Here is a 72,089-nt window from a genome sequence, read left to right as displayed (position 1 = left end):
ATAGTCCAGAACCATGCAAAACGAGGTAAGTCAACTGACAAAAGAACAAAAGAATTGATATTAATTTATCGGCAGCAACTGATTCTTCACCCGGCAAAGAATTTTGGAAGGCAGGAAGGCATCTGTTGTTTAGCTTCCTTGTTCGTGGATGCTTCAACCTGCAATACAATACAACAGGAATGGAAGGAGGAAAAGAGACATTAATTACAAAAAAATAATATCAAGAGGTATATTACTAATTTAGACGAAAGTATATTACTAATTTAGACGAAGGCTGAGCACACAATGATGATTATTTGGTGGTCTTTGCAATTAATAGTCAGTTTGTCAAGTACAAACCGAATCCCAATTGTCTCCGGTGATTTGACATTGTGATGATGGTTGTGTGGTTCTAATGCCATAGTAGGTAAAATCGCTGTAATAGTGTGGTAAAATCGCTGTAATAGTGTGGGAGACAAACAAAACACATTTTTCAGTGGCAACATTACAATAGGGAGGTGTTTATTCTGGTTTCAAAATGACAGTATGGATTGACTAATATGCGTGTTAGTAGGACATTTCATACTGTCGATTTTGCAATTAAAGGCTGCCATTGACTAACCTGTGGCGTGTTAGAGATCCGTTTTGAAGCCAGAATAGACATAACCTTACAATAAAGAGGGGCATTATGTTATTCCATATGAACTGATCTCGTGTGGATAACGCTTTAAATGTATTGGAGCATATTCGCGGAGAAAACCTTTCCCGCTAGAGAAAGCTGTATGTGGTTCGATTGAACAATATAAACATGGCATGAAACAATGAAGATTCCCTGGTCATAAGTACATACCCAGAAGCTGCAACAAGTCCTAATAGCATGTGCATGATCGTTCGGGGGAACTTTCAATATATGAGATCATGCTTGCATTCACATTGAAGCCAAAAGACATATATATGCCACACTCCTTAGAACAGCCAAATAATCATAAGAGAAAAATATACTTACCTGCTCTATATGACCCTGGGGAAGTAGAACACCCGGTCTCCAATCCTTTGGCATGGTGACAAGGGGTCAGCACAGGCATGCCAGAGCTCTGCATAGAGTGGATCACTGACATCTGTAATCAAATTAAAAGAAAAAACAACACAAAAAGTATCAGAAGATTAAAAAGATGCATTCTAAAGGTCTGTCTTACAAGAACAAGAACAACAACAGCAACAACAAAGATCTTGTAACACGAACAAAACCTAACATTCTCAATGTAGTCACAACAAAAATCAAGATCCTAACCCACCAAAAAACCACACAATGCACAACACCACTCACCTGTGCAACAGGATGAATGGGATGGAGTCCTAAGACCAGTAGGCATGTGTCTCCAAGAAAGTTCAGATCAATAACTACAGGCTATTACTGCTGATGTTATTAGCCAGAGCAAGCATTTCCTATTAAGAGAAAGAATTAGTAGTTGAACACTTTTTGGTGTTAAATTTCTCGATATTTGTGTATTAAATCGTGTGTAAGAAATATTTTTGGAAGATGAACAAAATAAAACTGAAAGTGCCACGCTGACACCAGCTACTAATGAAAGGCAGCTGACCAACTTATGCACCAATAAATTGGTGTGTTTATGATTAGGAACATTAACTGTTTTTCATAGTTAAATTTAAATTAATTGATGTCTACAACTGACAGCTGGAAGTGGCTATACAGCCACATAAAAAACAATTTATATAAGGAACTTATTACTGCATTAGCTACTTCTCTGACAGCCCCCTCGTTCCAACCCCCATTCCCAAGGAGGCTTCTTCAAACAATAAACAATAAGTCTGACGTATGGAGAAAGCTTTTTTCAAAACTAACAACGTAGGACTTCTACCAATGGCGGAAAACTTTGACCTTTGGAGTCTTAAGAAGTTGAATTTTATTTAACAAAATTTTATTATAATATATGTATAAATAAGAATGCATATACAATTGGTACATGAAATCTCTATAAAGTGGAGATTTTTCAATAATGAGGTCAGCAGATGTGGAAAAATATACATAGTTTACAAATCACACTTTTACTAATTATTCTTATAAATCTAATTTTATTTTTATTTAACTAACTGTGGCACTGTTTTGTCATGCAACACAGTCAATAGTGGATGGGTTTGATATACATGAAGGTGGAGTGAAACCAAGGCAAAAGGCAAAATGGTAATTAGAAATGCTTATAACTTCGTAGTACGTACAATATTTATTTTGCTTTGGTAAAATTGATTTATAAAAGTATTTTCATATAATATTATTTTAAAACTAAATTTTGATTTTTTGAGTCAATAGCTGAAATTAAAAGATATACAAAAAGATATTAACATGCATATATGCATATATATATATATGTGTGTGTGTGTGTGTATAAATGTGTACAAATCCAACTACTTGCAGCAAATCTCGTAAGGGATTACTGCAACTTTGTGACTCTTCTCTACACACACCTACACTCATATATCATATTCCACTGTTTGCACTATATACTGCTCTCTAGTCCATAACTTTGTTACTCACATACTTCATACTCTACTACTTGTAATACAGACACACTCTATTGCTCATCCTATTACTCATCCACACAAACACACACATACTAGTAATCACATAAACCAAATGATATGTCGACCAAGCAAAAATGATTTACACAATAATACATTCCTCGAATCAACCCGTTACAAAAAAATAAGAGTAACCAAGTTGGCCTTCATTGATCTTCTACACAGTTCATTTACACGCTTTATTTATTGAAGCATACACCTTAATTACTGACACAATACAAGGGTCTACTGGACCCATGGATACACATCCATAAGCACAAATTCCAAGCACAATGACTTCCATCCTCATGATACAGATGCCATAGATTTCGGAACATAGAACACAATACAATAGACACAACTGTTACCGAAACTGGTCACAAACCATGATAAACAAAACACAAGATTTTGGAGAAGAGGATCTTCAGGAAATAACTCTAGTGGATCATACATACTTTAGTTGCTCAATGCCATTGCTCTACTTACTGCATACATTATATGTTCATTACCACTGCTCTACTCAATATTCACACAAATCTAACAAATTTAACAAGAAATTTTGACATTACTTAGGATGATATATTTTGGGTAACTATAGGCATGATACTACACCTTGTACCACACTATAGGAATGACTAATGGCTCTTGAGATTGTACAATAAAGGTTCATAGTGAGGCATACCCTATGAGTATAGATCCCATCTTTATATAGAATGCTAGAAAATCTATTTGAGGTTAAAGAAAATGGTAATGAAATCCCAATCAGGCCTCTCTAGTAAAAAATGAAAGAAGAATGTTGATGTTTCTCTTGTGCCCAAATTTACATGAGCACACGAGGAGAGGAGATGTACACACAACACCATTGGAAAAATAGAAAGCGTACAAGAACACAATATACAACAAAAAAGGTTGTTTCCTTTAGAAAATTGTAGTGTTATATAAGATAGAAATTGAAGTAGGTAATCTCAAGATCAAGGTCTCCTCTCAGTGATTACCAAGTAGTTGCATATATTATATTAGTTGGCATATCCACAATAAGATTTGGTAAAAAAGGATAATGTGAAAATCATATAACACATCCTATAAATGGATTTCGTATGATTTTCTCATAGAATTAAACAAAAGTCATTTAAAGATGATTTCATATTAAAAAGCTATGAGAATTTGAAAATTTGAAAAGAAGAGGTGACTTTGAATGAATTTAGCAATTTTTTTTATGAAAGATCTAGAAAAATGAATTAGACCACAACATAAGTCGTCAAACTAGCTTTGCAATATATAACCATGAGAACAAATCATTGTTGCTATAATACAAAATGTTATTTTTTTAATATTTCAACATTGTATTAGTTGATGGAGAGAAGAGGTGTTAATGGGTGTGGAGTTAAGGTTTCTGTGGGATATGCAGATACAGATGAAGATAAAGGTTTTGATGAGGGTTCTAATCCTAGTCGCCCGGTTAGATCTAGCCTATTTTTAGTTTGGGTTTCCGTACTTTGGCTCCCTTGTGTGCGGGAAAAGTGTTTTTTGTCCTCCTGTTTCATTTTTGTGGGTTGTTGTTGGGTCCTTTTGATATCTCGTCTCCCTTTTTTCAGTTGGGGGAGTTCTATCCCAGGGCTGTGATGGATTGGTGCTTGGACATCCCTATTCCTGGGTGTTTCATTTTGGTTCAACAAGTGGTTCTTTTTTCTCTTGGCTAAGGCTTTTCTATGTATTATGGTTGCTACTATGTGGGCCTATACTACACATATTGGACTTTGATCTACTTTGTTTTTTGGGTTCGTTGTTGTTGTGGTTGGTCTTCGATATTCTTTATCTTATTGGGTGTCCCCCATGGCGCTTGGTGCTCTATGCCTCCTGATGGCCCTTCATTGGGGTTTCCTCCAGTTCCTACGAGCTTCTTAGCTCTACGATGGGGCTTTTTCTCTTGTGTGGACTTCTAGGTATCTATGTTTCCTTTGTCATGGCATCCCCTGGATCCATTTTCTTTGTTTGCAGAGTTTGTTCTCCCCCCTCCCCTTTCATTGCTACTGTTGAATGGTAGTTATTGTGCGTTGAGTATCGAGGTCTTCATTTCTATCGTGACATGGATGTGCTCGGTGTTTATGTCAATTTACCACCGCACTCTCTACATGTTGTGGTTGGGTTTGCCTGAATTTTTGGTGGTGTTTGTGTTGGGATACCATAGCTCTGTGGTCGGTTGTGGATATTCTTATTAGCTTCCAGATGTTGCTTCTTTGTATTGAGGATTCCTTTGTTTTGTGGTTCTCGTCCTATGGAGGGGGGCATTTTGCTTTGGATGATGGTTTCTTTCGGTGCCTAGGTCTCCGTGAGAATGAATTCTTATTTTTTCTTTTTTGTGTGTCTTTCTCTTTACTCTCCTCTCCTACTTGATGAGGGGCCAAGAAGTGTTTGTTTCCTTCTCCCTTCTGGTAACCCTCTAGTGGTTGGTCGTGAAGGTGTTGTGTTCTTAAAGATGTATTCTGATGCTATGAGCTAGTGGGGTGTTCTCTTTATTTTTGGTAAAGGAAAAATTTCCTTTTGTAGTGGGTTTCCTTATGTTGTGGTGAATGGACCTAGAATGAATGTTGGTGGCTAGTTACCTTGTGGGTGCCTAACCAAATAAGGTTCTATTTTTTATGCTTCTACTACAATGTTGGATCCTTATTGTTTCTGGAGGTTGTTGTCTTCATGGAGGACATCTACTTTCATTCCGTCCCCTCCCTATCATTTGTGCCTTTTTGGCTTGTCCCATGGATCTTGTGCCTATGGTAGATTTTGTGATCTTTGATTCTCTATTTTTTTTGGTTGGGGGCTCTTCTCAGGTTATCCTTCTTTCTAGGTTTTTCCTCCTAAGACTTTATGTTGTGAGGTGGCTTATTGAGGGGCTTTTGACCATGCTAGGGCTAGTAAATTCAATTTTATATTATGTTTTGATGGAATGGCTAGATGTTCCTTTAATGTTTCGAGGTGCCTTTCAAAACTTGTTATTACTTTTTAGTTTTCTTGATTTTTCTTTGGTGCAAGAATTTTTTCTATGGTTATGGTTCAAGTTGCTTTCTAAAACCCTTATGTTCTAAGAGTGAAGCCTTACTAAGGGCTCGAGACTTTTTTTCTCACTTGTAAGGTGCTTTTGTATTTAGCATTGTTTTTTAAAAAGGGGATTCCTCCTTTTGGTGTCTGGGGGTTTTACTACTTGTGAGCTTCTCCTGGTTATGTAAAGGGTATGGGCCCTCTCCTACTTTTATTAATCAAAACTAGCTTTGCAATGCTTTTGAATTTTGAAAATGAAATATGTTAATACAAAATTTATGGTCAATTTTATAAAACTACATTTTTATCTCATCATATGTGTGACATAATACCAAAGTTGTACTGTTTAAATCCTCAAATACATCATTTTAAGCCACAAATATGTTATTTAAAGCTTCAATTGTGTCACTTTACTAATCATTAGTTTTTTTGCGCATAGGTGTGTTCGTTAAAGTTACAAATGTGATGTGTCAAAATGTATGAGATTAGAAATGAAATATAGTGTGAATATATAGGTAAGCACAAACTATGCAAAACACACTATTGTCTCAATCTCAAAATAATTAGAGTAATATATGTATGCAATGCAAGAAATCAAATAAAAAAAAACAATCATGCCTTTCGAACATGCACCAAAGTTACCTTCATTTCTCTTCTCACTTTTGAGTATGGGAAATATGTTTCTCTCAAATTTGTATTCTACCACTATTTTAGTAGTGTGATCACACAAAATCTCAAAGGCTATGGTTATTTAGGATTTATGAGACAGGCTGTTTTTATAGACTTTTTGATATTGATCAATAGTGATGATTTGATGATCATGGATGAGATTTGACGAGAAAAATCAATTGGCATAATTGATTGCATGATGGAGATAGACAAAATTTATTGATCAGTTGAACTTAATACAAGTGTTATATTTGAGTAATTGAGATGAAGAGTTAATGTTCACAATGGAAGAAAATTAAAATAATTAAACAATAAACATTATCTAATTATGTATGCAAGAAAGAATTGGTTAAGTATTGAAAAACCATTTATTTAATGTTACAAAAAATTGAAAATAATAAATAATTAAAAATTATTTAATTTATGATAAAAGAGGAAAAAATGATTTTTGAAAGTCATTTAAGGGATTGATGTTTTTTATTAAGATAAAATAGGTTTTTAAGGGGCCCCAAAACCCTTACAATCAATGATTTGTCATCAAATAATGGACTAGACTACCTAGAAGTGAACAACAGGTTTTAGAAAGGACCTGAAACCTTCTGCAGTTTTGAGTGTCTAGATCCCAAATTCCAAAGGGTACAAAAAGCATAAATAAAAAATCAGAGCAACTACAACCAACCAAACAACAACCAAATATCAAGTGTAAAACATTACAAACCAAGCTGGCAAAAGAAGAGGGTCTAAGTTAGAAAACAATAGACCTCCAGAAATAGAGAACAAGGGTTTTATCAGGCACGCTTAGCTAACCAAAAATAGAAAATCCTGAACCTAACCAAACAAAATCACTGACCAAACTAGGCCCCTAAAAATTGCTAGCATCTAGCCTTTCCCTGAGAAGAACAAAAAACATAGGGTTTTTCAAGGCTCCCTCAATATTGAGAGTGGGTTTTACAAGGCTCCCACAAAATGTGAGAGTGGGTTTTACAAGGCTCCCACAACATGTGAGAGTGGGTTTTACAAGGCTCCCACAACCAGTCAAGGCCCAGCCAACAATAGCTCATCTTGAAGGCACATTCTAGGACATATGGTTTTGACAAGGCATACGAAACCTTCTACAAATCATTCCATCAGGGTTTTGATAGGCTCTCTCAACCAACAACACAAACAAGTACAATGTAAAAAATCCCTTCCACCATCTCTCCACCTCAATATGAGACAAAGCCACCTCAATAGGACAAGAAAGAGAGAAAACTGACTACCTAGATAGCTCACTCTCAACAAAAACAAAACCCATGCAACCTCTCCACCTCTATAGGAGAGAAAATCTCCTTAATTAGAGATCATTGAGAATGGGCAAGAGGAGTAGAAGAAATCCTCACCAAGTAACAAGCAAGGAGAGAACAAAGAGTCCACACAAAAGAAACAGGCCCCTCATAGGTGAAAACTATCTTCACCTTCAAAGAATCAACCCCCACCTCAATAGGGGAAGAAGAGAAAGGATCCAACTGAAGGAGAAGCCAAATGATATGCAACCCAACTCCAGAGAAGTTGTTGCCCAACAACAAAGCCTCTGAACAAGAGAAACCATCTCTTCCCACAAAGGATATCTCCACCTCAATAGGAGAGTCTCCCAATTTAACAACCACAGAGAACGAGGATGTCACAAAGTCACCCAAACCCTAGAATTTTCCACCACAATCCAATCCACCTCCATAGGAAGGGACACTAGTTCCATAGGAGTAGCAGAGACAAAATCCAAGGGAAAGACAACAAAAGCCCACACAGAAAACATCCTAAGCATAGATCTCAGGACTACCCAAAGACGAACGTGGCAAAATAGTAGATTAAAATCGCACCAGAAACTTCAGATAGAGGAAGGCAATCGAAACACCGCAATAGCCTTTGGACCCATTGTCATTAATCTCGAGCTATCCAACAAGACAAGAAGCCACTCTACACCCTCGTATTGGGAGGTAGCATCTACAAAGGACCCTCCATCCAACAGCACATCAATAGAGCCTTCTTCCCAAACGACCAAGTGAGATGGGTCATCTTCATCTCCTAAATCCTCCCCATCCTCTACAACTTTAAAATCCCTAGTGCCTACACAACACCCACTCCCGCCCTTTCACTCCATTGAAATATTTAGTGGATTGATGTTGGATTAATTAATATTAAAATTATTTAATTAAATTAAAAGAATAATTAGTAAAAATATTGTTTGTAGTTGTAGACAATTTTGAGTGGCTAGAGATCCCCCTATTGATCCCATTGTCGTAAACCCCCCTTGTGTGCATATTTCTATTTATACAAATATTATGATAAAAATTTATTGGTCAAAATTTTATCATTTCTCATTAATGCAATCGGCTCTCACAATTTTTTAACCAACTCTTTTTCATCAAAGGCATCAAATCTTGCACGAATCCAAGAAAATCATTTGCCACCTAGTAATACACTTTTTTTTTCTAATTATTACATACCATTTGCATGCAATTAGCACATACCTTATCCTTGATGTTAAAATAGTGTGACTCAAGTCATGCTTAAACCCCTTACTCCAAAGTACGTAGACATTTACAATAGAGATGTTTGTCACCAGACAATACATGTTGTTAAGCATTGAGTATAAGACCTTCATGAATGCTCAAAATTTGTGTTATACACTACCACCATACCACCTACAATTGTCATTTCTGCACCACAACTTAAATAGTTTCACTTATCTAGATTTTCTTCATCCCTAAATGCTTCCATCATCTTGCACTAATCTTAGAATTTGGGAAAAAATCATAAGATAAACACAAATGTTTATAATTTTTTAATGATCTACTTAAAACTTATAGAATTTAAGAAACAAATTTGACCTTTTTAAATCATCAAACAGCTTAGAAAAAAAATCTCTTGATGAATATAAATGGTGATGAATTAGAAGATTAAATGATTAACTTTAAGAGAGTGAATTCAAGAAGCTTTTGCAATCAACTTGTATGGAGACGCACACATCTTTCACCTAATAATCCCTAATTTGAGATAAAGGTAGGAGAATAAGGCACAAGAAATAATCGACAATATTCTTTTTCTTTATGTTTTGGAAAGAATCAACAACACTTGCCATTATCACAATGTTTTTTGTATTGAGGTTTATCTTTTGTCAGGTTTTCATTATTGCTTAAATCATTGCCTTAGAACCATTTCCACAAAATAGCATGTTCAATTCCATACACTTGCACACAAATTCACTTACACATGTAGTATGTTTTCATTGCCTTTTAAGAGCTTTTCACAAATTAACTCAAGTTTTATTCTTTTTGGAGACATGGCCATATACATCTAATCAATCAACTATGACACATATGTATTTACAAAATTGCAGATTTTTAAAATATCTTATTTTTTTAAAACTTATTTTAGATGGCTAAAGATCATCCTAGATTCAAATTTCAAAGGTAATATATTCATTTCTTTTTTTCTACCTTCTATGATATATCATAAAAAGTCAAAATTTGGGTCTAATAAATTTAAAGTGTTTGAATATTAGACAATGGATAATCAATTGGTTGGATAATTAATTGGTTCTTATTAGAGTTTTCAATCATTAATTTTTATGGGTATGCTCCAGTTGATTACCAACAATATCATGTTATGTTTGCAATATGTGGAGAAGGAGATCAATTTATATATAAATAAGTAGGAAAAGAGAGAGGAGAGAGAACTAGGGAGATATAAAAGAAGCAATTGATAGTGAGAGAGAGAGGGAGGGATACATAGGGATAAAGAGAAGGAGAGATAAGGATATAAAGGAGAGTTAGAGATATAAATGTAAGTTGGAAAATATTGAGGGTGAGAGGGTGTGAGAGGGAGAGTGGGGGAGATGGAGAGAGAGTGAGAGATAGGGGGGAGATGGAGACATAAAAGGAGAAAGATACAGGAAGTGATATAGAGATATGGAGGGTGAAATAGGGAGCATATTGAGATAGATATGGGTAGTGAGACATATTCAGATAGATATGAGTAGGAGTAGCAAGGAGTGTTTGAGTGAGAAAGATGGATAGAAGAATAGGGGATAATTAAATAAAGAGATATAGAAAGAGGAAGTAGCCAACATAGAAAGGGGAAGATTCATATCCTTAAAATAATTTGTGTATTGAATTTTGGAGAAATGGCAGCACTGGATGGCAACAGGATCAGTGCTAGCGAGAAGAGAAGGGTTACTAATGTGTGTTATTCTATCACCCAATCTATGAAGGTTGGATCTTGGAGTGATGAAGCAGACATTGCCTTCCCCATTGAGATAGGTAGACTACATGTTGTCCAGAAACCGACTAAAGTTGGGAAGGCAGATAGGTTCCAGGGCACCAAATACTCCAGTCCACTGTTAAACTATGGAAATCCTTATTCAAGTGGTAACCAGTGCCCTATTGACCCACATAAGTGGAAGGAGAATGGTTTCATTTGGAATAATAAAGCTTGGTTTCACAAGGCTAAGAATCCCACATCCGAGGGCCCCCGAAACTGGTATCCACCGCCTGAACCTAGCACTTTTGATGTGCCACTTGAGAGAGGCAATCCGCACACTGATTCTTTTTTGGTTCCCCCGACTGGTCATGGTAATTTCCAAAAGCGGAATGGGCGCTTCAGGCAAGATATGTCAAGGGTGGACCATGCCAAGTTTTGGAGATCCAAGTTTCATCCTAAAAATTGGAACCCTCGATTGAATCATGAAAGACGCCCTGACTTTGGAAGAGTAGTTTGTCTCACTTAGTGACCCCATTTTCATAAACTGGTAAGAAAAACCTCAAGACCCACTATCTTTTTGGATGAGAATAAAATTAATTCTACTAGGTCAAATTTGCTTGAGTCTTGCCTTTTCCTCAAGTGGGGTGGTGGAAAGCGGGTTAAGGACATCTTTTAAACCTCGTGTAGAGCACAGTGGGTAAAGGATATTAACATTAATCTTCTCCCGAATGATTTCTATTTGATTGAATTTATGAGAAATGAGGAGAAATGGAAAGCTAAAAATAAAGGTCCATATATCTTAGATGGCATTGAGGTTCACATCATTGATTGGCAACCCAATTTCAATCCCTGAACATATGTATTGCCGGAGATCAAGGTATGGATAAGACTATATAATTGTCCCTCAGATTATTGGCATATTGATGTCATTAAAGATATATGTAAAAACCTTGGTACCTTTGTATCGGCAGACGACATCTTGGAGGATAAAATTATGGGGAAGCTTTCTAAGAATTTGTATAAGCATAGACCAAATCAACAAGATCCCCGACGAAGTTAGAATTATCGGGGCAGTGAAGATCTGGATCCAAAAGATTGATAGGGAAGATTAGCTGCATATTCATTCTAAATGCTTCTCCTTGTATCATACCAGTATTAGTTGTGATGTTTCGGCTACGATACAACGAAGTTATTCCTGTATACAATCTCCTATTGAGGAAAAACTACAACTGGAACCTCCCATTGCCTTTGACGTCGGGGAAGCCCTTTGCAATGATACTCTTGATAAGGAGAATGTTACACTCATGGAGGCAACCCCTTTAGTCATAATTCCCCTCTCCTCTGGTCAAAGCGAGAGCCAACAAGATCTTCTCACACTTCTGGAGAAGACCAAATCCCTACAGACAGACACTGAATCCAAGTTAGCGGACTCACTTCCACCCTCCCCTTTTGTGCCTAGCAATCAACTTGAAATTGAAGATGGCAATTTGCACTCTCATGGTATGGAGACTAGCACTATAGGGGAGATGGGAGGGTAGATCTGCTCCTCGATAGGCATTGAACTAGAAGATGGTAAAATTGAAACCTCCTCCTCGGAGGGGGAGGAAGAATTTGAACCTGACTCAAAGTTTATATTGGAGGGTACTTCAAAAGGTTTTGGAAACTTAGATTTGACTATTGACAAACCAAATTTTAAGCCAAAAGGTGTGCGGGGGTGCAAGTCCAAAAAAGTTATGCTAGCAGTAGCCAGTGCTGCTAGTGGTCAAACCAAACTTAATTTAGGGAAGGGAAATACCCTCCCTGAGGAGCTATGAGACTCCTATCTTGGAATGTCAGGGGCCTCAATGCCCCTGACAAATGGCACTTGATTAAGCGCTAGATTGATGACACCAAAGGAGATATTTGGCTACTATACGAAACCAAATGGAGCAAGGCTGAGATTGATGCTAAAATGAGAGTTTAGAAATAGTGGAGTGGGCCTTTTAGGCAATCATATGGAGCCTCTGGTGGCTTGGGTATCATTTGGAATCCCATGATTATTAAGGTCTCACTTGTGGGGGAAGATAAGTATTAGCAACATTGCTTGGTCACTATTCTTGGATAGAATGAGAACTTCAATCTCTTCAATGTGTATGGACCAACTACTGTCGATGATAAACGGGCTCTCTGGGATCTCTTATCCATCAAGCTAAACAGTATTACTGATGGTACTTTTGTGGTAGCTAGGTATTTCAATGCGATCCTTTCTGGCATTGAGAAAAGTGGGGGTATTCATAGGACTGGTACGTCCCAAAAGGACTTCTTGGATATTGTTGAGAAGAATCACCTTTAAGACATTGTTGTAAAACAATGGAATTTCCACATTGATGAACTGGAGAGTGGGTTTTACTAATATTGCTGAACGGCTTGACAGGTTTCTTGTTTATGGTGAGTGGTTAGGACAAAATCTAACCTTATAATCATTGATTCTCTCACTCATCGGATCAGATGATTTCCCAATCTTTCTGGAGGTCACCTTGGCTCAACCAGAGGGAGTTACCCCATTCTGGTCTGAGAAAATGTGACTCAGAGTGCCTAAACTATATGATCTTCTAGCGGCTTGGTGGAATGAACTAGTTTTTGAGAATCATTCGAGACTTCTCATTCTCAATAAGAATCTCAAGTATATTAAGGCCAAGATCAAAGAATGGAATAAGAGCCATTTCAAGAATATTCATATGGAGAAATTAAGAATTAAGGCTGAACTGGCAGACTTAACTAACTCTGTTACATCTTTAGGAATGACGAAGGATCTATTTATCAAAGAAAATACTCTCAAATCTGATCTAAATGAAATCCTTCGATGTGATGAAATCCACTGGCATCAAAATTCAAGGGAGTTATAGTTAAAGAAAGGTGATAAAAATACCAAATTATTCCACTGGTCGGCCTTTGCCAATTGAAATAGAAACAAAATATCAGAGATTATGAGACCAAATGGAGTCACTGTTAGGAATTACAAGGACATTGTGCAGGAATTTGTAAGATTCTTTGACTCTTTGTTGAATGGTGACCATCAAGTCAACCATGAAGCAAGAGCCAGAATTTTGAACTCAATCCCATCTATTATTTCTATTAATCAAAACACAACTCTTTGTACTCCTATTTCAATTGATGAAGTAAGGAATACCACCCTCCAGCTGAAACGGGATAAGACTCCTGGCCTGGATGGCTTCCCTGCTGCTTTCTTCCATCATTTCTAGGATATCATTGCTCACAATTTACATCTTACAGTAGAAGAATCAAGAAAGAAGATGATCATGTTAGGGGCCATCAATCACACCTTTTTTACTTTAATCCCGAAGAAGAAAAAACCACAACAGATGAGTGACTTTAGGCCTATCACTCTATGCAACACTATATATAAGATTTTAATAAAGATCATAGCTAACATATTGAAGCCCCTCCTTAAACATGTCATATCAGATGAATAAATCGGGTTTTCCCCTAGAAGATCCATTGTGGAAGGCATCATCATTGCTCATGAAACACTTCACATAGCTAGGAAGACCAAGGACTCCTGTATGATTTTAAAACTGGACATCCTAAAAGCTTATGACATGGTGAACAAGGATTTCTTATTTGATGTTCTTAATAAATTTGGCTTCTACAAGGAATGGCTCTCTTGGGTCACGAGTTGTCTAACTTCCCCCAAATTCTTTGTTCTGGTTAATGGCTCATCCCATGGTTTCTTCTCTTCGACAAGAGGAATCAGACAAGGTGATCCTTTATCACCTTTTTTGTTTATCATAATGGTTGAAGCTTTAGGTCGATCCATAAGAGCTCTTCAACAAGATGTTCATTGGGTTGGAGTTAACGTGGCAACAGGGGTTGAAAAAATGACTCATCTTCAATTTGTTGATGACACCATTCTGTTTGGTTCACCCTAGAGGAGGGAAGCTAGAACAATCAAAACTTGCCTTAACGATTACTGTATGGCTTCCGGTCAAAAAATCAACTGGCACAAATCTAAAATGTTTTTTGCCAACACTTTGCTTAACTTGCAGGTTGTATTATCAAGGATTCTTAATCTTAGAGTCGCTAATTTCCCAGTGAAGTTTCTTGGAACCCCCCTCTTCATTGGCAGTAACAAAACTCTCTAATGGAAGCATCTCATTAATAAGTGCAAATCCAAGCTTGCAACTTGTAAAGGCAAGTAGTTATCCTCTACTGGGAAGCTCACTATGATAAAGTTGGTCCTTTCAGTGCTACCGGTCTTCTCCATGGCTTCCCTGAGATTACCAGTGGCAATTGAAGATGAATTGATTTCTCTAATGAGAAATTTCCTTTGGAATGGTTCGGATGACAAAGGTAAATTTCCCCTAATAGCTTGGAAAAAGATCTGCCAACAAAAAAAGGTAGGTGGTGCTTGTATTCGCCAAATCTCGATTATGAATTTAGTAATGGGTGCTAAATTGGTTTGGGAAATTTGTTGCGGCGAGAAGCAAAAATGGGAAAGGCTCCTGAAATATAAATATCTAGACTCCCTAGAGCCTAAAACGATTCTGACTATCAACAACCCTCCTAGAGGTTTGGCTATTTGGAATTTTATTATGGATAGCAGGGAAATAATAAGCAATTGGGTTACCGAGGATGTCAAGAATGGCAGGGATGCCTCCTTTTGGTTTGATTCTTGGTTTGGTGAAGCTGCCCTATATCACAACCCCTCTTTGTAGCCTGTTATGGAGGAAACCTGTCACCTCAGGGGGCACAATATCTATGATTATGGTTATCCAATCCTAGAAAATGGTATTGCTAAATGAAAATGGAACTCCTTGGATCAGCTGGACTTGGACCAGCGTCAGAAGGACTTATTTGCTAACATTCTCAACAAAAGGATTATTTTCCCTTCCCCTGATAAGGATATTATTAGGTGGTGCAGCTCCTCCGATGGAAAATACAAGGTATGCTTTGGTTACAAGTTGAAAAAAGTGGCTATAGACAAAAAAGACTGGCCTATTAATCTTATTTGGCATCAACACCTCCTTCCCAAAGTGGGCTCCTTTGCCTGGTCAGCTTGCTAGAGAAAAATCTTAACTCAAGAAAGACTCCATTCAATGGGTATCAATGGACCCAGCAGATGTCCTTTATGTCTAGATCAGGAAGAGACTACAAATCATCTTCTTCTCCACTACAAATTCTCCAGTCACTGTTGGTGGCATCTCATGGGAAAACTGAGAATTTTCGGCCCCTTCCCACCAGGGCTGGGGAAGTGGTTTTTGCAATGGCCTAAACTAGTAGGAAAGGCAATTTTTTTCTGATTTTTTTTTCATCCTCCCTTCACTTCTGATTTGGGAAATTTGGAAAGAAAGGAACCACATAATCTTCCAGGGTAAAGAAATGAGCCTTATGTCTCTTTGTGGGAAAATTGAGAATCACTTGATTGAGCTCCTGAATGTGGTGGCCCAATCCAAAACACTTAAGAAAAATTTATTCATAGACTGGGATTGTAAGATTAAGCTGGCTCTTCCAAACCTACTCATCCCTCTGATTTTCAGACTGGGCACTTTGGTGGATCAGACCAATCCAAGAGTGGGGGTGAATTGGGATGCACCAAAGGTTGGGTGGAGCAAGGTAAAATTTGATGGTGCTTCTGCAGGAAATCTTGGCCAAAGTGGTATTGGTTGCATTCTGAGGGACTCTAATGGTCTCTGTATAAAAGAAATATTTGAAAAGATTGGAGTGGCTACTAATAATGAAGCAGAATTCAGAGCGGGCATTAAGAGGTCTTCATCTAGGGAAGGAACTAGGGTTGTAAAAAATTCATTTGGAGGGAGACTCATTAAATGTCATTAATGTGATCCGCTACAATGGCATCCCTAGTTGGCACCTTAACCTGTGGCTCCAACCGATCCTGACACTCCTAGCTACCTTTGATGAATTTTGGGTTAGCCATATTTACAGAGAAGGTAATGGTGAAGCTAATAGAGTTTCTAAATTGGAAATTATAGTTAGTGACCCCACCTGAATATCCTTTGATGATGATTTTCTTTTGGGCCGATTCACATGCTCTCCTCACCCTCTAGCTAGATCTATTGATAGTTGGAGCACTCTGGTTGGGCCTATTGATAGTTGCACACTCTTTGGTTCTTTGCACAACTTCTGGTTATGGAGCAAACTGGTGCTCTGCTCCCCGGTAGCTGCGGTTCCCCCTCTCCACTTTATGGTCATGGTTTCTGATGGAGAGATCAACCGTCTACCCTGTTAACCTGTCAAGGTCTCTTCTTATCAACGTGATGTGATGCATTGCTGCCACTATTTATTAGTGTCAGTTTTTGGTTCATGGATATTAAATATAAGTGTACTTTAATATCTAGTTACGACTAGATCCTCTCAAGATTCTTTTATGATCACTTGATGCTTAAAGTTGGTCGACACCAAGTTGAGGAGCTTTGGAGCAGATGGTTAGTTGGATACCAACAGTTCATGTGTGTGGTTGTTTAATGGATATGTATTGTTTCCAGAGTTTCATATTCTGTGGTTTGATGCCTTGTTATTTAACAATGGAATACCCTCTCTTCCACCAAAAATTGCTTTCCTTTCTTGGCGACTTGTTATGGAGACCCCAATCCTCCTTGAAGCTACTTGTTGCCAGATGGCTTTCCTGGGCGAAATCAAGGACATACGTCTGCAAGAGGTCCTATTCACTCAACATCCTCTTATTCTCCATAGCCTAAAGAGGATACTAGGAAAGGAATTTCTTATGGCTTACCACAGGTACAGAGCCAATGCTGATATCCCAAACTTTTTTCTTGCAATGATAATCTACATGGGGACTAGTAAGCAAAAAGAAAAACTACTAACTCAAATGATGTTTAAGCACCACCTTTTGGGGGAAATAGATGCTGTATTGGACAATATTGATGCCAATATTAGAATTCCGCATACCCAAAATCACTATATGTCTCTTAGAAATGGAGCAAAGGTGAAGAAGCTTGTGATTGTTAATTCCCTGGATTTCAAGTCCCTCCAAGCAACCTAGCCTGTCATCTCTAGCAATATTGATTTCCTTCTGAAAGTGGCTGGTATACAAAACAGTTTCACATCGGATTGGAGGGCAAAATTCCTCTGTGATGAAGATCTAGCAGGGACTGATGACTTCAGGATATTGGAGAATGGAGATCCAGTGGATGGAAATGACTGGGGTTTTGAGTTGGGCGAAGAATGGTTTCCAAAGGACTACCGACTCCCTAAGGAGAAGGTAGAATCGGTTGGTCATTTGAACTATGGCATTAATTGTCCCATTGTCCTAGATATGGCTAATGCGCTTGTGGATGATACTTCTGAAGACTCTCTTTGCCTCTAGTTGTCACTAGGCCCTCTGGTCTCTCTATTTTTTGAGATTGTTTTCTTTTTGTCTTAAAACCTTTGCTTCTTTAAGAGGTTGGTATATAGTTGTACTCATCCAGCCTTTAGGGCTGGCTTCTCTTGTCTAGGGACTAGAGCTAAGGTAGGGGTTTTAATCCTGATTCTTTCCCCCTACCTCTCTTTTTGAATCAGGCCTTGTGTATTGATGTTGTAGGTAATCCATGAGATCTAGGTGATGTTGGTAAGTTGGCCAAACACATGGGCTCCAAAGAGTATTCTCCCATGCCTTGTTCTTTGATTTTCATTTTCTACTTGAAATCCCTAAATAATGATTTAGACTTTTCTTGTTGAAGATCTGGTGCTGAGGAATTTCGTTTCTCTCTATTATGTGGAACCAAGCTGTCTTGGGCGGCCCCCATAGCATTACAATGCTGGAAAGGATTATGATCAGCTGATATAGAAACCTCCTGCCCATTGTAGGGGAATTTAACACACTGGTGATAAGTGGAGGGTATTGCTTGCATTTCATGTATCCAAGGTCGACCCAATAAGATATTGTATGTGAGGTCTATGTCTAAGACCTAGCACATGGTATCTTTTGTATTGGTCCTACCTGAATTGGCAACACCACTGTTCCTTTAGAGGATCTTTCCTCATCATTGTATGCCTTTATAGTGATCTTTTTGCGTGGATCAATAAACTCCTCAGAGAATCCTAATGCATGGATAAGTTTTAAGGTACAAATATTAAGTCCAACTCCTCCATCTATTAATAATTGTTTAACTCGGTGTTTATAGACCATGACTTCAATATGGAGTGGAGTATTGTGTGGATGGCTCAATGAGATATTATCATTCTCAGAAAAAGTGAGGCTATGAGGCCCTGTCATATGAGTGACCATGGTTTGTAATTTGTCAGCATCCAGACCTTGAGGTACATTTGTTTCTAGTAATGCTTGTTCCAATATGTCTTTGTGTTTTGGTGAAAGTTTCAGCAACTCAAGTATAGATATTTGAGTAGGAGTTTTGTGTAGTTGACTGACTAGATCATATTGAATTTTGGGTATGGTGTTTTTTGTTGACATATGTCCCTTCAAGACATATTTTTGAGCTCTGGTTGTTACGTTGACGAATTCATGTTCATGCCTATCTTTCATTGTGATAACATTAACTTGATTGTCCTTAGCTGATATGTGATTGATGGTGTTATTGTATATGTGATTGATACGAGCTCCACGTGTATCATTTGAGGTTGAAGCTCCATCCTTGTTGTAGTTTGGAAGAGGATTCTTGAAAGCTCTATGGTCACCATTTGTCTTGAGACCATCGACTATTAAATCACCTCTATCAATCATGTCCTGAATAAGGTTTTTCAGCCTGATGCAATCATTTGTTTGATGACCTTTGTTGTGATGAAAATCACAAAAGTGTGAGTCATTCCACCAGGGTGGTTTGATTTGTGGTTCAAAGTTGTTGATTGCGGGTAAAGAGATAATTTTGTTTGTCAGGAGTTCTCTGAATGCTAACTCCAGTGATTGCCCTAGTGGTGTATAAATATGTTTCAGAAAGTTGTTTGTATTATCCCGTGAGTTTGGATTAGGTCCCCTATTGGTGTTATTGTTTTGGGTATTGTTGGTGTTGTTTGCGTTGAGTTGATCTTGATTGGTATTTGGTGCATAAGTGTTAGTGCCTAGGTTAGCACCTTTGGGATTTTTTGTAGCTTGAGGATTACCTGATAATGCGAGCACGGGCTGCTTTGATTTTGGATCATTTGATTCAATTCCTCCTTCATTTCCATTATTTTTGTTTTTGGTCCAAAATTTGGTTTTGTCCAAGTTGTTGTTCGTGTAATTGGATGAACTTTTTCCTTGTTTGAAAAATTTCAATGTTCCTTTCTTGACACATGCTTCTTCTACTTGGATGCCATTCTCAATCAATTTAGCAAAATATGGTATGCATTGGAGTTTGAGTCTATGACTCATCTCACTATTCAAGTTGTCGATGAAAAATTCCATCTTTTCCTTTTTTGGTACATCACGAGGATATCTCGAAACAATATGCCGCCAATGTTTAAGGAAGACCATGAATGTTTCATTGTTTTTCTATTTGGTGTTACAGACATCTAACATGGTGATAGCATGTTGAATGTTATAGGAATATTGAGTTATGAATTTGTTGACTAGTTCATCGAATGATCTGACGGGAGGTGTGATTTTGGATAACCATTCCATTGTTTGCCCTCCCAAGCTTCTTGGGAATAACCTCATCAAACAGGTGTCATCATGAGAAAATTCAAGACTCATTGTACAAAATTCTTGAACATGATCATGGGGATCACTTTTCCCATCATATTTGTCAAATTTGGGAACGTCTAAGTTTGGAGGAAAAGGTACCATGTTCAATCTTCTGTCAAATGGATGACAAATTTTAGTTAATGAATACCGTACTGTTGTCCCTTGTTGCATGTCTTGCATTTGTCTTTGTAACATTTGCATTTGTTGAGTAAGAGCAATCAAAGGTGCATTATTTTGTCGAGGGAATAATTCTTCCCTTGCATTAATTCTAAGCTAAAATGGTGTATGGAACGGTATGTTTTGCTCGGGGATGTTTTGCTCAGGTATATTTTGTTCTGGTAGATTTTGTTCAGGAATATCTTTCTCAGGGTCACGTGCCTCTTCCTCTCATTGTCATTCTTGATATTCATAATTTTGAGATCTTGTTCTAAAAATGTCCCTGTCAAAGTCTTCAAGAAGTTTAACTCCTTTGCTTGTGAGCATGAGTAGGTATTTTTCCTTGTCATTTTCCATGAGTCTTTCCACAAGTGTTTGAAATGAAGTGCTCTCTTGACATTCCTTTAAGAAGTTCTTCAAAAATTTTGGTGTCCTCTAGCTTCAAATGCTCGAAAGGATTTGATAATCTTCAATTCATGTTGGATTCTAGTTGCATTTTTCTTTGCTTTCTTCATTGAGATCGAGTAACAACAAGCATCTAGTAGAATCTTTCTATCACAAAAAGGAACAAACTCTTCTTCAATGTTTTGTTTAGGGGTTGGTGGTTCAAATTGGGGTATGTTGTAAGTGATGCACTCGTCGAGAAAGAATGATGGATTGATCTTTCCTCCATGATTTATTTCTTGGCTGAATGCTGACTTTTGACAAAATACTTGACTCCTCAATAGTTCCTTGTCAAATTCATTTGTTTTGTTTTGAATATATAATCGTATATGACGAAGGAATGTTCGATGAGATTTGAAGAGTTGATGATTGATGTATAAAAATTTATTTCTTTTGGCAAGTTTCAAAGAACTCGGTTGCTGTTTCTTCAACTTTGTGTTATGATAAATATTCTTTCTTCTCAGAATATGAGGATTAGTCATGCACAAGCGATCAATGGTTTCCTTTGATTTGTTTTGGATTCAGTTTAGCTTGTTTTTGAAACTCAAGTTTTACTTTATCAAAGTGAAGGTTTAGATGCCCCCTCATGACAAAGTGCATCAAATGATATGGAATACAAGCTTTCTCGATATGGAAACTCAATTTGACAACTCAAAGTTTTAAACAAGTGTGTTTTGGGATAAAAATTTGTTTGATTTTAAAGGACCTATTTGCCACTTGTGATGATGTTTCCTGATTTTGATAGGATAGATATGTTTATCTCGCGACTAGTTTCTGATTTCAGACAACTTTGCTTGATGGAAATTTACTTTTAGAAATAGATTTTGATACTTTGTTTTTTGGATTTTTGATTGATGAAGTTCAGGCTGATGAAGGGAAGCTTCTAAAATTGTTCTCAAAATTTTCAAAATTGACCTCTGTTTTGCCCCCTGTTTTTGTGGTTTTGACAACACACAGAAATAGAGATGCAATGTGCTATGAAAACTTCTCTATGCGCTAGACAAAAGACTCTACACGCTACGCTGCCCCATGATACACACTAACTAGTTAATTTTGTTTAACTTCATTCAACTTTGGTTTAAAAGGCCATGCGCTAATATGGGCCACCTATGTGCTAACAATTAAACCCTACACGCTAAAGTTTGACTTCCATGCGCTAAGTTGATGCTTCAATGCGCTAAACTGTTTTTAAAATGCACTAACTGTCACTGTTTGTTTTTAGATTCTGGTGAAGCACTACTGTTAAGACTTGACACATAAAAAGAAGGTTTAATGTGCTAAAAGATGGTTCCTACGCACTAAGAAGTTGCTCTCATGTACAAAATTGCCCTGAAATATATTGACTTGGTTGTTTTTAGGAATTTTGAAATTTTGCCTTGAGTTTCTAGTATTGATAGATGATTTTCTGAAGTAACAAATGAAAGCACGGCACCAAAGAGACAACCATTTTTCTTAATCTAAACAATAAGTGTATGTTCTACAAGGATGTGTTCAAATCCTCAATGTTTTAACAAGTTTAGATACAACATGCATTTCAATCAAAATCTTTAATCAAGGGTCATAAGCAATATCATAGCCTGCTAGTCTTGATACTCTGTTAACTCAAATAGTCCTGTCACCCCTTAGGGTGCACCCATTTTTTTTCCTTTTACCAAAAATTAACCCAAAGTGAATTGCTTCACAATTGAGTAGTTATCTTGGGAGATATATGGTGAGCGACCTTGGGGGTGGATTCTTCCCCACCCTTGCACTATGATATTGTAAATGTCTAGTTACCGGCTCAGCTCAAATTTTCTATGCTAAGGTTCATAATCAAGCTCCTTGTTCGGCTGTCAGTAATAAACTCCCTCAGGAGGCTTCCAAACCTTTAGAACAAAGGCTTTACGTATCTCAAGGATACTAGGGGAAGGCTAATCACTGCGCGCAACCATTGAAAGGACTTTTGTCACTTTCCACTTTTGATTATAGTTGGTTGGAACAGTTGGCTTCAAAGTTGTTTCCCACTTAGATTGTTCCCTTCACATCAGCCAAAAATGGCTTTAAGATTTTTTCAACCCCTCGGAAAGGCAGGCCTGCTAAAGGATTTATTGCCTGAATTAAAGAAAGCTTTAAGAGTGGTTTGGCTTTTTGATCACCCAATTAAGGCGAGAGAATATACCTTCCACTTTCGAGACAAAGCACACAAGTTCCTTTTAACCCTTCAAAGCAATGATTTGTTAATCCTATATGGAGATGTTGCTTCACGAAAACATGGTGTTCTTTTTCACTTTTCAAGGCAATGATTTTCTAGTCTAAAAAGAAGAAATTGGTCAACAAAATGAACTTGATGTTTCATCAACAAAATAAATCGACTCGAAAGGGGAAGATATTCCCTTTTTAATTGCAAAAAAAGACTTTTGGGACCTTGTGTAGTTCTTTACTTTGCTAAAACCTAAAATGGATCCTTTTATACACCAAAGGATGGTGAAGTTATTTTTAATCCATTTGTTTGCAAAACTTGAAACAAATTTGACTTGTTCTTTTTAAAAATTTAAAAATATTCTCTCTTAGAAATGTAAGAAAGAAAATTTGTTTTGTGGTTCTTTTTAAAGCCCAAATAAAAGTGAGTTCAGTTTTAAGAAGAATCAAAAGAAGTTTATATCTTAACTAACTTAACTAAGTTAGTAAAAAATTTAAACTATTAATGGTCCTAAAATTGAGCTCCTATCTGCAAGAAATTTGTTAGAACCCTGCAAAATAACAAGTAAAATTGTTAGACAATCTATGGACTTCAACAAGTCTAATTTTTTTTACATTTGGTTGTAGTTTTTGGTTTTGCCTCTGTCTGTGATGCACTACAGAACAAACTATACGTGCTACTGTATAGTCAAAATGCGCTAAGCTATTTTCCAAATGCGCTAAGTTGTTATTCTTCCATGCCAAGACCTACCGGAAAAAAGGTTAACGAGGATGATGTGCTACAATATGAACTTTACACATTGGGAAATGAGTCCCACGCTCCAAATAGTGAGCTAGATGCGCTAAAAGGTCTACCAGATGGGCTAAGGGATGTTCCCTATGCGCTGATTTCTATTTCCCACGTACCTATACAAGTGTTTATTTTTAAAAACTGATTTGATTAATGGGGTAGAGCCCCATAGTGGGCGCCAGAAATGTATGTAGAAAAAGCGGAGCGATGAAACTTAAAATGTGAAAAATGAAGCTCAAAGAGGCTTGTCTAGACACCCACATGACTTCTTGGTGCAAGTTATGGAGTCGTGAAGAATAACTCAAATTCCCAAGAATGGTTCCATGGTTCTCTATCTCACAAGGTCCCTCAAGACAATGCCTTTTCTCTCAGATCACTGAGCAAAGTGGCTTAGGCATGACAAATGCAAGAACAAGGGATGTTTATGATTAATTTAGTTATGAAAATGCATCCTATCTATGCATGATTCTACAAATGTAATAAACTAGATAATAAGATGACAAGTTTAGTAGCAAAACTATCCTAACATGATATACTAGTTTATGAGTTAAGCTAATGATAAAGGAAATAGTCTAAAATGCTTATTAGATTAATTCCTATTACAAAGAGAAGCTAGATGTGTTAATAAAATTGAGCATAAATGAGATACTAAAATCTTGCATGGATCTAAAATGGAGGAATGAGAGCTCTATTTATAGCAAAAATAGGGCAATGGATGGTCAGGATTGAAAGAGTTAATCAAGGGTCAAGTTTAAAAGTTGTCAATCCATGTTTTCAATTTTCACCAATGAAATGGTGATAATTGTCAAAATAAGGCTAGTTGAGAGGAGAGGTAAGAAGCATTAAATGCTTGAGAAGACCTCATGGTTACTCTGGGAGGTAAGGGTTAAGGTTAGGTTAGGGTTATCCATTGGATAAAGCTTTTACCCAAGAGGTAAACTCTTGTTCAAAGGTTAAAGGAATAACCATGGTCAAAGCAATAAATGCTTGATGAGACCCTTGGGTTAGATGGAGGTTAAGTTAGTCAAAAATTCTCTAACCATGCCACTAAGGGTTAGTTAACCATTAATGGTTTGAAGACTTTGGGGATAAATTTGTAAAAGTCCTTCCAAATTTGGGGGTATTCAACAAGTTAGCTTTTTGAATGGATAAAGGCTTTAATGCCTTTTGAAGACTTTACTCCAAATTTGAGAAGTGACCTTCTCAAATTTAGGGAATTTAGGGATAATGGATGGGTTTGGGGCTAGTTGATTAGGATTAGATGGATTCTAGAAGAAATTAGGAATATGGTTTAGGATGCAAGTGGAGGATGTAGGAAAATGCAAGTGGGTGAGGGAAAATAGAATTAATTAAAATAAATTACTTTATTTCAGTTTGGTTGCAATATGGGAAATTGAATAAATTAGATTTATTCAATTTGGTGTAAACTATTAATTAAATGTAAATTTAATTAAAAAGTTAGAAGAAGGGATTTAATTAAATAAAATGATTTATTCAATTAAATGACATAAAGGACTTAAGTGAATTTAACTAAATAAATTGAATAATTTACTTAATTAAATAGGGGAATGTGGGTAATTTAGTTAAATTAGATTTAACTAAAATAGAGGAATGAACATAAAATATTCATTTAGGAATATGGTCATTTTTATATGTCTACATATATAAACATTAAATATCATGCACATGAAACACTAAATATGATGTGGAAAAACCGAGAAGGAAAAAACCATAGAAAATGTTAGTTCTGGATATGAAAACATTTATTAGGGTGACACCAGTTAAGGTGGTTTTTACAAAGATGGATCACTGTCAGAATGCTCACTCTAGGTGGGCTCCCTACCTGACTAAAATCACTAGAAATAGAAAGAAGGGCTCACTACCGAGAAGAAGAATGAATGAATGAAAGAAATAATCCACCACTGAAGCACATAGCTGCTTGTTGGAAGAGACCTTAGGATCACTACAATTGATACCAAACAACATCAATAGACAACCGTAGGGATCATTTGAAACAAAATACAACCTTTCACAAATCAACAAGAGATAGATCTTATTTTCAATCCAAAATATTTTATATCTTTCTATCATATTTCTTATTACAATCATTCTTTATGTATACTAATCTTTAAAATAGAAATTTCAAGTCTTCTAGGAAGATAAAGAAACATAATTCAAAATAGGTCTTCACTGATCCTTCGTAAGGTGGAAAGAAATGAGAAGTGAATCATACTGCAATGCAACAATACGTTATCCAAATGTTGCAATCATCGGAGAAAACGATAGAGCATTCGGGTCAACTAGACATGAAATGATCATATCCAAAACCACAACTCTGAAGTACACCAACACGTGCTAAATTAAAATAACAAAGATAAATATATGAATAACATAAATTTAAAATCTCATCAGCACAAATAGAAATATGGAGGAATGTGGAGTTCTACAACTCCTCAAAGAAAACATCATTAATGTAAATAATTCTAGAGCACAAATTTTTGACCTCCAAAATATGAGAGTAATATCTCAAGACAATATACAACAGTTGGATCAAATTATCATGAACACATTTGCAACATATCAACAACATCGTGCAAAACCAAACACTAAAATACACAATTAGTATGCTAACATCAATGACAACCATATTGACACACCAAACATCTTCACATTTGTAACAATATACCTATTTGTTATTGATGGCAACATTCATCAATGACAAACTCAGACTTCAACTTTCAAATCTCTCCCCCTTAGAAAAATGACTATATTTTTTCCATTAACTCCAAAACTTCTCCAAAATTATCCCCTTTTGACATCAAAGACAAAAGTGAATAGTGATTTAGCTCAGAAATCACATAGCTCACCCTTAGAGGAAGCCTCAAACATTAGCTCAGACTGAAATATACATGAAGTTCCCTAGACCAATGCACTGCAAAATGCACTTAGTTCAAACTAAGAATGGGTATGACCCTCAACATCTATTAGAGATACTCAAAATAATCTTTGCACAAATCCTTAGTAAAGATATTTTCAACTTTCTATTTTGTAGGAACATATTCAAGTTTTAATTCATTGTCCAAAACCTTCTCCTTTAAGAAATGATACTAAATAGAAATATTCTTTTTTATGGAATGCAGTATTGGTTTCTTAGAGATATTGGTTACACTTGTATTATCAAATATGATTGAGATCATTTCATCAAACATCACACCAATATCCCTCAATTTCTTTTTCATCTAAAGTACTTTAGTGCAACATGAAGCAACTACAATATACTTAGATTATGTGGTTGATAAAGATACAAAATCCCACTTCTTATTTAACCATGCAACTGACCAAGAGTCGGGGAAAAATGCTCCACCACTAGTACTCTATTTTTCATAAACACTACCTTCCCAATCTGTATTAGTATAAGCTTTTAGCGTAAAGTTTGATCCTAATTCGAAATATTTTGTTCTTTTCAAATATTTGAATATCCTCTTCACTGCCACAACATGAGATTCTTTCGATTCTTGCTGAAATCTAGATGCATGACAAACAACATACATGATATCTATCTTGGCAGCAATCAAGTTTAACAATCCTCCAATCATAGATCTATACATGCTTTCATCAACTTTAGGAGATTTATCATCATTAATCAACTTGCATTTAATAGTCATAAGAGTACACAGTGGTTTGGAATTCTCCATTCCAAACTTCTTCAATAGTTCTCTAGCATTCTTTGACTAAGAAATGAAAATACCTTTACTGCTTTGATTTACTTGCAATCCAAGAAAGAAATTTAATTCACCAATCATAAACATTTCAAATTACTTTTTCTTTTCACTAGGAAACATTTTGAACATTTCATCATTACCTTCAAAGATAATATCATCTACATACATAAAAATAATTATGATCTTACTTGGTTCAACTTTAAAGTAAATATTGTTGTCAAATGAACGTTTTTTTAAAACTTGATTCAGTAGATACTTGTCTAACCTTCCATACCAAGCTCTAGGTGCTTTCTCCAACCCATATGACACCTTCTTCAATTCGCAAAAAACATCTGGATCATCTAATAACTTGAATCCTTCTGATTGTTCAATGTAAACTTCTTCTTTTAACTCTCCATTTAGAAATATTGACTTCACATCCATTTAATAGACTTTGAAATCCTTAAATTTTGTAAAATCCAAAAATGTCATGATAGCCTCTATTATAGAAAACATGAGCGTATGTCTCTTCAAAATCAATTATTTCAGCTTGTGTGTATCCTTTGCATACTAAATTTGCTTTGTTTCTTACTACATTAACATCTTCATCAAACTTTATCTAGAACACCTATTTTATTCCAATAACATTCTTATTTGATGGTCTAGGGACTAGTTTCCAAGTCTCGTTCTTCTTAGTTTGATCTAGCTCTTCCTTCGTCGCCTTCATCTAGTTCTGATTTTTACAAGCTTCTTCAACTATCTTTGATCCATCTTTAGATAGTAAACATAAAATAACTTGTTCTTCAACAGCTTAACTTCTTGTGATAACTCCTCTATTTTTGTCTCTTATTATTTGATTCTTATAAGAATGAACTTTTTTCACATACCTAGTTTCCAGAGAACCTTGAATTTCTTTATACATGTCTTCATCCCTATTCTTGTCTTCTTTTCTACTTATAGATTCATCAGATTCATAACCTACTTGTATACTAGTTTATTTTGAAACGTTTTCACCAACCTGCACATTTGTACTTTCAACAATTTTATTCAACCTATTTTTATAACATCTATAAGCTTTTCTCTTTGTAGAGTAACCAATAAATATACCTTCATCAGCTCTTCTATCAAACTTTCCAAGATTTCCTTCATCTCTTCTAATATAACATTTACTTCTGAAAAAATTGAAATACCTTATTAAGGGAATCCTTCCAAGCCATAAGTCATATGATTTCTTCCCATACTTCTTCCTGAATAGAAATTTGTTAAGGGTATACATAGTAGTGTGTACAACTTCTCTCCAGTAAACTTTTGATAGGTTTGCTTCTTTGATCATAGTTCTTGTTGCCTCTTGAATAATCTTATTAATTCTTTCCACTACTCCATTTTGATGAGGTGTCTTTAGAGAAGATAAATATCAAGTATCAAATACATAAAAATTAAATTGTCCTCCTCTATTAGATCTTAAACATTTAATCCTTATAACAACTTCATTCTCAACTCTAGCTTTGAATATATTAAACTTTTCAAATGCCTCTGAATTTTCTCTTAGAAATGCAACCCAAGTCATTCTAGAATGATCATCTATTAAGAGCATGAATTACCTCTCACCTTGTAAACTCCTTGTTTTGGTCAAACCACAAAGATTTGTGTGTACCAAATCTGATAATCCAGTAGAATATTGTTCTTTTCCTTTGAATGTTCTTTTTGTCTCCTTTCCCACTTGAAATTCTTCGCAAATATTGTTATCTAGTTTAGTTAGTCTTGGTAAATCTATTACAAATCTTGTCATACTAATATTTATCAAATTATCAAAGTTGATGTGATACATCCACCAGTGTCAAAGCCAACTTTAATTGATCTAATATAATAAGCAATTTCTAGTAGCATCTTCCTATTGATACAAGTTTCCACCTCTCTTTTTCCCCACAATAATACCAGTTCTAGATCTCTTTCGGATCTGACAACCACCATCCTCAAAATAAAGATTGTAACCATTTTCACACATCTATCCAACACTCAAGAGATTATGATGTAATCTTCTTACGTAGTAAATATTATCAATGTTATGCTTTCCATCAAAAGTAATAGAACCAATTCAAACAATCTGGGTAGTTTGATCATCACCAAATCTAATAGAACTACCATCATACTTTTCAAGCTTTACAAATTTACTTATGTCATTGTTCATATAATTTGAACATCCACTATCAATCAACCATTAATTTCTATATCTTCTAACATGCAATGTTGAAGTAACAGTCATAAAATCCTTAGAATTATTACTAGGTTTAGGTCCATTCCTCTCTACCAAGAATAAAAAATCACCATCCTCATAATATGACTCATCATCTGAAATAACAACATCATCTCTAACATAGCAGGCTTTCTTATTGAACTTTCCTTCTTTTTTCTTAAATGATTTTTTGATCCTCTTTCCATACATCTAGATGCATAATGACCAATCTTTCCACACTTAAAAAATTTAAGAGGTAACATACCTTTATACTTGTTGGTTCCTTTCTTCATCTTTCTCACAAAGATTGCTTCTATTTCAACTAGGCTCTCATCATCTGAATCTTCATCTACTATCTTTGATGCTTTGAATATTGTCTCAGTTCTTTTCTTTTTTATAGAACTTCATCAGCTTGATGTTGTTAAGGTGCCATAAATTTGTTCTCTAGTAAATTTTGATAGATCATAAATTTCTTCAATAGCTGAAATCTTATCACTGTAATATTCTGGTAAAGTCCTTATTATCTTCTCTATCACATCCTTATCATACAAGGTAGCAACAAGATATTTCATCTCATTCATGAAACTATCAACCTTCTAAAAATAGCATGTTATATCTTCATCTTCTTCCATTCTCAAATTCTTATATCTTCCTTTAGCATTCTAAATCTTATCTATCTTAACTATATCATTTCCTTCATAGATATTCTTCATTCTTTCCCAAACTTAATAAGCAATATCTAATGCAACAACTTTTGCCAATTCACTTTTAGATACGCACTAAAGATAGAATACCTTTCTCACTCATTCTCTTTAGAGGCTTCAATCTCATCTAGTGTAGTAGGTCCATTTGTTGGCTACACATACTTGGTCTCAACAACTTTCCAAGTCTTTAACTCAGAGAAATTAGGTAACTTTGCATATTCACTCTCTAGAAACTATAGTCAGATCCTTCAAAAGTAGGAATAGTGAATTTATGTGTCATTGGATCTCGTTGAGTGATTAGTATCACTTTCTAGGAATCAAAACTCTAATAATAATTGTTGAATATCTGAACAAACAAGATAGGGGTTAATCAGTTGTTTATTAAAATTTAGTTTTCTTTTCCACAGAAACAAATTTGGTAAAGTAATATCTTATTAATTAACCAAGAGAAGATATAAACATGAAAGATCATACACATGAAACACCAGATATGATGTGGAAAACACAAGAAGGGAAAAACCACAGAGAATGTTAGTTCTTAATATGAAAACACTTGTTAGGGTGACACCGATTAAGGTGATTTTTAAAAAGATGGCTCACTGTCTGGCTCAAATCTCTTGGAAAAGAAAGAAGGGCTCACTACCCAGAAGAAGAAGAAAGAAAGAAATAATCCACAGCTAAAACACACAACTCGCTTGTAGTAAGAAACCTTAGGCTAACTGGCACCAATACCAAACAACATCAAGACACAACCATACTATTCATCTGCAACCAAACATAACCTAGCACAAATTAATAGGAGATGGATCTTCTTTTCAATTCAAACTCTTCTACATCTTTCTATTATATTTCTCATTACAATTATGTTTCATTTATACTGATCTCTAAAATAGAATTTTCAAGTTTGCCAAGGAGATAAAAAAACAAAATTCAAAATAGGTCTTCACTAAGAATTCCCATGATGGAAAGGAATGATAAGTGAACCTTACAATGATGCAACAACACCTTATCCAAATACCACAACCACTGGAGCAAAAGATAGAGCATCTGAGGTCAACCAAACCTAAAATGATCATATCCAAAACCATGCAACTCCAGAGTACACCAACATGTACCAAATTACAATAACAAAGATAAGTTCATGAATAACATAAATTTGAAATCTTATCAACAAAACTGGCAATGGAGAGGAATGTGGATCTTTGCAACTTCTGTCTAAAAACATCATTACTGCAAAGACTTCTGAAGCACAATATCAAGACCTCTAAAATATGAGTGTTATATCTCAAGGAAATATCCAACAATCATATCAACTTATCATGAACACATCTACAACATATAAACAATACGGAGCAAAACCAAACATTGAAACACATAATCAGTACATTGACATCAATGACAAGCATACTGACACACCAAACATATTTGCATTTGCAACATTATCATTTGTCGATATTATTTCATTATTTCATACCAATCCATCTTCAATCACCTCTCTTTATCAGTCTAATTAAGTAATTTTGTTAATTTATCCTCTTGGCATTAGGTCCTTCCTAGGGTCAAATAATTTAATTATTTGAGTCTCTTATACTAACACATCTTCTAAGATAAATAAATAATATTTATTTAATTATCCCTTTATATATCAATTAAATAAATCTATTTTCTTTAATTGCATAATTGATAAATATAAGGAACAAGTATATTAACTATATTTACTAAATTATCATATGTATCTTCTTCTACTTGCTAATTTTAGCTAACAGTAGAGATAATTAATAAATTTTATTTATCAATTTCACCATTTATCCTCTTCTCAAGTGGAGATAATTAATAAATCTTATTTATTGATTTCACCATTTATCCTCTTCTCAAGTGGAGATAATTAATAAATTTAATATATTATTTTAACTATTTAACCTCTTCTCATGTGGAGTAATTAATCAATTTTATGTATTAATTTCACCATTCAACCTCTTCTCATGTGGAATAATTAATGAATTTTATTTATTAGTTCTACCTTTTTCCCTCTTCCTCCAGATAATAATGAATTTTATTATACCTCCATTTATCCTCATCTTCATGATATGCTTGATCTCTCCATCTTTTTCCATTTTAGCTCATCTTATCCCTTTCTTTGAAATAACAACTTTGAGTTGTATTCAATTATGTTTGTTCAACTTCCTAAAAATTAATTAGATCCTAGCCATTAAATAGAATTTAAATTTTTATAAATTAAGGGCTCAGTCTTCATGTGAAACAATCGTGATTTATAGTATTCTCACTATCATTCTGTCTAAATTGTCCTTAGTTTAATTCATATTTGCGCGCTTTACAATTTGAGAGTGATATATCCACATTAGAGAAGAAAGAAGAAACAATGAGGCTTCATCAAAGGAATGTGGAACTTATGGTTTGATTTGTCTTCAATTACACTTTGTTTTGATGGTCTTATTAGTTAGATTAAGTTAATTTTCATGATTTTATGAGCTTTGTGATTCACTTTTGATCATGTTTATCTTTCATCCTAATTTCCTAGTCGATAATACTCTTTTGATTATAAGAATACTTGTTTTTGACTTTAATAACCATTTTGTCCAACATTTTTATAATGTTTGTTTATGGATTTTAGAATACGATTTGGTATGTCTTTATTTTTATTTCTTGTATGTTTATGTATAGGCCTTATTTTAAGTTCTAGGATCTTATGATAATAATGAAAATCTAAGCCAATTGAATCATAGAGTGTCGTAGATGCATCGCATGATGTCTCAAATGCATCATAAAATTCAGCTCAAATGCATCCCATAATAGCTTAGAGGAATCATAAGATGTCTCAAATGTGTGACAAAATGGCTTAAATTTGTCTGTGTTAGATGTATCATAGGATATCTCATTAATAAATTAAATAAGATTTCTTAAATACAATATTCTAACTATTAGTACTTTTTGTCTCTAAGGTAGTTTTTTATTTTGTGTGAATGTTTGATGTTTTAGATATTGCAAGAAGAATCTAAATACAAATAAAAAAACAATGGCTATTTGACTCTTGACTTTAGGGTAGTAAGGCTAACGACCAAAAAGGGTCAATACATTCATTGGTATATAATTTTTTTTAGATAGTTGTGATGAAGGACAACCTAATTATTGAAGTGGGTGTATTTCCATAGTGTACTCCTAAGCAATAAAATACAGTAGGATTGTACATGCATGCTCCATTCTCAAGAGGCCGTGGCTAGGATCCAGAGGTACAAGTTCTCACCATTCCTCTTACCCAATGGTTTGAGAACCTTTTAACTAAGGGATGTTGAATGGTTGAATGAACTGAAATACTTAGAGGGTGGGTGAATTAGTATTCCCAAACTTTTGAAACTTTTATTGTTAAATTAACCTTATTAATCAATCTCATCAACATGAATAAACAAATGCATAATAAGTAAACAACATAACCATAAATTGAACACTTAATTTTTATACGTGGAAAAATCAAATAGGAAAAACCATAGAGAGGGTTAACTCTCAAGATAATATAACTAGTTATATGGTGTTTACAAAAAGGATGGCTCACTATCGAACGGTTCACTGTGAGATTACAAAGTTGCTCATTGCCAAAATGCTCACTACAATAGAACTAAATGAACTAAGGAAAGTTGCATCTCCAAATGCATGAAGTTAGTTCTAAGATAAGCTCAAATATCAACTCATAGAAACTCACAACAAACCTAGTAAAGGGTCTTCCCAAACTATCCATAACTTCTTGCAACAAATTCAGTAAGGGATTATTGCAACACTATGACTACACTTTGCTAATCCAACTGCTTGCAACAAATCTCGTAAGGGATTACTGCAACACTGTGACTACACTATGATAATCCAACTTCTTGCAACAGATCTCGTAAGGGATTACTACAACATTGTGACTCTTCTACACACACCTACACTCATATATCATATTCCACTATTTGCACTATATACTGCTCTCATACTACTACTGCTCTCTAGTCCATAACTTTGTTACTCACATACTTCATACTCTATTATCTATAATAGAGAAACACTTTGTTTCTCATCCTATTACTCATCCACACACAAACAAACACACATACTAGTAATCATATAAAATGAATGATATGTCCACCAAGCACAAATGATTTACACAATAATATATTTCTCGAATCGACACGTCACCAAACAAAAAGGGTAACCAAGTTGGCCTTCATTGATATTCTACACACTTCATTCACACACTTTATTTATTGAATAATATACCTTAATTACCCAAACAATACAAGGGTATACTAGACCCATGCATACACATCCATAAGCATAAATTCCAAGCACAACAAAATTCTAACCTCATGATACAGATGCTATAGATTTCGTAACATAGTACCATAAATCATAATGCAATATAACTATACAAATAACAATACAATAGACACAACTAATACTGAAACTGGTTACAAACCATGATAAGCAAAACGTAAGATTCTGGAGAATTGGATCTTCAGGAAATAACTCTAGTGGATCATACATACTTTAGTTGCTCAATGTCACTGCTCTTCTTACTGCATACATGTTCATTACCACTACTCTGCTCAATATGCTACATCTAGTCAAATTGGATCACCAAGTTTGACATCAATGACAACAACAACAATAGTCACACAAATTAGAAAAGGGATTTCAACATTAATTAGGATGATACATGTTGGGTAACAATAGGCATAATACTATACCTTGTACCACAGTATAGGAATTACTAATGGCTTTTGAGATTCTACAATAAAGGTTCATAGTGAGGCATACCCTATGAACATAGATCCTTCTATAAGCATGATACCTATGTTCAAGTGAATTTATCTTCACTTTGTGTCTAAAATAACTAAAGGCCCCAAGGATGGACAAAACATAATGTGACTAGATTGACATACAAGAAATTTTTTTATCCCATCTTTATATAGCATGCTAGAAAATCTATTTGAGGTTAAAGAAAATGGTAATGAAATCCCAATCAGGCCTCTCTACTAAAAAATGAACAAGAATGTTGATGTTTCTTTTGTGCCCAAATTTGCATGAGCACATGAGGGGAGAGGATGCACACACAACACCATTGGGAAAATAGAAAGCGTACAGGAACACAAGATACAACAAAAAGGGTTCTTTCCCTTAGAAAATTGAAGTGTTATATAAGATAGAAATTTAAGTAACATAATCCTTCGAAAAAAATTGTTAGTAATCTGAAGATCAAGGTCTCCTCTCAATGATTTCCAAGTAGTTGCATATATTATATCATTTGCCAAACACAAAATAAGATTTGATAAAAAAGGATAATGTCAAAATCATATAACACATCCTATAAATGAATTTCATATTATTTTCTCATATACTTAAAAAAAATCCATTTAAAGATGATTTCATAATAAAATGCTATGAGAAATTGAAGATTTGAAAAGAAGAAGTGACTTTGAATGAATTGAATAAATTTTTGATGAAAGATATAGAAAAATGAATTATCTCGCAACATAAGTCATCAAACTACCTTTGCAATATATAACCATGACAACCATCTTCACAATCAAAGAATAAACCCCCACCTCATTAGGGGAAGAAGAGAAAGGATCCATCTGAAGGAGAAGCCAAACCATATGCAGCCCAACTCTAGAGCAACTGCTGCCCAACAACAAAGCCTCGGAACAAGAGCAACCATCTCTTCCCATAAAGGATGTCTCCACCTCAATAGGAGACTCTTCCAATTTGACAACCATAGAGAACATGGATGTCAAAAAGTCATCCAAACCCTAGAATTTTCCACCAAAATCCAATCCACATCTATAGGAAGGGACACCAACTCCATAGGAGTAGAAGAGGGAAAAGCCAAGGCAAAGACAGTAGCAGAGGGAAAAGCCAAGGGAAAGACAACTGAAGCCCACATAGAAAACATGCTAACCATAAATCTCAAGGTTACCAAGAGATAAACATGGCAAAATAGTAGATTAAAATCACACCAAAAATGTGGGATAGAGGAAGGTAATCGAAATGCCACAATACCTTTTGACCCATTGTCATCAATCTCAAGCTATAGAGCTAGAAAACAAGCCACTCCACACCCCCGTATTGGGAGGTAGCATCTATAGAGGACCCTCCATCCACCAACAGATCAATAGAGCCTTCTTCCTAAATGACCAAGCGAGATGGATTGTCTTCATCTCCTTCTGAATCCTCCTCGTCCTTTGCAAATTCAAAAACCCTAGCGCCTACATGACACCCACTACCACCCTTTCACTCCATTGAAATATTTAGAGGATTGATGTTAGGTTATTAATATTAAAATTATTTAATTAAATTAAAATAATAATTAGTAAAAATATTGTTTGTAGTTGTGGACAATTTTGAGTGACTAGAGATCCCCCTATTGACCCCATTATCATAAACCCCCCTTGTATGCATATTTCTATTTATACGAATATTATGATAATATTTTACTGGCCAAAATTTCATAATTTCTGATTAATGCAATCAGCTTTCACATTTTAATTAACCAACTCCTTTTCATTAAAGGCATTCAAATCATCCACCAATCCAAGAAAATCATTTGCCACCTAATAATACACTCTTGTTTTCTAATTACTACATAGCATTTCCATGCAATTATCACATAGCTTATCCTTGATGTTAAAATAGTGCGACTCAAGTCATTCTTCAACCCCTTACTCCAAAGTATATGCACATTTACCATAGAGATTTTGTGTGTCAACAGACAATCCATGTTGTTAAGCATTGAGTATAAGACTTTCATCAATGCTCAAACTTTGTGTTATACACTACCACCATACCACCTACGATTGTCATTTATGCACCACAACTCAAATAGTTTGGTTTCTCTAGATTTTCTTCATCCCTGGATGCTTCCATCATCTTGCACTAATCTTAGAATTTGGGTAAAAGTCAAAAGATAAACACAAATATTTATAATTTTTTAATGATCTACTTAAAGCTTATAGAATTTAAGAAACCAATTTAACCTTTTTAAATTTTCAAACAACTTATAAAAAAAATCTCTTGATGAATTCAAATGGTGAAGAATTAGAAGAATAGACTATTAACATTAAGAGCATGAAGTCAAGAAACTTGTGCAATCAACTGCACACATCTTTCACCTAATAATCCCCAATTTGAGGTAAAGGTAGGAAAAGAAGACACAAGAAATAATCAACATGTATAAAAATTTCATTTCTTTATTTTTTGAAAGAATCAATAACACAAGAGATATAGAAAGAGGAAGTAACAAACATAGAGAGGAAGAGATAAGAGAGAGATAAGGATATAAAGCAGGAGTTATATAGAGATATGCCAAGTTAAATTAAATGTATTACATTAATTAAAAGAAAAGGCAAAATATAATTGTTATACAATAATTTAAAGTTTTTAAGAAGATAAATAATTTTAAATTAAATTATTATAATAAATTTTAATTAGTATTTGTAATATCACAAAAGATAAATAATTAAAAATAAATTTCAAGATTGAATATTAATTAAAAATAAAAATAGAATTGAAATATTAATAAAAAGTGTACAATTACAAACAACATTAACATTAAAATTATTTAAATTAGATCTTATATTTTGTATTATGTTATTAACTTAATGATTATTTTGGCATTCATAATACATACTTATAAAAAAGATAAGTATTGGATTAAGTAGTATTTGATTTAAAATTATTAATCAAATCACAACAATTTTTTTAAAGTTTACAATTAATTTTAAAATTATAATGGATCATAAATTTTAAAATTTATAAAATATTTATTATCTAATATAATTAAATTAAACAAAATTAAATTTTAAAATAAATCAACAATGATTAATTTTAATTTTAGGTTATGATAAAACAAAAATCTAGATTGAAAAGAAAGTTTCTATTCTATTTTATTCATTTTTCCAAGCAAGTCATCAAATATCAAATAGAAATATATTAAATCACTTTTAACAAGTTGAACCCTAACCATAATACTAAAGTAAATTAATTTGATCCAAATTAAATAGTAAGCCAAATTTTACTCAAATTGAACTATTAAATTTATAAAATCCTAACATAACATGAATCCTAATTCTTATTGAACCCTAGCCCAAATTGAACCATAATCCTAACTATAATTCCTATATGTAATCTTATTGAACCCTAACTATAATTCCTTTATGTAATCTTATTGAACCCTATGCCTAAACTAAATTTTATCATAACCTCAAAAATAAAATAAAAATTAAACCAAATGAATTCACAATGTTAAACAACAAAATTGAACAATAAACCAAACCAAGTTAAACCTAACCCTAAGAATAAAGTAAATTAATATATTACCATGAAAAAAATTAAATAGTAAGCCGAATTATACTTAAACCTTAACCTTGACTCTAAACCATATTGATCCCTACACCTAAACCTAAATAAACATTTAACATAAATGAATCCTAACCATAAAGCTAAATTAAATTCAACACTTACCCTAAAGTTAATTGAACATTATAATAAAACTAAACTCCAAGCTTAATTTCATTAGGTTTTTTGAGTTGAATTTAGACATTAATTGAGCTACCCTAAACATAATTGAATATTATAATAAAAACTAACTCCAAGCCTAGTTTCATTAGATTTTTTTAGTTGAATTTAAACATTAATTTACACTTTCGTTCAACTATAATTAGAGATAAAAAAAGGGCAAATTTGATTATGATTACTATTGCATTAACATTAAAATTAGGATTATACTTTAATAATGACTAAATTTCAATTGAACAATAAACCAAATAAAACACTAACCCTAAATCAAATCATATGCTAATCTAAACACTATACCTAATCTAACCCTAACCCTAAACCAAATTAGGTCCTAACTCTAACACCAAACAAAATCAAATTGTACACCTTACACTAAATTAGAGGTTAATATTTTAATCCCAACCCAACCTATAATTATATATCTAATATTATTTCACCCATGATTAGACCCTAATTGAATCCTAATTAAACTATCCATAATCCTAAGTTAAAAATGATTATAACTAAACCCTAACTATAATTGTAATTAAACCTTAACCCTAACCCTAATTTTAATTAAAAAATGAAATTCTCTCGGCTTTCTTTATATATATAATTTAACATATATATAATCTAGTTTAAATTTATGGTAAAATGAATTTGTGGACCAACTTTCCTTAAAAAGAAAGCTTACGCATGAAAAATAGTTAAAAATAGCTAGCACAAATGGGGCACTTTCAATTTTATTTTACCCATCTTCATTTTTCAATGAAATATTTTTATTAGATCTTAAAAATAACAAATCATGTGATTCAATACAAAACACTTAATACTTTTTTTCATTTCACCAAATTTCTTCATCCCTAAATGCCTCCATCACTTTTTATTAATCTATACAATGAAAAAAATCAAAAGAGAAACACATATCTTTATAATTTTCAATGATCTACTTAAAAGTTTATAGAATTTAAGAACATTTAAATCTTTTTAAATCTTCAAACCAATTAGAAAAAAAAATTGATTAGAAATTCAAATGGTGAAGTATTCGAAGATTAAACTATTAATATTGAGAGAGGGGAGTCAAGAAGCTTGTGCAATCAACTTGTATGGAGAAGCACACATCCCTCACCTAATAATCTCTGTTTTGAGAGGAAGGTAGGAAAAGAGGAAAGAAGAAATAATCAAGAATTTTGAAAAAATTAAAAATTAGCTATTGTTTGTCGTTTATTTGTTTGAATGTGTTTCTTTGGGAATGGGAGGTCAAAATAAGGACTTGCTAAGCAATAGGCATGCATTAATTGATTTGATTTAAATTTAAGTTAAAATGAATTTGTGGACCAACTTCTATTAAAAAAAAAGGATGAAAAACAGTTAAAAAATTGTTGGTGCCACTTTGGCACATTCAATTTTATTTACCCATCTTCATTTTTGAATCAAATATATCTATTAGATCTAAAGGGTAACAAAACATATGATTTGGTACACAAGTATCAAGAGATTTTGAGAAACACCAAATTAAAATGCGTAACTACTAAGTGGTTTACTAAGACTCCATCTGAGCTCATTTTGAGATGCATGGCTGCTGATCCTAGGACTCCCTCTGATTCATCTTGTTGCACAGATGAGTGGTGTTATACATTGTGTGGTTTCTTTTGTGTGTTAGGATCTTTGTTCTTGTTCAGCGAGTTGGGTTTGAAGCAATCAGATTTTTCTTTGTTTTGTGATAACAACAGTGCAATTTTTATGAGTAAACATCAAACATCTCAGCCGAGGTCAAAACATGTTGATGTTTGCAGTCATTATGTTCGCCATATGGTTGAAGAAGGCAAGTTTCATGTAGACAAGATTCATACTGATCTGAATATTCAGCTGATGTACGATTTCTGCCCAGCTTCTCTCGGCCTTTCCAATAACTGATAGCAGAATTAAGTGGGGGAATTCCTTCCTTGTTTGCCGCCAAAACTCTTAGCTATTCATATTCTTCCTGGAAGCTCTTTAAGAGCTGATTGTAATTCATTTTCTAAAGTTGATTGCCAGAGCTGATTGCAGCTGTGTAGATGTAAACCAGATTGGTGAATAATATAGTGATTCCCCTGCTTCAAGTGTGGATGTAGGCAATTGCGGAACCACGATAAATCTGTGTGTTCTTGTTGTTTGTGTTGTGTATATTTAATTGTGTTTATCTGCTGTTTTCAATTCGATTTCTTCATCCTAACATAAGTACTATACCACTCTGATTATTTATTTCGTAGTCAATGCGTCTTTACCTAGACATCGATTGAAATGAACGTTTGTACAAATTCGATGTTGTATTGCAGATTGAAGCATCAATAACCAAATACCTAGACATCAATAACCAGGAAGCTGAACAACAGGTGCCTTTGTATGACCTGCCCTCCAAAATTCTTTGCCTGGTGCAGGTAAATTAATATCAATTCTTTCGTGCTTATGTCGGTTGATTGACCTCATTTTGCATGGTTCAAGGCTATGGAGCTTAGCTTCCCATTCTTTGTCATTCTATTTAGCTTATGAAATTCATTACAAGTTGAACAAGATACCGATGAAGTGTTTGCTCATATTACTTTGGTTCCCGATACAGAGGTATGCTCTACAATCCTTCTTATATCTCAGACCTAAATTCACAGGAGGATGAGTGCTCATATTGTTCCATTCACAGCAGGATGACTGCTCCACCGATATGGATCCTCCGCGTCCACCCCCTCCAAGACCACCTGCGCATTCCTTTCGTAAGACTCACAGTTTCTGAGACAAGTCCACGTGGATTTTTATCTGTTCCCAAGAGACAGGCTGATCGATGCCTCGCACCTCTGGTTAGTTTTCCAAGTACACAATAGTATAAGTATTTATATTTAATTTTATATTACCTTGGGAGCTTTTTGAAGATAGTATTGATTATATTATATTCATTTATGTAATAAAAATTTTCTGCGCCGTTTTTTATAGGACAAGAGTCAACAACCTCAAGAATTAGTTGCCAAAGATCTACATGGAAATGACTGGCGTTTTCGGCATATCTATCGTGTTGGGTTGCTTGCCATATTCTCTCGTAGCTTTTATTAAACTAGATTTCAAATTTAGGAAGACATGTTCAATTTTTCCGTCCAAAGTCTTATTCAATATAACCCATATTATGAAAAGATGGATGCATCTGTTTTCAGGCAATCATATTCTAGGATATGTTGTTGGTTTTCTTAGATAAACCGCAGGATCTGGATTTGGGTGTGTTTTATTCTTGGTCTGTCATGTTCCTGTCCTCGGCTGAAGGCAGCATGGTTTTCAGCCTAGATTCGAACCCTCTGTGAACTGCCCTTTTAGAAAAGCAATTCTCTGATTTTGTTTTTGTGATCACATTCCATGAAAGAATAAATAATTTTCCAAATGATATTTCTTCATTAATGGCGGGACACTTGCAGCAATGACATCATTATAATTAGGAAGCCGAGAAGAATGTGGCATTCTCTACGTTGTCAACTGCTGGATACACCTCCTATGCTTCCGCCATAGCCAGATAAACAGAGAAGCTGGGGGTTTTACGGCTTAAAAGATAATTTAGGTTTTAACTTGGAAAATGTTATAATTGTACAGCTTAGGTGGTTTTAGGTTTTGATTTTTAAATTAAGAATATTTACTAGAAATATTATTTATAGTTGTTTTGTTTATTATCTATATAATGTTATGTGGACTAGTTTCCATTTTTAGACTTATTTCTATGTGTGTTTTTCCCAATACTTGCTAATCATTAACAGTCTACTTCTATTTTGATCTTTTAATTGGATGACATTTATATGCAATGACTTCAACAGAAACAATTTTTTTTTGTCTACTGAAACCAGCTGGTTCAGACATTGTTTCCAGTTTATATAGTGAAATATTGGAATCCTGCTTTAGACTGTAAATCATTTCTCATTAATATCATTGAGTTTTTGAGTGTTTTAATTTAGTGAATTAAGAATATGTGAAAGAAGCTTTAGTGATTAATCAATGCTAAGGAGTTTTTTTGGAAAGAAAATTGTTTTAATTACTAAAACATTTTAATTTTGTTTGGTTGCAAAACATAGATGAGAAAAGGAGGCATTTGCTGACAGTTGGGTGGAGAGTCTTTGTTAACTCCAAAAGGCTTGTAGCAGGAGATGCGTTCATCTTTCTCAGGTTTCTAGTCTTGGCCATAGTCATCTGTATGGAGCTTTCGTAAAATATTATATTTTGTGTATTCTTGTCATTTATATAAGATGTTTTTGGCTTCAGGGATGAAAATGGCGAATTACGTGTAGGGGTCAGGCATGCCATCTGTCAGCAAAGTAACATTCCATCCTCAATTATATCCAGTCGCAGAATGCAGATTGCTGTCCTTGCAGCTGCGTCACATGCCATTTCAAGGACGACTAATTTTAGTGTCTACTACAAGCCAAGGTGAAAACTGATGATATTTCCTGCTAGGATCTTACCACTCGATTTTTTTTCTGAAAAAATCAAAAGGACGCCGAGTAACTTTTAATATCCGTGAAATTATACTGTAATTGATGCTTTTGGATTGGATTAGATTATATATATATATATATATATATTCAAATATACACCAATCTAATCCAGAAGCATCCAGGTAACCTGTCAAATTGTACGAACTTACAAAGCCCTGATAGATTTATGATTTGGGATGGGATGCATTTTAGTACTTTACAAAGATATCCATATTAAATACACATGGTTGCAGTAAGTACTAGGCACCCGCCTGTCCTTTAGGTTATGAGATAGTTGCATGGTTGTTTAAACAAAATTTTATGAGTTTATGGGGTTCCCAAAGTAGTAGTACGTTGTACTATCACAAAATAGAGAAATGGGCACCAATTTGTTTCTTATTTCCATTTTATGAGTATTTTTCTTATAAGACATGCTTAAGTGTTGGACAGCTGCACTCCTCGTTTTCCCAGGAGCTTCCTATATTTTCTAGATTACATTGTTAAAGGAACAGTATGTTACTTGAATCTGCTTATATCATTTGCCTGTTTTAAATTTTTGTTTCATCCTTTCTGATGTATGGATTTGTACATATTATGCAGAACCAACCCGTCAGAATTCATTATTCCTTATGACCAATACATGGAGGCCACGAACAGTATGGAGGCCATGAACAGTAATTTCTCAGTTGGCATGAGATTCAGGATGAGAATTGAGGGAGAAGCAGCCCCGGAGCAACGGTCTTCATATTCATCACTTTTAACTTTAAAATGGATGGATTATGATTTAATAGATAGCAAAGCATTCAATAATCGTTCTATGTTGGATTAGGATACAGTGAATTTTGAAATATGCCCAGCGCTGTAAGTTTATAAAATAGATATGTGATGTTCATTGTACTGTATTAGAGATCAGTAACTAGCAGTTGTTTGATGGCTATACACATAAGATAAATGCAATTGCATAGTAACAGGAATTTCCTTTCAAAGATGATGTATTTGTTACATTGTGGTATGCCTGATATGTGTTTCCGTTGGACAGATTTACTGGTACTATCATTGAAATAGGTGATTCTGATCCCCTGAGGTGGCCGGGTTCAAAGTGGAGATGCCTCAAGGTATTTATGGAACAGAAGAAAGTCTTTCTTCAGTTTTAATTATCATCATCATATAATCAATACAGAACTGTGCATCTTCTTGCTTATAATCACTCTTCTAATTTTGTGAACTTCAGGTACAATGGGATGCAACATCAGCTGTTCCACGACCAGAGAAGGTCTCACCATGGAAAATAGAACCTGCCTTGACCCCGTCAGAAATTAATCCTCTGCCCCGAAAGCCAACAACAAGAGGTCCCGGCCAAAGATACTGTCTCCAGAACAAGATTTGTCAGTTCTCGGTAAGTAATATGCTTTTAATCACACATAACCAAAGAATCGTTATTAAAGTGACATTGTTGCTTTTTTTTCTCAAAAGTTCTTCTTTTGTCTGATTTTCGTCTCAGATAAGGCATTAGTTAATTTTACACAGTTGCAAAGATTTAATACAATGGTCTTGCAAGGTCAACAAGTCATGAGCTCGGGAAGATCTTTGGGTGAAAATAACATTGACAGTGTTCCGGGGACAGTTGTGTGGTGGCCAAAACTAGATGATGTCAAAACAAAAGGTGTATTCTCTCAAGGAAGATTGGTTTCTGTAAATTGGATCCCACTGCAAGGGCATGACTCCACATATGGAAACTCGTTTCCCAGTTCTCAGGGCTTTAGTGAAATGCAAGAACTTCGTGGATCATATACTAATCGTATTGTGGAAGATCCACAACAAATGAAGCTTTCCAGAAAACCATTCCAGGAAATGAATGAGTCTAATCAGAAACAATATCTAACATCAGTGGCGCCATCTCCCAAAACCAGTGGACATATGAATTGGAATGGCTTCAATGGGTACCCACATTTGTCAAACTTGGGAATGGAAGCATCGGGAAAATGGAAAATGCATATGATGCCATGCCATTCAGAAGTTTCAGGGGCACATGGTGGTGTGGACATAAATTTAATGAGAAACATGCAAGCTAATAAACAGGGAACAACAGAGCATCAGCCTGGTTTTCCTTCACGGGAAGCTTCTAAGGATAAGAGAGTTGATGTCGTTTCAGGCCCTGCAGACAATAATCGCAAATTATCTGGTCGTCATATGATTGACTTTTTCTCAAGCAGTGAGCCAAATCCATCAAAAAATATAGTTTCTGTCAACGAGGAAGACCTACAAGTTTCTGCTCATACCCCAAAAGAATTTCTTTCACAATTCTCCGAGGTTGACCAACAATTGGAGCCAACAAGGTTGATCAAGTCTGATACATCTGCTATGAGCTGTGAGCAAGAAACATCATCTTGGAGACCACTACAAGAAATACAATGCAGAGCTCAGAAAAGGAGCTGTACTATGTAGTAATCATTTACATTTCTGTACGACAGAGATTAGAATTTTGTAAATTTAATATATTGTTGGAAAGATTCTGACAGTTCAGAACCATATTTTCCATCACAATGAAGGTACATAAGCAGGGTAGTGATCTTGGGTGACTTCTGGATCTTACAAAATTTGTAGGATACAAAGAGCTCTTCCATGACCTTGAGGTGATGTTCAATTTTGAAGGACAACTGGAGGATCCAAACAAAGGCTGGCAAGTTGTCTACACAGATGATGAGGGAGATATGATGCTTGTAGGAGATGATCCGTGGCAGTAAGTATCAATGTCCAATATTCCACCCAAAAAAAATAGCTTGCTTCTCAATGGGTGATTCTGTTATAACGTGGCTATGTTGTAATTATTTTCTATGAGCTCTTTTTTTTTTTTAAATCAGGGAGTTTTGCAGCATTGTACGTAAGATTTATATATATAAACGAGACGAGGTTGAGAAAATGACTCCCGGTGGCCCTAATTTGGAGTTCAGGAGAGAGTGTGAAGAACAACCAATCACAAGCGAAATCTCTACTCTTGCAGCCACTGATGCTCACGTCGAGTCTCATCACATGTGAATTTCATGCTGTAGCCAAACGAATCTATTTTTAGAGCCGCTCATAGTTCTACTCTTAGTTCCGTAATTTTCAAATAGTTCATAGCATTGTTTAACTGCCAGTACTAATGCTGGCCGAATAATCCAAAGAGCAAGCATAGTTTTGATTAGCCTATATTTAGCTTGCAAGAGTAGTAAACTTTCTTAGAAATTTTGTTTTTCTACTCCAGCAAATAAAGCATGATGTGCATGCTCCAGTAGCTACGATTTGTTTTTGATAGCAAACTGCTGTTTTTTCTTAGTCTTCGATTGTTTGCTGAGATGGAAGGATGTGTTCAGCTTCTCTGTTTTTTTGTTAAAGATTCAATAAAATTATATTGAGACTTGCGTCATTGAGTTTTACGTTGAATGCTTCTTTTTCACGAATGTTTCGGTTGGAAAAAATTGTCTACCCTTTAGTTTGATTACCTAGTGGATCTTTGATGTCTTGTAAAGAAAATTTGAGAGATTCTTTTAGAGAAAGTGACGAGAAAGATTTTTTTTCCAAATTAAAAATTACAAAGAATGAAGATGCCAAGAGTATCACCAAAAGCAATCAACACCAAGGTAGTGGTAAAAATCAGAATCATTCAATAGGAAATAAAGGTGGATGTGGTCTAAGAGGAAGAGGTGGAGGCTGATTTTATAAAAACAAATATCCAATGTTACTATTAAACAAGTATGGACACATTGAGGGGATGACCCTTTGGTGAAATGGTGGGGCTTCTTGCTTGTAGTTCCTACAACCTATGTTCAAACCCCACGGGTTCATCTCTACCGTGTTAACAATGAAGCATACTTTACCATGGGGAGAACCTTAGAGAAATGGTGGGGCTTCTTGCCTATAGAGCCTACATCCTTGGTTCAAACCATAAAGTTTTGGGGATGACCCTTTGGTGAAATGGTGGGGCTTCTTGCTTGTAGTGCCTACAGCCTAGGTTCAAACCCCATGGGCTACTCTCCATCGTGTTAACAATGGAGCATGCTTTACCATGGGAATAACCTTGGAGAAATGGTGGGGCTTCTTCCTTGTAGAGCCTACATCCCTAGTTCAAACCATAAAGTTTTTCAGGGATGACCCTTTGGTGAAATGGTGAGGCTTCTTGCCTATAGTGTCTAATACATAGGTTCAAACCTCGTGGGTTCATTTCTACCACTAATACATTTGGCCTAAAATTCCGACGAAGAAGGATATTGTGATCAAATTTGATTTTTTTCAAAAAAAAGCCCGATTTCGTCGGAATTTCGACAATAATGCAACATTTGGTTTCAACGGAGAAGGAATTGGCAATGACATTTATGGTTTTTTAGAAAAAGTGCTCGCGTTCGTCAAAATTTCGATGATGTCAGGCATTATTTAAAAAAAAAAAAAAGACCAAGTCATTTCATAAATCCCGCCTCTTCATCTCGTCGACCTCTGCCATTACAAAATCCCGCTTCTGCCATTACAAAATCCCGCCTCTTCATCTCACCTTTGCCATTTCAAAATACCAGCTATCCTATCTATACAACTAGTGTATGGCCCAATCAAGATGCATTCGATGGATATGTCGATGCACTCAACTAAACAAAGAGATCAGGTTAGGTGCTCTTTCTTATATGAAAAGGGATAGGTCATTTATGCTTTGATTGGATGACTGCGGTACAAAGAGATCGGATCAGGTCATTTATGTGCTCGATCGACCGGGGAGAAAGAATAATTCTAATTCACATGACATCAGGGCTTGACCTCCTAATTGCAATCATTGCTCGGATGTCTGAAGGAGATAGCTTCTTGTCATAATGCATTGCATTCCTTGCCCACATCTCAGTTCTGGACATCCCCCGATGAACACGAAGGAGGGAGGCGGACATAGGTTCCCTGTGCCGGTTTAATCACTGCAAGAATGTGTTTGTTAGGGTGGCCATTTCAATTATCATTGTTTCACTCTAAATTGGGCATTACAAGATCCGGTTGAAGAAAAAAGGAAGGGTATAATCAGAAAATTCATTGTTATACATATTCAAATATTTAGATTCAAATTTTATTATAGATTTATCCGATTAATTGAAAATAGCAGAGATGGTGAGAGGTTTCTGTAATATGATATGATCGATTTAAAAGAAGAATTTCTTACAAGACCTAAACCGTTGAACAATCCTACAATCATGTATTAATTAAACACTGCATTTTAAATAATGAACAATATAGTAAGCTTGAAACATATTAACACTACTTTCCATATTTAAAATATATCCTAATTAAGGAGAGGGATGACCTAAACCTGCGTGATCGAGTGCCATTATGTAAAATATATCCTAATTATGGAGTGCCATTAGGTAGGTGAAGTAAAAGTAAGTGTGTATGAGGTTAAGGTTTAGGATAGGATGTAGGAAAGTGGAGGAGGTTAAGATAGGGTATATGAAAGGTAGATGGAAGGTAATAATGACAGGAAGTGAGGTAAAGGTTATGAGGTGTGGGTTAGAAAATAGGGTGTAGGAAATGGAAGGAAGGGTCATATCACTTTGAGAGTTTTCACCAAGATGAGTAGCCCAAGTATGGACCTTAAATCTTACAAGCCATGAGGATCCACTTGTAGTAGAGGAGCATATACTTGCATCTTGGGAGTTTATTAGGAGTCCGCCTTGAATTTGGGAAATACACACAGAGGAGATAGAATATTGATCAATAGACATTACCTAGCCTCATCATGCATAAATATAAGAGGTATAGACTATATCAAGCACATATCGTGAGCCAAAGGATCATATTCGAGAGTTGCTTCATCTCCAATCCTCTACATTTTTAAGATCCACAAATGGGGTTGAGGATAAGTCTTGGTTACTTAGCTTGGACTTATGATTTGGGTTGCATCTATATGTGAGCAACCTAAACTTGTAATTTTAAATGCAATTTTTGAGAGGACTTGATTCCACCTTGTGGTACTATGAGGATAAAATGCACCAACTCACATTGGAAACCCTCTCCAGATACCATTTTGGAGTGCTTCAAAGTGTGTTCTATTTCAAAATATTTTTGATAGAGATGTATAGATGAGTTTCACCATTTACATAATAAGGTTTCATAGTGGCTCAACATGAGAGTTAGTTTTTGGAGTTCTTGTAGTTTGTAGATTACATTCAAGACAAGTTACTTGTCAATTTTTTCATTAGGGGCGGAAAGCCCAAAATTTCAGTTTTCCTACACACGGCCAATCCAAATGACTTTAGGGTTGCTATGGAAAAGTCTCTTATGGAAAAGGAGGTACATGGGAGGACACAAAGAGGCATGAGAGAAGTTTGTAACCTTGATGAAGGGACTAAAGTGTCCATAGGCCTCCCCACCCTTCAAAGGATAATTTAGAAAAACCTAATAGTATCAATATTAGGGACAAAGGTCTAGAGCATAGTAGGGGCCATAGGGTAGTCACATGTGACCATCATCAACACAAGGATATTTTAGGTATGAGAGACTATAGGGCTATCAAGCTAGGCCTTCTATGATTCAACAACCTTTTAAGGGAGAATCTAGTGTTTTTAGTAGTTAGGATCTTCTAATTATGGTGGGGCCTAGCCAACATAGGGTTATATGAGAGGCACACGTTATGTATATGTTAATATCAGAGAGTGCCTACAAGGTTTTAGAGTAGGTGGACACCATCCTAGGATGTCAAAGTAGATAGTTGATATGTGGGTCTTTACCCTCCCAACCACTCAACATATACCACCAAGGGTCTTTACCCTCCCAAAAACACAAAGGCCAAAGGAAGATTCACCGCTGCAACACTCACTTTTTTGTGACATTCCTTACAGGTTGAACAAGACACCGATGAAATGTTTGCTCTTATTAGTTTGGTTCCCAAGGCATAGGTATGCTCTACAATCCTTCTTATATTAAGGCCTCTCTGGCATGTATAGGCCCATATGACCCTGTATCTCAGACCTAAATTCTTAGATCTACATAATATATTAGAACACCTATGCTGATATTGTTCCATTCACAGTAGGATGACTGCTCCACTGATGAATGCCTTGCACCTGTTCCCAAGAGAGAGGCTGATGAATGACTGCACCTGTGGTTAGTTTTCCAAGTATACAATTGTTCAAGCACTGTTAGTTTTCCAAGTATACAATTGTTCAAGCAGTGTTAGTTTTGCAGGTTTACAATTGTTCAATCATTGATACATTTTTATATTAAATAGTATTGAGCATACTGTTTCTTTTATGTGAAGAAAATTGTCTGAGCTGTCTTTTTATAGGACAAGAGTCAAAAACCTCAAGAATTAGTTGCCAAAGATGTACATGGAAGTGATTGGTGTTTCCCGCTCATCTATCGTGGTGGGTTGGTTGCCATATTATCTGGTAGCTTGTACTAAACTAGATTTCAAATTTAAGAAGAACTGTTAAATTTTTCAGTCTATTATGAAAAGATGGATGCATATGTTTTCAGCAAAAATGATGTAGGATAAGTTATTGATTTTTTCAGATAAACCCCAGGATCTGGATTTGGGTGTGGTTTTTTCTTGGTCCTGCATGTTCCTATCCTCATAACATTATTTAAATTTCAATAGTATTGAATTAATTAATTTTTTATAGTTATTTTTTTATTATCTATATATAATGTTATGTGGACTAATTTCGATTTTTAGGCTTATATATTGTATGATTTGTATATAATCAACCCAGTTTTTTTACATTTGAGCCATATTAGTAAACCTGAACCTGTCACTTAGACATTATAGTCATATTTGTGTAGATGATTGTGATTGAGGTGCTTGTTCTAGGGCAAACTGTTAAGCTAATTTATGTAAATTTTTTTCTCATAATCGTTAACATTCTACTTCTTTTTAATTTTTGTAATTTAATGATATTTAGCAATGACTTCAAACAAAAATGATTTTTTTTTTCTGCTGAAACCAGTAGGTTCAGACATTGCTTCTAATTTTTATGGTAAAATATTGGAGTCCTACTTTAGACTGTAAATCATTTCTCATTAATATCATTGAGCTTTTGAGTGTTTTAATTTAGTGAATTAAGAATATATAAGCTTTAATGATTAATCGTTGCTAAGGATTTTTTTTGGAAAGAAATTTATTTTTAATTACTAACACATTTTAATTTGGTATGATTAAAAAAAACACTAGGTGAGAAAAGGAGGCATTTGCTGACAGCTGGGTGGAGAGTCTTTGTTAACTCCGAAAGGCTTGTAGCAGGAGATGCATTCATCTTTATGAGGTTTCTAAACTTGCCCATTTTATTTACTCCAAAATGTTATATTTGGTGTATTTTTATCATTTATATAAGACGGTTTTGTCCTTAGGGATAAAAATGGCGAACTACATGTAGGGGTCGGCGTGCCATGCATCAGCAAAGTAACATTCCTGTCCGTAGTTATATCCAGTCGCAGAATGGAGATTTTTGTGCTTGCTGCTGCGTCACATGCCATTCCAGGGAGGGCTATGTTTAGAGTCTACTACAAGCCAAGGCAAAAACTGATGATATTTCCTAGTAGTCTCTTACCACTCAAATTATTTTCACATTCAACATCTAAATATCTTTTAGTGTTAATAAAATTCTACAATCCATGAAATTAGACTGTGGTAACTGCTTTTAGATTAGATTGGGTGTATATTATTTTAATATACAATCTAATCTAATCTAGAACTGATCAAATTGTACAAAACGTTTGATAATTTTATGATTGAAGATGGGATGCATTTTAGTACTTTACCAAGATATTCAAAAAATGGTAGAATATAAAATATGCAGGGTTGCAGTAATTACTAGGCGCCCGCAAGCCTTTCCTTTAGGTTATGGGATAGTTGCATTGTTATTTAAACAATTTTTTATCAGTTCATCGGGTTCCCAACTTCCCAAAGCAGTTGTACGATGCAGTCACAAAATAGAGAAATGGGCAGCACTTTTGTCTTTTATTTCCATTTAATCAGCATTATTTTTATTAGCCATGTTACTTGAATCGGCTTATATTTTTCGCTTGGTCTAAAGTTTTGTTTCATCCTTTCGGATGTTTGGATCTGTACATATTAATCAGAACCAGCCCGTCAGAATTCATAATGAACAGTAATTTCTCAGTGAGCATGAAATTCGGGATGAGATTTGAGGGCCTATTGAGCACTTTATACTTTAAAATCTGGTGTAGTTTAAGCAAGACAAGTATGGATAGATGGATTATGATTCAATAACCTTTTTATGTTGGATTAGGATATGGTGAATTTTGAAATATGCCTATCGTTATAAGTTTATAAAATAGATATGTGATATTCTTATGAAATTTTCTGGATTGGATTGTACGTATTTTTTTCCTATAGACATTTCGAATCACACTCCGTGATTCATGATCAGAATGAAAAGATATGTGATGTTCAGCCTACTGTATAGGAGATCAGTAATTAGCAATTGTTTGATGCCTATAGATAGCAATTGCATACTAACAGGAATTTCTTTTCAAAGATAATGTAGTTGTTTCTTTTCGAAGATAATGTAGTTGTTACAGTGTGTTATGCCTGATATGTGTGTTTCTGTTGGCCAAATATACTGGTACTATCATTGAAATAGGTGATTCTGATACCCTGAGGTGGTGTTGGCAGATAAATTAATTCTCCTCTGTGTTTATGTTTCTTTTCATGGTATCAGAGCTAATGGTATACGATCTTGAAGAGCTTGGAGAGGCAGATGAATCTGAAGGGATGTTGGTTTGAAGACAAGCTGCTTAGGAGCCGCCCAAATTGCAGGATACGCTGAAGCTGCTGAAGGTGATATCGCTGCTAGACAGAGCTCATATTTGCAATGGGAGCCAGATATTGATTAGTTGCATGCCAATTAGTAGAGCTGATCCGGAAGGAGAGCAACAAGCGAGACGTGGGCTGTGGATTGTGTCGTTGTCTGAGCCGTGGGTGAGAAGAAGCAGTGCAGAAGAAAGATAATGTTGCTGTCCAAGTCAGTGTGTTAGTTGCTAATGATTTTCATTTTGCAGTTCTCAGATTTTATGCTGTTTGAAATCAAGTCGCAGCTAAAGTAGATTGCTGCCTCTCGAAGAAGATACCATCTAGGAGGAGACAAGAGTGATAGATTGGGGTTCGCAAGGCCGAGGGATATAACTGTGCTTGTAAGTCTTGCCATGGGTTCCTTACCACATTGCTCTACTCAAGGCATATCCAATATTGATTGGGCATTGTCCAAGAACTTATTTCAATGAGAGCGGGAGCGTTTAGTAATATTAGCATTTTTTGTGTTAGTTGGGTTGTGGTCTAGCAGTAAAATGATGTGGATTGGTTTGTCTCTGTGTTTATCTCTGTGTCTGTGTTTTGTAGTGTTCGCTCTGTCAAATCAGAACCCATAGGGCCTGCCAATACGTAACTAATCTCGTGCCCAGTATTTCTGAAATACCTTGAGGTGCTCTAGTTTACAAAGTTAGTGTATTGCCAAGGACAGTGATGGTGTTGAAGATTGGGGCTGGTGTTATTTTTTTCAGATCAATTTGGTGAGAGTTGATGGTGAAGTAGTGTTATTGGAAGATGTTGAAGTATTTTGATCAAATGTGCAAAGTGTTTTTTTATCGGTATTGAGAAAATTTGTGTCTCTAAATTTGAAGGCTATATCGTTGTCAAAGTGGTTATGTAAAAGAAGATTGTTGGAGTTCAAAGATATCCCCTTAGTGTTGCAGAGTTGTGAAGACTGAGAATTTGCAAAGGAACAGTTAAGTGTTGTTTGTGAAATTAACAAGTGTGTTGATGTAAATGGGCAAATGTAATGAGTGTGAGTCACTTTTGTTAAAAGGCAAATCTGAAGTATGTATTGTAGCTGAGTTATTGTAGGGGTGCATGATCGGTGGTACCTGACACCCCAGAGCTTGCCGTATAAATTATTGATGAATCATGTATCTGAAAAGCATTCCTATAGAACTGGCAAGCACGGTGGCTGGTTACCTATGTGTCTTGGTAGATGGATTTCTTTTTATATGGACTCAATAATTTTAGTGAAAAACTCCACAGTGATGAAAGTTTCCCCATCAGGATGGTCAATGGAACCATGTTAGTGCTGAGTGTCTTGTGATGGTTTGTGGTAAGCCAAAACCACTTGTTTGGGTAAAAAAAACCCAAAGTAATGTGAAATTCAAAGCGATTGTATCAGCTGGGGAAAACCCAAATGGTTATGGGTAAACTGGTTAAAAACCCAAAAGTTATTGTAAAAGTGAAGTTTGTAGTGAATTAGTTAAGGGTAAATTGTGAAAACCTAAAGTGATTAGGGGAAACAGAATTTGTTGTGAATGGGTACCTAAAAAGGCTTGAAGCTGGGACCCATCCTAATTTGATTATGGGAGGATATCAAAAACAATTCCATAATTAATTTATGAGGGGATGTTGGCAGATAAATTAATTCTCCTCTGTGTTTTTGTTTCTTTTCAGGTGGTCGGGTTCAAAGTGGAGATGCCTCAAGGTATTTATGGAATAGAGAAAAATCTTTCTTTAGTTTTAATTATCATCAGTATATAATCAATAGGGAAAAGTGCATCATCTTGCTTATAATCACTCTTCTAATCTTGTGAACCTCAGGTACAATGGGATGCAATATCAGCTATTCCACGACCAGAGTGGGTCTTACCATGGAAAATAGAACCTGTCTTGACCCCGTTAGAAATTAATCCTTTGCCGATAGCCAAAAACAAGAAGCCCCGGCCAAACATACTCCCTTCAACACAGAATTTGTCAGTTCTCAATAAGGACTAAGTTCTTAAAGACACATAACCAAAGAGTCATTATTAAAGTGAAATTGTTGTTTTTTTTTCTCAAAAGTTATTCTTCTTTTGTCTGATATTCGTCTCAGATAAGGCATCAGTTGATTTTACACAGTTGCAAAGATTTAATGCAATGGTCTTACAAAGTCAAGAACTTATGACCTCCGGAGGATCTTTGAGTCAAAATAACGTTGACAGTGTTCAGAGAACAGTTGTGTGGTGGCCAAAATTAGATGATGTCAAAACAAATGGTGTATTCTCTCAAGGAAGATTGGTTTCTGTAAAATGGATCCCACTGCAAACGCATGACTGAGCATATGGAATGTCGTTTCCCAGTTTTCAGGGCATTAGTGAAATGCTGAACTGTGTGGGTCATATACTAATCGTATTGTGGAAGATCCAAAACACATGAAGCTTTCCAGAAAACCATTTCAGAAACTCAACGAGTCTAATCGTAAACAATATCTGACCTCAACGGCACCATCTCCCCAAACCAGTGGGAATGGAAGCATCGGGAAAATGGAAAATGCATATGACGCCGTGCCATTCAGAAGTTTCAGGGGGACATGGTGGTGTGGACAAAGATTTAATGAGAAACGTGTAAGCTAATAAACAGGGAACAATAGAGCATCAGCCTAGTTTTCCTTCACGGGAAGCTTCTAAAGATAAGGGAGTTGATGTCATTTCACGGCCTGCAGACAATAGTTCCAAATTATTTGGTCATCATTTGATTTACTTTTTCTCAAGCACTGAGCCAAATCCATCAAAAAGTAGAGTTTTTGTCAACGAGGAAGACCTACACGTTTCTGCTCATACCCCAAAAGAATTTCTTTCTCTATTCCCAGAGGTTGGCCAACAGTTGGTGCAAACAAGGTTGATCAAGTCTGATACATCTGCTATGAGCTGTGTGCAAGAAACATAATCTTGGAAACGATTACAAGAAATACAGTGCAGAGCTCAGAGGAGGAGCTGTACTAAGGTATTAATCGTTTTACATTTCTGAAGGATAGAAATTGGAATTTTGTAAATTTTATATATTGTTGGAAAGATTCTGACAGTTCAGAACCATATTTTTCATCACAATGTAGGTACATAAGCAGGGTAGTGCTCTTGGGCGAGCTGTGGATCTTACAAAATTTGAAGGATACAAAGAGCTTACTCATGAGCTTGAGGTGATGTTCAATTTTGAACGAGAATTAGAGGATCCAAGCAAAGGCTGCCAACTTGTCTACATAGATGATGAGGGAGATATGATGCTTGTAGGAGATGATCCTAGGCAGTAAGTATCAATGTCCAATATTCCATCCAAAAAGAATAGTGAATCATTTTTGAGAATCTATCAACAACCACAAAAATAGAATCATTACCTCCCATAGAATCATTACCTCGCTAAGCTCTTGGTAGTCCAAGCACAAAATCCATTCTCTTTGGTATGGGTAATGGCTAATGTATTTCCATGTTTTGACTCCTACCTTGGCACATTGACAAAATTGACATCTTAACAAAAAAAAAATTAATTTGTGCCTTCATCCTTGACGGCAATAATATCTTTCACTAAGTTGTGCCATGGTTTTATCAGCTCCAAAATGTCCACTCAAACCACCACTATCTTTTGCTCTTATTAAGTTCTGCCTCATTGACCCTTGGAGTATACATAACTGTTGTCCTTTGAATAAAAATCCATCGGGTATGAAGTAATCCATCTATGACTAACTATTCTCCTATATAGTACTATGAACACCACATATTTATTTTATAGATTTATAGCACTAAGCGTATTTCAAATTTCACCATGCATCCTAATCCAACAAAGAACGGTTATTGAAAGTTTTGCTACCTATTACATCATAATCAATCTATCAATTCTTGTCTTGCCTAAACTGCACTAGATTTTAAAGTAAATAGTGCTCAATAGGAAGACCGTTGTTCCAGGACCGCTTCTCTCAAATCTCATCCTAAATCACATACCAGCTAAGAAATTACTATTTATGGCTTCCATGTATTGATCATAAGGAATTATGAATTCTCACAGGTTGGTTCTGTATAATCTGTACAAATCCAAACATCAAAAAGTATGAAAAAAGAATTTAGACAAGACAAACAATATAAGTAGATTCAAACAACATTCTGTCCCTTTAAATATAAGAAATTAAGACATTCAAAATCTCAATGATATTAATGAAAAATGATTTACAGTCTTAAGCAGAATTTCCATATTTCATCATATAAACTAGAAGCAATGTCTAAACCAGATGGTTTCAGTAGAGAAAAATTCATTTTTGCAACATATAAACGTCATTCTTCTCAGCTTTCTATCTTTGTTGATGTCATTTGTGCAAGTGCCCCACCTTTAAGGAAGAAATAGCATTTGTACAGCAAGGTATAGGAACAATTATTTATTCTTTCATAAAACGTGATAACAAAAGCAAAAGTCAGAAATTTTTTCTAAAAGGGCACTTCAGAGAGGGTTCGAACATAGGCTCAAAACCATGCCGTCTTCACCTGCGGATTGGAACATACCAGACCAAGAACAAACCACGACCAAATCAAGATTCTGGGGTTTATCTGATCAAACCAACAACATAGCTTCTGAAAACAGATACATCCTTTTTTTTATAATATGGGCTAAATTGAATAAGCTGACGGAAAAATTCAACAGTTCTTCCTAAATTTAAAATCTAGTTTAATACAAGTTAACAGAGAATATGGCAAGCCACCCAGAATGAAGGATGTGCTGGAAACACCAATAATTTCTATGTAGATCATTAACAACTAATTCTTGAGCTAGAGGATGTTGACTCATGTCTTATAAAAAACAGACAATTTTCATTACATAGATGAATATAATATGTTCAATACTATCTTCAACAAACACCCAAGATAAGATAAAAATTATATATCAGTGCTTTAACAATTGCAATTGGAAAACCAACAAGAGGTCCAAGGCATTCTTCAGGAAAAGTCCACTCGTGTCTGAAAGTCCTAAAAAATAAATGCATAGAAGGCCTTGGATGCGGTGGAGAAGGAGGATCCATATCAGTGCACTCATCCTACTGTGAATGGAACAATCTATATCAGCAGACCCACTTCTTACTGGAGGTGTTCTATATGGTTTTTCGAATGTCCAAGAATTTAGGTCTGAGATATAAGGTCATATGGACCTATACATGCCAGACGGACCTTAGCTTAAAAAGAATTGAAGAGCATAGCTCTGCCTCGAGAAGCAAAGTAGTATGAGCAAACACTTCATGTATGTCTGGTTCAGCTTCTAAGGAATGTCATAAACTAAATAGCTCGGATACACAATTAGGAAAAGGACCAAAAGACCATGAGCTAAACACCATAGTCCAGAACCATGCAAAACGAGGTAAGTCAACTGACAAAAGAACAAAAGAATTGATATTAATTTATCGGCAGCAACTGATTCTTCACCCGGCAAAGAATTTTGGAAGGCAGGAAGGCATCTGTTGTTTAGCTTCCTTGTTCGTGGATGCTTCAACCTGCAATACAATACAACAGGAATGGAAGGAGGAAAAGAGACATTAATTACAAAAAAATAATATCAAGAGGTATATTACTAATTTAGACGAAAGTATATTACTAATTTAGACGAAGGCTGAGCACACAATGATGATTATTTGGTGGTCTTTGCAATTAATAGTCAGTTTGTCCAAGTACAAACCGAATCCCAATTGTCTCTGGTGATTTGACATTGTGATGATGCTTGTGTGGCTCGGGGAAAACCTCCGCAATGCCATAGTAGGTAAAATCGCTGTAATAGTGTGGGAGACAAACAAAACACATTTTTCAGTGGCAACATTACAATAGAGAGTTACAATAGAGAGGTGTTTATTCTGGTTTCAAAATGACAGTATGGATTGACTAACATGCATGTTAGTAGGACATTTCATACTGTCGATTTTGCAATTAAAGGCTGCCATTGACTAACCTGTCGCGTGTTAAAGATCCGTTTTGAAGCCAGAATAGACATAACCTTACAATAAAGAGGGGCATTATGTTATTCCATATGAACTGATCTCGTGTGGATAACGCTTTAAATGTATTGGAGCATATTCGCGGAGAAAACCTTTCCCGCTAGAGAAAGCTGTATGTGGTTCGATTGAACAATATAAACATGGCATGAAACAATGAAGATTCCCTGGTCATAAGTACATACCCAGAAGTTGCAACAAGTCCTAATAGCATGTGCATGATCGTTCGGGGGAACTTTCAATATATGAGATCATGCTTGCATTCACATTGAAGCCAAAAGACATATATATGCCACACTCCTTAGAACAGCCAAATAATCATAAGAGAAAAATATACTTACCTGCTCTATATGACCCTGGGGAAGTAGAACACCCGGTCTCCAATCCTTTGGCATGGTGACAAGGGGTCAGCACAGGCATGCCAGAGCTCTGCATAGAGTGGATCACTGACATCTGTAATCAAATTAAAAGAAAAAACAACACAAAAAGTATCAGAAGATTAAAAAGATGCATTCTAAAGGTCTGTCTTACAAGAACAAAAACAACAACAGCAGCAACAAAGATCTTGTAACACGAAAAAAACGTAACATTTTCAATGTAGTCACAACAAAAATCAAGATCCTAACCCACCAAAAAACCACACAATGCACAACACCACTCACCTGTGCAACAAGATGAATTGGATGGAGTCCTAAGACCAGTAGGCATGTGTCTCCAAGAAAGCTCAGATCAATAACTACAGGCTATTACTGCTGATGTTATTAGCCAGAGCAAGCATTTCCTATTAAGAGAAAGAATTAGTAGTTGAACACTTTTTGGTGTTAAATTTCTCGATATTTGTGTATTAAATCGTGTGTAAGAAATATTTTTGGAAGATGAACAAAATAAAACTGAAAGTGCCACGCTGACACCATCTACTAATGAAAGGCAGCTGATCAACTTATGCACCAATAAATTGGTGTGTTTATGATTAGGAACATTAACTGTTTTTCATAGTTAAATTTAAATTAATTGATGTCTACAACTGACAGCTGGAAGTGGCTATACAGCCACATAAAAAACAGTTTATATAAGGAACTTATTACTGCATTAGCTACTTCTCTGACAGCCCCCTCGTTCCAACCCCCATTCCCAAGGAGGCTTCTTCAAACAATAAACAATAAGTCTGACGTATGGAGAAAGCTTTTTTAAAAACTAACAACGTAGGACTTCTACCAATGGCGGAAAACTTTGACCTTTGGAGTCTTAAGAAGTTGAATTTTATTTAACAAAATTTTATTATAATATATGTATAAATAAGAATGCATATACAATTGGTACATAAAATCTCTATAAAGTGGAGATTTTTCAATAATGAGGTCAGCAGATGTGGAAAAATATACATAGTTTACAAATCACACTTTTACTAATTATTCTTATAAATCTAATTTTATTTTTATTTAACTAATTGTGGCACTGTTTTGTCATGCAACACAGTCAATAGTGGATGGGTTTGATATACATGAAGGTGGAGTGAAACCAAGGCAAAAGGCAAAATGGTAATTAGAAATGCTTATAACTTCGTAGTACGTACAATATTTATTTTGCTTTGGTAAAATTGATTTATAAAAGTATTTTCATATAATATTATTTTAAAACTAAATTTTGATTTTTTGAGTCAATAGCTGAAATTAAAAGACATACAAAAAGATATTAACATGCATATATATATATATATATATATATATATATATGTGTGTGTGTGTGTGTGTGTGTGTGTGTGTGTGTGTGTGTGTGTGTGTGTGTGTGTGTGTGTGTGTGTGTGTGTGTGTGTGTAAATGTGTACAAATCCAACTACTTGCAGTAAATCTCGTAAGGGATTACTGCAATACTATGACTACACTCTGCTAATCCATTTGCTTGCAACAGATCTCGTAAGGGATTACTGCAACTTTGTGACTCTTCTCTACACACACCTACACTCATATATCATATTCCACTATTTGCACTATATATTGCTCTCTAGTCCATAACTTTGTTACTCACATACTTCATACTCTACTACTTGTAATACAGACACACTCTATTGCTCATCCTATTACTCATCCACACAAACACACACATACTAGTAATCACATAAACCGAATGATATGTCGACCAAGCAAAAATGATTTACACAATAATACATTCCTCGAATCAACACGTTACAAAAAAATAAGAGTAACCAAGTTGGCCTTCATTGATCTTCTACACAGTTCATTTACATGCTTTATTTATTGAAGCATACACCTTAATTACCGACACAATACAAGGGTCTACTGGACCCATGGATACACATCCATAAGCACAAATTCCAAGCACAATGACTTCCATCCTCATGATACAGATGCCATAGATTTCGGAACATAGAACACAATAGAATAGACACAACTATTACCGAAACTGGTCACAAACCATGATAAACAAAACACAAGATTTTGGAGAAGAGGATCTTCAGGAAATAACTCTAGTGGATCATACATACTTTAGTTGCTCAATGCCATTGCTATACTTACTGCATACATTATATGTTCATTACCACTGCTCTACTCAATATTCACACAAATCTAACAAATTTAACAAGAAATTTTGACATTACTTAGGATGATATATTTTGGGTAACTATAGGCATGATACTATACCTTGTACCACACTATAGGAATGACTAATGGCTCTTGAGATTGTACAATAAAGGTTCATAGTGAGGCATACCCTATGAATATAGATCCCATCTTTATATAGAATGCTAGAAAATCTATTTGAGGTTAAAGAAAATGGTAATGAAATCCCAATCAGGCCTCTCTAGTAAAAAATGAAAGAAGAATGTTGATGTTTCTCTTGTGCCCAAATTTACATGAGCACACGAGGAGAGGAGATGCACACACAACACCATTGGAAAAATAGAAAGTGTACAAGAACACAATATACAACAAAAAAGGTTGTTTCCTTTAGAAAATTGTAGTGTTATATAAGATAGAAATTGAAGTAGGTAATCTCAAGATCAAGGTCTCCTCTCAGTGATTGCCAAGTAGTTGCATATATTATATTAGTTGCCAAATCCACAATAAGATTTGGTAAAAAAGGATAATGTGAAAATCATATAACACATCCTATAAATGGATTTCGTATGATTTTCTCATAGAATTAAACAAAAGTCATTTAAAGATGATTTCATATTAAAAAGCTATGAGAATTTGAAGATTTGAAAAGAAGAGGTGACTTTGAATGAATTTAGCAATTTTTTTTATGAAAGATCTAGAAAAATGAATTAGACCACAACATAAGTCGTCAAACTAGCTTTGTAATATATAACCATGAGAACCAATCATTGTCGCTATAATACAAAATGTTATTTTTTTAATATTTCAACATTGTATTAGTTGATGGAGAGAAGAGGTGTTAACGGGTGTGGAGTTAAGGTTTCCGTGGGATATGCAGATACAGATGAAGATAAAGGTTTTGATGAGGGTTCTAATCCTAGTCGCCCGGCTAGATCTAGCCTATTTTTAGTTTGGGTTTCCGTACTTTGGCTCCCTTGTGTGCGGGAAAAGTGTTTTTTGTCCTCCTGTTTCATTTTTGTGGGTTGTTGTTGGGTCCTTTTGATATCTCCTCTCCCTTTTTTCAGTTGGGGGAGTTCTATCCCAGGGCTGTGATGGATTGGTGCTTGGACATCCCTATTCCTGGGTGTTTCATTTTGGTTCAACAAGTGGTTCTTTTTTCTCTTGGCTAAGGCTTTTCTATGTATTATGGTTGCTACTATGTGGGCCTATACTACACATATTGGACTTTGATCTACTTTGCTTTTTGGGTTCGTTGTTGTTGTGGTTGGTCTTCGATCTTCTTTATCTTATTGGGTGTCCCCCATGGCGCTTGGTGCTCTATGCCTCCTGATGGCCCTTCGTTGGGGTTTCCTCCAGTTCCTACGAGCTTCTTAGCTCTACGATGGGGCTTTATCTCTTGTGTGGACTTCTAGGTATCTATGTTGCCTTTGTCATGGCATCCCCTGGATCCATTTTCTTTGTTCGCAGACTTTTTTCTCCCCCCTCTCCTTTCATTGCTACTGTTGAATGGTAGTTATTGTGCATTGAGTATCGAGGTCTTCATTTCTATCGTGACATGGATGTGCTCAGTGCATATGTCAATTTACCACCACACTCTCTACATGTTGTGGTTGGGTTTGCCTGAATTTTTGGTGGTGTTTGTGTTGGGATACCATATCTCTGTGGTCAATTGTGGATATTCTTATTAGCTTCCAAATGTTGCTTCTCTGTATTGAGGATTCCTTTGTTTTGTGGTTCTCGTCCTATGGAGGGGGGCACTTTGCTTTGGATGATGGTTTCTTTCGGTGCCTAGGTCTCCGTGAGAATGAATTCTTATTTTTTCTTTTTTGTGTGTCTTTCTCTTTACTCTCCTCTCCTACTTGATGAGGGGCCAAGAAGTGTTTGTTTCCTTCTCCCTTCTGGTAACCCTCTAGTGGTTGGTCGTGAAGGTGTTGTGTTCTTAAAGATGTATTCTGATGCTATGAGCTAGTGGGTGTAGAAATTCTATTGCAGTCACTGATTATTAATCTCCTATCTCATAAAAATTATTTAACTGCTGAAAATAAATTTACAGTTGAATATCGAAAAATAACACAACTGCAACTTCACTAAAAAATACGGAAGGAAATAAGCAACACAAGGACACAATATTTTTGGACAATCGTCCCTGGAAAAACCCCTAAGGGAAAACCAGTTCTATAGATGGAAAATATATTAATCTTCAGCAATATAAGAATTACAAAAGAATTCCTTGCTTCTTACTGGCAGAACTCTGACAAACTCCTAATATCTCCTACTGATATCCTCCACTGCTATATCAACTCTATCACTACGCCTCTTGCTAACACTGCAAGACTATTTGCTATCACTACAAATTCTTCTCAAGACTTCTTGTCTTCCAAATGACCCATGACCCCTTTTTATACTACTCTGTTGGAAAACCAATGGCCAAGATTAATTCAAACCAACGGTTGAGATTAAGACAACTCAATAACCAATTACTAATTTTGGCTATGAGGTGTCACCTAAAAAGAGCCACTATTAAATAACAATTGTTTTTATCCTAACAATACTTGTTTGACAAAAACAACCATTTTCTAATTCTAGGTCAGGACGAACAGCTGTCCAAAACTACCCATAACTAATGCTGTTATTTCTGGGTAAGGACGAACAGCTGTCCAAGCTACCCATAATTAACACTCCCTCTTAGCGAGGAAGCTGTTCTGCACGCCACCCATCTTATCTCTAAAGAAGATGAATTTTGCCTTCCCCAATGCCTTTGTCAGAATGTCTGCTACCTGCTCCTCTGTAGGTATGTACTGTAGTTGAACAATCCCCCTCTGTACACAATCCCTGATGAAGTGATACTTGATGTCTATATGTTTCGATCTATCGTGAAACACTGGATTCTCAGTCAACTTGATGCAACTCTGATTGTCGCAGTGTATCATCGTAGTCTCAACCTTCTGACCAAACAAGGCTACTAGCAACTTCCGAAGCCATATAGCTTCACACGTTGCCATGCTGGCTGCTATGTATTCTGCTTCTGATGAACTCAAGGCCACAGATTTTTGCTTCCTGTTGAACCAAGAAACAACTCCTGATCCCAAGCTGAAACAACATCCTGAAGTACTCCTTTTGTCCGTTGTACTACCTGCCCAATCTGCATCAGTATATCCTATCAACTTGATACCTTCACCTCGAACATATCTGATCCCGTACTCAACTCTACCATGAAGATAACGCAACACATGCTTAGCCACCGTCCAATGCACTCTCTTTGGCTCTACCATGAATTGACTAAGAGAGTTTACTGCAAAGGCTATATCTGGCCTGGTGTTGACCAAATACATGAGCAAACCAATCAGTTGCCTGTATAGGGTGGGATCAACATCCTTTTCCTTGGATGCATCTACCTTCCTCCAATTAGTGATCATGGGTGTAGACATGGCTTTGCAATCTTCCATCTTGAATCTCTTCAAGATTTCAATGCAATATTTCCCTTGACCAAGGAAAATCTCTCCATCAGTCTGCCACACCTCCATGCCTAGAAAGTAGTGCATAAGTCCCAAATTCTTCATCTCAAACTCTTCTGCAAGGTCCCTCTTGCAATCCTCTATGAGCCCTAGCGCACCAGTAAGAAACAAGTCATCCACATATAGAACAAGAATGAGAACCTCACCCCCAACCACCAAGTAGTAGAGGTTCGCATCAGCCTCACTCTTCACAACGCCCATTTCTTGCAAGTATGTATCAATGTGCTCATACCACGCTCTGGGAGCCTGCTTGAGTCCGTATAAGGCTTTCTTTAATCTGCACACGTGGGTCTCTTTGCTATGTGCTACAAAGCCTTCTGGTTGTTCTATGTATACCTCCTCCTTCAATTCTCCATTAAGGAATGTTGTCTTGACATCCATTTGATGGATCTACCATCCCATCTGTGCTGCAAATGAGATTACAGCTCGTATAGAAGTATACTTGGCCACAGGAGCAAATGTCTCCTCATAGTCTATTCCCTCCTTCTGAGAGAACCCCTTGGCCACAAACCTCGCCTTATATTTCTCGATGCTACCATATGCACCATGCTTTATCTTGAAGATCCAGCGCGATCCAACTACTGCTCTATCAGTTGGTCTAGGCACTACCTCCCATACATCATTCTGCATTATTGAGTTATATTCCTCAACCATAGCATCTTGCCATACCTGATGCTTTGTAGCTTCCTGATAGCTGGAAGGTTCACTATCTACCAACTGGCTGACTAATGCCACATAGTCATTGAACTTGGCTGGTTGTCTCCTCTATCTTGTACTCTTCCTAGGAGCTCCCACAGACTGCTGAGTATCCCTTTGTATGTTTTGAACCTCATGGTTCCTACTGCCAACTGTAGAGGATGAAATATCAACCTCTATATCATCTAGATGCATATCCTGCTGCACCAGTTGCTCCATACTCTGTGAATCTTCACTACCTAAGTCTATGCTTGTACTAGTAATTGTACTTGAGCTTTGCTGTCCTTGACTTGGACTTGGAGCTTTCATTGGCTACTCACTCCGATCATCTGCTGGCAAATCTCTAGATCTTCTAAACGCCTTTTCCTCCATGAACTTGACATCGCGTCTGACAATAATTCTTCTGGTCCCTGGAATGAACATCCTATATGCCTTTGAAGTTTCACTATACCCAACAAAGTACCCCTTCTCTGCAGTCTGATCTAACTTGGTACGTGTGTCTCTAGGAATAAGGCAATATGCCAAACTCCCAAATATCCTGAAGTGACCAACATCTGGCTTCTTCCCCGTGAAGGCCTCCTCTGGTGTCATTTTCCCTAGTACCTTGTGTGGGACCCTATTCTGAATGTAGATTGCTATACTACACGCTTCTGCCCATAAGTAGCGGGGCATGTCCTGGTCATGTAGCATAGCCCTTGCTGCCTCCGAAATAGAATGGTTCTTCCTCTCAGCAACTCCATTCTGCTGTGGATTGTAAGGAACAGTCCACTCTCTCTTGATTCCTTCTCTGGTACAGAAATCCTGGAAGTCATTTCCTTTGTACTCGCCTCCATTGTCTGACTGAAGAACCTTTATCTTCCTTCTTGTTGAGTTCTCCACAAGAGCCTTGAACTCTTGGAAGCGACTGAAAACCTCATCCTTGGTCTTCAAGAAGTATATCCAGGTCTTCCTGGAGAAATCATCAATAAAGGTAACATAATACTCATATCCTCTGAGAGACTTTGTCGACATTGGTCCACATACATCTGAATGTACTAGATCAAGAACACTCGTAGATCTGGTGTCACTCCTTGGAAAAGATGCTTTCGCAAACTTTCCCAACACACATCCCTTACATACATCATCATGCTCTGTGCTCACCTCTGGAACACCTGTCACGGTCTCACGAAGCAATCTAAGTGCTCCATGATGAATATGGCCCATCCTCCTATGCCATAGCTCTCCAAAATCTCTAGGGTTACTGCTACTCATGAGTTCCTTAGGAGTATCAAACTGCAACCTATAAAGGCGACCACTCCTAACTCCAATAGATACGGGTGATTTCCAATCTTTATGCTTAATCAAAACATGCATCCCTCTAAAGAGAACATTATACCCTTTATCCTGAAGGACAGATACAGAAACCAAATTCATACCTAAGCCTGGCACATGCAACACATCATGAAGAGGAATTACCTTTCCATTCTCCCTCTGAAGCTGAATAGTCCCTTTCCCAACTGAGTTGAGCTTGGACAAGTTCCCCATGGAGATCTGGATTCTGGTGTTCTCCTCCTTGTAGCTGGAGAAGTACTCTCAAACTCCTATCATATGAAATGACGCCCCACTGTCTATATACCAGACACTCTGTGAGGTTGAGCTAATCATACAGGCCATGAGTGCAAACTCATCCTCCAATCTACTAGAGAGCTCCTCTGCACTTGCTGAAGCTGCCACTTGGTTCATGCCCTTCTTATCTTTCTTCCTTTGTGGGCAATCGCTAACATAGTGGCCAAACTCATGACAACCAAAGCACTTGACCTTAGATAGGTCCTTCTTCTTCTTTTCAATTTGTGAATTTGCTCCTTTGCTAGATCCCTTCTTTGTTTTCCCCTTTCCCGCTAGGGCAACATTTTCTTGTTCTACCTCACTTTTTCTGACTCTTGTTGTTGGCTCCATTGACAAGACTTAGTCTAAGCTCCTCTTGAGTGAAATCACTCCATAGTCGATCCCAGCTAGGTAAGGTGTCTCGTCCATTAATAACTTGAACAAAGACATCCCATTGCTTAGTAAACCCATTTAGGGCTATTCTTACTAGCTCGTCTTCATTTGGCTTATCTCCAACAGCTGCTAACTCGTCCTTGACAAGTCTAAGCCTAGTGAGGTAACTTGTAACATCTTCTCCCTTGTTCATCTGGGTATTCCTCAATTTTTCTCTGAGAATCAGCTTCCGGTTAGTGGTAGCATTCAGGTACAGATTCATAATGGCGTCCCACATTTTCTTCGTTGTATCTAACTCTGCGATATGTGGAACAACATGGTCCTTGACACCATCAAGGATTATCCTCCTCGCCTTGGCATCATCCTTCCTGTATGCTTCAAGTTGTACTGGATCTGTAGGTACAGCTACAGTACTGGTAACATATTCCTTGATACCATTCTCTTCCAGCAATAAAGAAATTCTGGCTTTCCAGACACCAAAATTTGAGGCACCATCCAATCTGTCCTGATCTCTCAAACCTGCTAAGGCCATCTCAAAGAAATAAAGGAAAACAATAACTTGAAAGAGGTCAAACTCAAATTTCTTTCCTTTTCTTAGGGTAAACCTTTTCTACCCTCAACAAAGCTCTGATACCATGTAGAAATTCTATTGCAATCACTGATTATTAATCTCCTATCTCATAAAAATTATTTAACTGTTGAAAATAAATTTACAGCTGAATATCGAAAAATAACACAACTGCAACTTCGCTAAAAAATACGGAAAGAAATAAGCAACACAAGGACACAATATTTTTGGACAATCGTCCCTGGAAAAACCCCTAAGGGAAAACCAGTTCTACAGATGGAAAATATATTAATCTTCAGCAATATAAGAATTACAAAAGAATTCCTTGGTTCTTACTGGCAAAACTCTGACAAACTCCTAATATCTCCTGCTGATATCCTCCACTGCTATATCAACGCTATCACTGCGCCTCTTGCTAACACTGCAAGACTATTTGCTATCACTGCAAATTCTTCTCAAGACTTCTTGTCTTCCAAATGACCCATGACCCCTTTTTATACTACTCTATTGGAAAACCAACGGCCAAGATTAATTCAAACCAATGGCTGAGATTAAGACAACTCAATAACCAATTACTAATTTTGGCTATGAGGTGTCACCTAAAAAGAGCCACTATTAAATAACAATTGTTTTTATCCTAACAATACTTATTTGACAAAAACAACCATTTTCTAATTCTAGGTCAGGACGAACAGCTGTCCAAAACAACCCATAACTAATGCTGTTATTTTTGGGTAAGGACGAACAGCTGTCCAAGCTACCCATAATTAACAGTGGGGTGTTCTCTTTATTTTTGGTAAAGGAACAATTTCCTTTTGTAGTGGGTTTCCTTATGTTGTGGTGAATGGACCTAGAATGAATGTTGGTGGCTGGTTACCTTGTGGGTGCCTAACCAAATAAGGTTCTATTTTTTGTGCTTCTGCTACAATGTTGGATCCTTATTGTTTTTGGAGGTTGTTGTCTTCATGGAGGACATCTACTTTGACTCCGTCCCCTCCCTATCATTTGTGCCTTTTTGGCTTGTCCCATGGATCTTGTGCCTATGGTAGATTTTGTGATCTTTGATTCTCTATTTTTTTCGGTTGGGGGCTCTTCTCAGTGTATCCTTCTTTCTAGGTTTTTCCTCCTAAGAATTTATGTTGTGAGGTGGCTTATTGAGGGGCTTTTGACCATGCTAGGGCTAGGAAATTCAATTTTATATTATGTTTTGATGGAATGGCTAGATGTTCCTTTAATGTTTAGAGGTGCCTTTCAAAACTTGTTATTACTTTTTAGTTTTCTTGATTTTTCTTTGGTGCAAGAATGTTTTCTATGGTTATGGTTTAAGTTTCTTTCTAAAACCCCTATGTTCTAAGAGTGAAGCCTTACTAAGGGCTCGAGACTTTTTTTCTCACTTGTAAGGTGCTTTTGTATTTAGCATTGTTTTTTAAAAAGGGGATTCCTCCTTTTGGTGTCTGGGGGATTTACTACTTGTGAGCTTCTCCTGGTTATGTAAAGGGTATGGGCCCTCTCCTACTTTCATTAATCAAAGCTAGCTTTGCAATGCTTTTGAATTTTGAAAATGAAATATGTTAATACAAAATTTATGGTCAATTTTATAAAACTACATTTTTATCTCATCATATGTGTGACATAATACCAAAGTTGTAGTGTTTAAATCCTCAAATACATCATTTTAAGCCACAAATATGTTATTTAAAGCTTCAATTGTGTCACTTTACTAATCATTAGTTTTTTTGCGCATAGGTGTGTTCTTTAAAGTTACAAATGTGATGTGTCAAAATGTATGAGATTAGAAATGAAATATAGTGTGAATATATAGGTAAGCACAAACCATGCAAAACACACTATTGTCTCAATCTCAAAATAATTAGAGTAATATATGTATGCAATGCAAGAAATCAAATAAAAAAAAACAATCATGCCTTTCGAACATGCACCAAAGTTACCTTCATTTCTCTTCTCACTTTTGAGTATGGGAAATATGTTTCTCTCAAATTTGTATTCTACCACTATTTCAGTAGCGTGATCATACAAAATCTCAAAGGCTATGTTTATTTAGGATCTATGAGACAGGTTGTTTTTATAGATTTTTTGATATTGATCAATAGTGATGATTTGATGATCATGGATGAGATTTGACGAGAAAAATCAATTGGCATAATTGATTGCATGATGGAGATAGACAAAATTTATTGATCAGTTGAACTTAATACAAGTGTTATATTTGAGTAATTGAGATGAAGAGTTAATGTTCACAATGGAAGAAAATTAAAATAATTAAACAATAAACATTATCTAATTATGTATGCAAGAAAGAATTGGTTAAGTAATGAAAAACCATTTAATTAATGTTACAAAAAATTGAAAATAATAAATAATTAAAAATTATTTAATTTATGATAAAAGAGGAAAAAATGATTTTTGAAAATCATTTAAGGGATTGATGTTTTTTATTAAGATAAAATAGGTTTTTAAGGGGCCCCGAAACCCTTAGAATCAAAGATTTGTCATCAAATAATGGACTAGACTACCTAGAAGTGAACAACAGGTTTTAGAAAGGACCTGAAACCTTCTACAGTTTTTGAGTGTCTAGATCCCAAATTCCAAAGGGTACAAAAAACATAAATAAAAAATTAGAGCAACTACAACCAACCAAACAACAACCAAATATCAAGTGTAAAACATTACACACCAGGCTGGCAAAAGAAGAGGGTCTAAGTTAGAAAACAATACACCTCCAGAAATAGAGAACAAGGGTTTTATCAGGCACCCTTAGCTAACCAAAAATAGAAAATCCTGAACCTAACCAAAAAAAATCACTGACCAAACTAGGCCCCTAAAAATTGCTAGCATCTAGCCTTTCCCTGAGAGGAACCAAAAACATAGGGTTTTTCAAGGCTCCCTCAATATTGAGAGTGGGTTTTACAAGGCTCCCACAACATGTGAGAGTGGGTTTTACAAGGCTCCCACAACTAGTCAAGGCCGAGCCAACAATAGCTCATCTTGAAGGCACATTCTAGGACATATGGTTTTGACAAGGCATACGAAACCTTCTACAAATCATTCCATCAGGGTTTTGATAGGCTCTTTCAACCAACAACACAAACAAGTCCAATGTAAAAAATCCCTTGCACCATCTCTCCACCTCAATATGAGACAAAGCCACCTCAATAGGACAAGAAAGAGAGAAAACTGACTACCTAGATAGCTCACTCTCAACAAAAACAAAACCCATGCAACCTCTCCTCTATAGGAGAGAAAATCTCCTTAATTAGAGATCCATGAGAATGGGCAAGAGGAGCAGAAGAAATCCTCACCAAGTAACAAGCAAAGATAGAACAAAGAGTCCACACAAAAGAAACAGGCCCCTCATAGGTGAAAACTATCTTCACCTTCAAAGAATCAACCCCCACCTCAATAGGGGAAGAAGAGAAAGGATCCCACTGAAGGAGAAGCCAAATGATATGCAACCCAACTCTAGAGAAGTTGTTGCCCAACAACAAAGCCTCTGAACAAGAAAAACCATCTCTTCCCACAAAGGATATCTCCACGTCAATAGGAGAGTCTCCCAATTTGACAACCACAGAGAAGGAGGATGTCACAAAGT

General features: G+C 35.7%; 2 protein-coding genes and 1 long non-coding RNA gene across 3 annotated transcripts; all 3 read left to right on the top strand.

The window, feature by feature from the left end:
* Nucleotides 1–44,888: 44,888 nt before the first annotated feature.
* On the top strand, nt 44,889–45,883 carry LOC131036521 (uncharacterized). Its single transcript, XM_057968425.2, has one exon. It carries the CDS (start codon nt 44,911–44,913, stop codon nt 45,808–45,810), a length of 900 nt encoding a protein of 299 aa, XP_057824408.2. The 5' UTR covers nt 44,889–44,910; the 3' UTR covers nt 45,811–45,883.
* A 69-nt stretch (nt 45,884–45,952) lies between these two features.
* LOC131876410 (uncharacterized) lies at nt 45,953–51,811 on the top strand. The gene is made up of 3 exons (XR_009372723.1): nt 45,953–46,105; nt 51,542–51,632; nt 51,718–51,811. It is a non-coding gene; the product is annotated as an uncharacterized LOC131876410 (long non-coding RNA).
* Nucleotides 51,812–55,560: 3,749 nt separating this feature from the next.
* Nucleotides 55,561–56,435, top strand: LOC131036520 (auxin response factor 2A-like). The gene is made up of 3 exons (XM_057968424.1): nt 55,561–55,752; nt 56,067–56,123; nt 56,241–56,435. The coding sequence occupies exons 1-3, from the start codon at nt 55,561–55,563 to the stop codon at nt 56,433–56,435; spliced, it is 444 nt and encodes a 147-aa protein (XP_057824407.1).
* Nucleotides 56,436–72,089: the final 15,654 nt, after the last annotated feature.

This window comes from Cryptomeria japonica, chromosome 5, assembly GCF_030272615.1.
Source record: "Cryptomeria japonica chromosome 5, Sugi_1.0, whole genome shotgun sequence".
Taxonomy (NCBI): domain Eukaryota; kingdom Viridiplantae; phylum Streptophyta; class Pinopsida; order Cupressales; family Cupressaceae; genus Cryptomeria; species Cryptomeria japonica.
This window is presented reverse-complemented; position numbering and strand designations above follow the sequence as displayed.

What these genes read in the sequence shown, in the direction of transcription:
- LOC131036520 (XM_057968424.1), top strand. Translation starts at nt 55,561, where the DNA reads ATGAAGCTTTCCAGAAAACCATTTCAGAAACTCAACGAGTCTAATCGT. An exon ending in AAAGATTTAATGAGAAACGT is followed by an intron (nt 55,753 to 56,066) that starts GTAAGCTAATAA and finishes GCTGTGTGCAAG; the next exon opens with AAACATAATCTTGGAAACGA. An exon ending in CAGAGCTCAGAGGAGGAGCT is followed by an intron (nt 56,124 to 56,240) that starts GTACTAAGGTAT and finishes ATCACAATGTAG; the next exon opens with GTACATAAGCAGGGTAGTGC.
- LOC131036521 (XM_057968425.2), top strand. Translation starts at nt 44,911, where the DNA reads ATGGTCTTGCAAGGTCAACAAGTCATGAGCTCGGGAAGATCTTTGGGT.